Source organism: Lolium perenne, chromosome 7 (assembly GCF_019359855.2).
Source record: "Lolium perenne isolate Kyuss_39 chromosome 7, Kyuss_2.0, whole genome shotgun sequence".
Taxonomy (NCBI): domain Eukaryota; kingdom Viridiplantae; phylum Streptophyta; class Magnoliopsida; order Poales; family Poaceae; genus Lolium; species Lolium perenne.
The window spans coordinates 266,361,306-266,433,394 of NC_067250.2; the positions used below are offsets into that span (position 1 = coordinate 266,361,306).

Sequence of the window (72,089 nt, forward strand, 5' to 3'; positions counted from 1 at the left end):
TAGGTAACAATACTGGTAATGAAAAGTACGCAATTTACTTTCCGAACAATATTTTTGCTGTTTTTGGAAAATATGAAAAATTACGAGTTCGAAACGGAGTGGAAAGGACGCACGAGGGCGTGGCACCATAGGCCGGCGCGGCCTGGCCAGGGCCCGCGCCGCCCTATGGTTTGGCCGCCCCGTCGCCCCTTTCCGACTCTGGTTCGATCTGGTACTTTCCGTTTGTCGTGAAATTTTTTGCTATATAATCCCCCGGACCCCTGGAGGTCCGTATATCGTGTTTTCGACGTGTTTTGTTTCGAGTTGTTTCTGCCAGGATCTGTTTTCGGTCTAGAAGCACCATGGCCTCCAACAACAAGGGCAAGGGGCTTTCGGAGGAAGAAGTGAAGGAGGTGCCATCAAGACAAGAGCAGCAAGCCGGAGGGAGCAAGCAAATCTTGGTGGGATCTGTTGACACTCGACGTTCTTTTTCTCATAACCTGCAGGGACCTTTACCACCCGCTCTTAGCCTCGACTCCTTCCCCATGATGGAAGAAGTTCTACGGATTACCGATGAGTTTTGTGATCAATATCGGGCTCTAAGAAGAGAAGTGGAGATACTCCAGGAGGAGAATTGCCGTCTCCGAAGAATGATTGAATACCACTCGATTCGCATCTCAAGGTCGTCATCGCCAACTTCAGATAACAATGAATCTCTTCGAATCTTAGTGCAGAATTGTCAAGCTGAGAAACTGAAGACGAAGGAGCTTATTAAGAAGCTCGGGAGGAATTCATCACCACCATCTCCGCAGGAGTAATTCATCATCGGTATTGGCATCCCCTTGGTTTGTTCCAAGCTTGGGGGAGTGCCGCGGTATCACATTATCACTACCTTTTACTTTTATTGTCAAGTAGTGTCATATCATGAGTAGGGAAGTTATAATATAAGATGGGTTGTGTTTGGAAGTATCTCTCCTTTAGTTGGTTGTCTATGTATCCCTTGGTGTGAGTTATCGTTATGGAATATTAATGAGAAGTCTTATCATTTACATATTGCACATCTTATTCTAGTTTGCAATCTCTATCATATGATTTACCTTGTTGTTAGTATTGGTATCACTTTGGGAGCATTGAATAAATCTATTTGGTTTTGGCAAACTTAGCATTGGTCAATAGCAACAACACTTTGAGGTTTAAATAGAAAAGAGAAATACATGTAGTTGTTTCATTGTCTTTCTTGTTAGCTCATAGCTTATTATTCTGAAGTTAAAATTGTTTGTGCTTACAAGGAAGATGCATGATTGTTTCTATCATATGTATATTTGTTTGTTTCCCTCGACTCTTATGCTTGCTAATTAACCTTGCTAGCCAAAGACCTGTACTGAGAGGGAATACTTCTCGTGCATCCAAACCTTAACCCAAACCTATGTCATTTGTGTCCACCATACCTACCTATTATATGGTATTTTCTGCCATTCCAAGTAAATACTTCATGTGCTACCTTTAAACAATTCAAAACTTAGTATCTCTTATTTGTGTTAATGTTTCATAGCTCATGAGGAAGTATGTGGTGTTTTATCTTTCAATCTTGTTGGGCAACTTCCACCAATGGACTAGTGGCTTCATCCGCTTATCCAATAATTTTGCAAAAAGAGCTGGCAATGGGATTCCCAGTCCCAAATTAGTTAAACTAAATAGACACTCCTCCATGGTATGTGATTGATGGACGGCACCCGAAGGATTCGGTTAGCCATGGCTTGTGTAAGCAAAGGTTGGGGGGAGTGTCATCATCATAATAAAACTAAAATAAAAAGGCACTCCTTCATGGTATGAGATTGTTGGCAGGCACCCGAGGATTCGGTTAGCCATGGTTCATGAAAGAAAGGTTGGAAGGAGTGCCACACAAAATGAAAATAATATGGGAGCCGCTCTTAGGAGGTTGTCTGGCAAGGGGGTTAGAGTACCCGCTACCAGTCGTTGACAACAACAAACACCTCTCAAAATGTTACTTTTATTCTCTTTATATGATTGGAAAACTGAAAAAGCTCTAGCACATGATTTAATCCCTGCTTCCCTCTGCGAAGGGCCTGTCTTTTACTTTATGCTGAGTCAGTAAACCTATTTCCCTCCATCTCAAGCAAGCATTTGAGTAGTTGTGATCAAACCATTATATTGTGATTTGTTTCATCATGTATTTTATTCTTCCTTGTTTAGTACAAGTTTTATCTGAATGAATATAGCTTTGCAAGTTATCAATGATCATGAGAAGACCATTATGATTGAGTATGCAAGTTGTGCCTTATAAACTCTAACATGAGAGCGCTGCTCAATGAGATAAATATAATCTGTTAATTGTTCTCTGACCAAGAACGAAGTTTGCCATCACCAATTATGATTTCTTATGCACCTTTACTTGTGATTACCTTATACTTGTTTCAAGTTGAGTTATAAGAGGTTGTTTACTATAATGTCTTGTGTGAATGAATATGATGCTTCTTGTCCGTATTTTATTTATCGACTCTTCACTCCATAAACATGTGGTCCTGTCTATCGAGCTCAGTTTCGCTTGGGGACAAGCGAAGTCTAAGCTTGGGGGGAGTTGATACGTCCAATTTGCATCACTATTTTATATCATAATTTGCTGTTATTCATTGATATATTTCATATTGGGACACAATACTTATGTTATTTCATCTATTTTGCATGTTTCATCATTATTGGAGGATCAAGCACCGGAGCCAGGATTCTGCTGGAAAAAGCACCGTAAGAACGCAATATTTCGGAAGATCAACTGCGGGAGGAAATTATACCAAAAATCCTATTTTTCAAGATGACGAAGAAAGCCAGAAGGAGGGGCCAGGAGGACCCAGGGTGGGCCCACACCCTAGGGCGGCGCGGCCCATGCCCTGGCCGCGCCGCCATGTGGTCTGGGGGGCCCACGACCCCTTTCGCCTCCTTTTCTTCGCGAAATCCTTCGTCCCGAAAACCTAAGCCACAGAGGGTACCTCGTGAAGAGTTACAGCCGCCTCTGCGGGGCGGAGAACACCAGAGAGAAAAGAGCTCTCCGGCGGGCAGGAATCCGCCGGGGAAATTCCCTCCGGGAGGGGGAAATCGACGCCATCATCACCGTCATCGAGCTGGACATCATCGCCATCGCCATCATCATCATCTCCACCATCATCACCGCCGTCATCACCGCTGGACACCGTCACCGCCGTAGCAATTTGGGTTTGATCTTGATTGTTTGATAGGGGAAACTCTCCCGGTATCGATATCTACTTGTTGTTGATGCTATTGAGTGAAACCATTGAACCAAGTTTATGTTCAGATTGTTATTCATCATCATATCACCTCTGATCATGTTCCATACGATGTCTCGTGAGTAGTTCGTTTAGTTCTTGAGGACATGGGTGAAGTCTAAATGTTAGTAGTGAACTGTGGTTGAGTAATATTCAATGGTGTGATATTTAAGTTGTGGTGTTATTCTTCTAGTGGTGTCATGTGAACGTCGACTACATGACACTTCACCATTTATGGGCCTAGGGGAATGCATCTTGTATTCGTTTGCTAATTGCGGGGTTGCCGGAGTGACAGAAAACTTAAACACAGTTGGTATATAGATGCATGAGGGATCGCAGGATCTCGTAGTTTAAGGCTGTGGTTAGATTTAATTCTTAATTACTTTCTTGTAGTTGCGGATGCTTGCAAGGGGTATAATCACAAGTATGTATTAGTCCTAGGAAGGGCGGTACATTAGCATAGGTTCACCCACACAACACTTATCATAACAATGAAGATTATTTAGCCGTATGTAGCGAAAGCACTAGACTAAAATCCCGTGTGTCCTCGAGAACGTTTGGTCATTATAAGTAAACAAACCGGCTTGTCCTTTGTGCTAAAAAGGATTGGGCCACTCGCTGCAATTGTTACTCTCGCACTTTACATACTCGTACTTTATTCAACTGTTACATCAAAACCCCCTGAATACTTGTCTGTGAGCATTTACAGTGAATCCTTCATCGAAACTGCTTGTCAACACCTTCTGCTCCTCGTTGGGATCGACATTCTTACTTATCAAAGATACTACGATACACCCCCTATACTTGTGGGTCATCACCGGCCCCCTAAGGGGGAGTCCACTTGGGACTCCTCCCCCACTAGGGTTGGCCGGCCATGGAGGTGGAGTCCCATGTGGACTCCACCTTCCTTGGTGGTTTCTTCCGGACTTTTCTAGAACCTTCTAGAACCTTCCATAGAACCTTCCGCGACATTTTAATTCACATAAAATGACATCCTATATATGAATCTTATTCTCCAGACCATTCCGGAACTCCTCGTGATGTCCGGGATCTCATCCGGGACTCCGAACAAATATTCGAACTCCATTCCATATTCAAGTACTACCATTTCAACATCCAACTTTAAGTGTGTCACCCTACGGTTCGTGAACTATGCGGACATGGTTGAGAACTCACTCCGACCAATAACCAATAGCGGGATCTGGAGATCCATAATGGCTCCCACATATTCAACGATGACTTTAGTGATCGAATGAACCATTCACATACAATACCAATTCCCTTTGTCTCGCGATATTTTACTTGTCCGAGGTTTGATCTTCGGTATCACTCTATACCTTGTTCAACCTCGTCTCCTGACAAGTACTCTTTACTCGTACCGTGGTATGTGGTCTCTTATGAACTCATTCATATGCTTGCAAGACATTAGACGACATTCCACCGAGAGGGCCCAGAGTATATCTATCCGTCATCGGGATGGACAAATCCCACTGTTGATCCATATGCCTGTTGACGTCAGAAACCCACCGGCGGGCAGCGACGGGCAACACCGTAGAGCCGGGAACAACCTAGGGCTGCGGCTGGCCGAGGTCCCTCCGAGCGACGGCCCGCAAAGCCTTCTGGTCACACGTCCGATGCTGATGCAAGGGCGTGCCACCTGACCTATACCTGGTCAGGAAGGTGATGGAGATGCCTCGCTTAGTTTCCTGCATGGCATACACGTAAACATTAAATACGAGCCTCGATCGGCTCTCAGGTTATCCTGTGAATCGGCTCAGGGAGCCGATCCACCCATGATTCGTACGAGGTGCACGAATATATGGTGGTCCTGCTTGATCAAGATAAAGCTAATGAGATCTACGACGATTTAGGGTTTTCACCGCATAATCGGATCATCCTACTCACGGTTGGGCCTCGCGGCCACGCACGGTGATCGTAAGCCGATCCTAAACAAGGCCTAAAAACCAACACGAGGTTGATCCCCGGAACATCCTGTTTAGGGCTAGCGAACGACACCCTACGTGCCGCTGGATCCTCCACCCCATTGTAAGGCCTAACTATTGCAGATATTAAACTAATCCTTGTAGAACAAGGAGCAATCGTAATGGATCAGATCTACTAAATAATGATCAAGCGGGGTGCCGCCCCTACACCTAAGATAGGTGTAAGGGCGGCTAGACATGCAAGGGTTGCACTACGATAGCATATTACGCGAAGAACTATGCTAACCCTAACACATCTATGATAACTACGTTGCTCGCCATCAACAAGGCTTCAGTACGAGCAACGCATGAACAACGTGGAGCTTGTGCTGCCTAGATCGCAAGATGCGATCTAGGCAGCATGTTGCTTACCGGTAGAAACCCTCGAGACGAAGGAGTTGGCGATGCGCCGAGATTGATTTGTTTGGTTGAACGTTGGTTGTTGTTTATTCCATAAACCCTAGATACATATTTATAGTCCAGGGGACTTTCTAACGTGGGAATAATCCCCACCGTGCACGATACAAACTCTAACTTTTAATCTAAGATATAATCTACCATAATTAAAGATACACGGGCAATCTAGCCCAAACTCTTCGTGCGAGGCCGCTTCAGAGATCTCCCACGTGTAATCTTCCAAGCCCATCTCCCGTACGGCCCACCTCCTGATTTGGCCAAAATCTGGTGATAACACATGCCCCCCTGGTTTTGGCAATGATAATTTCAAAACCACTCTGTTTTTCCTTCGAAGGGTCATGTCGTGGCAGAGCAGACCTGGCGCAGTATTCTTCATCATGATGACCTGTCTTTCAGCTTCTCTGCAAAATTCGATAGCTTTGGCATCACTTCCTCAGAAACTGCGATGGCATTAAATTTCCACCAGGCTTCTCATTATTTAACTGTGCCGATTGATTAGCTCTCTTCATCCCCTTCCTCTGTTCCAGCCATCGGTACCAAAAAACCCTCTTCTCCCTCAGCCATGTCTTCTTCTTCCTCCTCTTTCGTCTCTCTCCAATCCTTCTCTTCAAGAGAGCCGGAGTGGAACTCCGATCACGCGCCAGAGAGCGACCTGCCTCTGACCGATGGGGAAGAGGACCTCAAGTTCCTCATCGATGGGGAGCTGATGAGCGAAAGTGAAGACGACCTCCATCCTTGGGCGAAACCCACCTCCCCCGACGGGAAGGGGGAAGAAGTAGAGGAAGAAGAAGAAAAAGAGGAGGGCGGCCCCTCTTCCCCCGCTAAGCTTCTGCCGGCCAAGCGATTCCGCGCTTGGGCGGACAGCGAAGACGATGATGATGACGAGGAGGAAGAGGAGGAGGATGAATCCTCCTCCTCCATCGGGTATCCGCCGACCAAGCGCTTTCGCTCCTGGGCGGACAGCAAGGATGATGATGATGACGAGGAGGGCGAGGCTCCAGCCAAGGGCTGGGGCAGCAGCGACGAGGAGCTTCCTGGGAGCAGCGCCGACGACATCGACGGCGGTGATGACGAGGACAGCGACGACTAGTAGAATAGGACTAGTAGTAGCAGTGCACTAGGCACCAGATCCCTCTTTTGAGAGCCATCGGCTCTTTCTTGTAAAGCCGCTCCTTTGAATTAATGAAAATTGTTCTTTCAATTCATCTTTCAATTAATCCAATTTCATTCCTTCCGCCTGTCATGCCAAGACCGATAGCAACGTATCGGATTTCTTTTCTTCTGGACACCCGTGAAGCCGGACTCACATGCCGATTAGCCCGTCGGTCAAGCACTTCTCAATTTCAGGCTGCGATTTGATATCTGACCATAATTTTTCGCAATCCCTTAGCCGATGACTACTCATCGGCTATTTTGAGAATCCAGTCCCTTTCCTTCTCTTGCAGCGACAGGACGGTCCAAAACCTGTAAAAACCGACGGCCTCCTTTTCCGATTCATCTCCATAGCTTCAGTAGTCTTCTTTTGCAACACCTTACTACTTCAGAGAAGATCACAATGTAGGGTCAGTCGATGCGACTCCAATCGGCTCCCAAATCAGAGCATCTACTAAGTTAACTGCCCCCCGAGCCTTAATCAAGGCGAGAATACCGGCGAGGATGCACAGGTCATTGATCAGCTTTCTTCCGCTGAACGACGATGTTGCAAATGACCCCAAGCCGGAAACCATCTCGGCGTCCATGTGAGCCCTGAGCACATAACCAGTAGGTCTTGGTCTTTGTGTAACTGTACTAGAGTCGATGTCCGCGCATCGGCTGCTTCTCAATTCTAAAGTCGATGCCCCTTGCATCGGCTGTCTGTTTTGTAAAAAAAATTTTTTTACTGGCCGATTTTTCCTAATCGGCCCCTAATGTTTCACTGCACGCATGTTTACACATGTTTATCTGCACATGTTCCTCTGGCTACATGCCCCCCGAGCCGAATCTGCCAGATGACTGCAGATATCGGCTTTTATGGTTAGCCAGGGCACTGCACTTGCACGTCGGCTCCGCAAGGATTCGTGCTGACTTTCATCCGCCGACGTGGCCGCTGCCCAGTGGATCGATGCTGAACACAAGCAGAACATGTGGTGAAGATAATTTTGGCCGATTGCTGGAATCGGCCTCCATATCCATTGGAGCGCTGACTGAAGGTTCTGTAATGCTCCTTCATAATTTTTGGGGCCGATCACAAGGACCAGCCTCGCCCCGTTTGCTCATCGGTTTGTTCTTGCTACTCGGCCAGGCTGGTGGATAAAACCAGCCCAACCTCTGACTTGATGCGCCTGCTGTCGTCCACCTTGAGTGCATCGTAGAATCGTGGAGCACTAAGCTCCGTCGGAAGGACGAGCACCATGTTTGTACCAGCCGATGTTTCATCATCGGCTTTCCTTTGCTTGGGGCGCCACTCCATTTTCCGTGGACGACCCTCTTCATCCAGGGTTCGCTGAACTTTCGCAGCCAGATCAGGTCGTGCCTTCCTTAGCGTATGCAAGTATAACCTTTCGGCTTCCTCCAGGCCGCGCAATCGCTGAACCCTGCGCTTTTGTGAACGGCTGAGTCCATCAGGGCACCACCTTGGACGGTGGTACCTGTCTTCTTCCTCTACTTGTCCCTCGTCTTCGGAATCCTCGAGATCTGCCGACCGAGGGGACTCAGCACGTTTGCTTTGTGGCGGGAGAGGCCCTAAGCGCCTGAACACAGACACGTTGGCTGCCTCCTTCTTCTTCTGGTTGCATTCTGGGCAATTGCCGATTGTGGGCAATCGGCTCATTCCTGAATCCCAGCAGTGTCTGAAGAAGGGGCAGTCCCAGTGCCTGTCGTTGTCGTCTTGCTCCCTTAATTTTTCCGTGGCACGGCGCTCGTGCTCCTCCTCATCGCGATCGTGCCGACGATGCCTTCTGGCTTCTCTAGCCAGACGATCTCTCTCATCATCATCGGTGGATCGTCGGCGTTGGTCATACTGACTCACATACTTGTTGAGGAGGTGATCAGAGAGGGGTCGCTGATATCTCATGTTCTTCACTTCTCCCTCTGTGACGTAGCGCTTGCCATCATGACGGAGCCGATCGCGTGGAGCGGCCTCCTCTGTGTCTTTGCTACGAGAGCAGCTGCCCTCGTCTACATCTTTGCCAGAGTGGTGCCCAGGTCCTACCATGTTGATGCTGAACGAGGATCCTGGCTGGCAACCTCCAGGGTAAGTGCAGTCTACCATGTTAACGGCGGGAAAGGGCTGGGTGTCGACCTTCATGGCGTGCGGTTGAAAATTAGACGCCCTTTTTCTATCGCCGCTTGGATGTGCTGACGCCATACCCTGCAGTCGTTGGTGGCATGGGAGAGCGAGTTATGCCATTTGCAGTATGGCTTTCCGTTCAGCTCTTGCACCGTGGGGAATTTGAGACCTTCAGGAATCGTCAACTGCTTCTCCTTGAGCAGGAGGTCGAAGATTTGCTCAGTCTTGGTCACGTCAAAATCAAATCCCCTGGGCGGGCCTGGTGGCTTTACCCATTTGCAGGACACGGGGGTTCCTCCCCGAGTCCATTCAGCCACTGCTACCTCTTGATCTCCCGCAGAAACTTCGTCTTCCTCTGCATCGACCAGGACTACTGCACGCTTGAATTTGTCCTGGTACAGTCCGGTGGCGCTGCTCATATGCCGACGGTTTCAACCATGTGCGCCGGTGAGGGATAGTCGCTTGGGAGGCCATGTCCTTGAGCGGTGTTGCGAGGCCCGCTACGCCAACTCGATCGCTTCCTTTTCGATTATACGAACCGAATAACATCGGTTCCTAAGATTCTGAAGCGCTGGATGTATTCTCGTCACCGTTTCTCCACGCTTCGACGTAATTGTGCTAGATCGGCAATGCCGGACTCGGAAGCCTCGAATGGTACTGCATATGGAACTGTTCTTCCAACTGCTTCCAAGTCCGGATGGAGTCTCGGTGGCAACGAGGTGTACCACCCGAAAGCCGATCCCGTGAGGGACTGTGAGAAGAGCCTCACACGTAGTTGATCCGACACTGAAGCCGGTCCTAGTTGTGCCAAATATCGGCCTACGTGCTCGATGGAGCTGGAACCATCTGATCCACTGAATTTGGAGAAATCAGGGAGCCGATATTTAGGTGGTAGCGGGATCATCTCGTAGTCGTCGGGGTACGGCTTGGAATAGCCGATTGCCCTTCTTTTCGGCACCATGCCGAACTGGTCTCTCAAAGATGGTACCGATCTGATCCGCCGTGTCGGGCTGCAGGAGTTGAACTACGAAGATTCGCCGGGGTGGCGTACTTAGCCAGCCATGTTTGCTTTTCCAGCTCGAGCCAACCTGCAGGAGCTGAGCTCTGGAGGTTCGTCGGGGTGGCGTGCTTAGTTAGCCACGTCGCTTCTCAAGCTCGTCGGCCGACGTCCCTCCCTGTTTTCCCCAAGTCCCCGATGTTGTGGCCTGGTTTGTGAGTGCCCGGTTACCACAATCGGCACATACGTGCACGTGTACCCGTGAGGGATCTCCTTAGGCGCCTCGAGGCAAGAACCGGTAGTCACTAGGGTCACCACCGATCTTGTAGACGACGAATGCCGGTGAAGCCGGCACTTCGGTGCTGCCAACGCATATGGCAGCGGTGGACGGGACTGGAGTGGCAACTCTCCTTGATGTGTCCCGAGAGCTGGTCCTGACGGCGAGTACTGGTGCCTCATGATCTCCTGGATCACGCGAAGAGCGACACGCTCCAACGTGTTTACCAGGTTCTCAGAGTGGCGGTGCAGCGAGTGAGCCACCAAGTAGTTGATCTCCTGCCGCAGGGACCTGGTGCGTTCCTCCGACGGGGCAGAGAGGTCTATCCCATCTAGTGCACCATTAGGTGAGAACCCCTTCCACCTGATGCCATGTGAACGGGTTATGTGGAAAGAGCCGATGAGGTCGGCTTCGAGGATGACTTTGATCTCATCATACTTCTTCTTGAGCTCATCGGTCAGATCCTCGTATGTGACTGGCGTGCCGTCCGCCATCTCGGATGTAGATGGCGATGTGGTTGATGTAGAAGCTTGTCCCACCGGGCGTGCCAGAATGTGTTGACGTCAGAAACCCACCGGCGGGCAGCGACGGGCAACACCGTAGAGCCGGGAACAACCTAGGGCTGCGGCTGGCCGAGGTCCCTCCGAGCGACGGCCCGCAAAGCCTTCTAGTCACACGTCCGATGCTGATGCAAGGGCGTGCCACCTGACCTATACCTGGTCAGGAAGGTGATGGAGATGCCTCGCTTAGTTTCCTGCATGGCATACACGTAAACATTAAATACGAGCCTCGATCGGCTCTCAGGTTATCCTATGAATCGGCTCAGGGAACCAATCCACCCATGATTCGTACGAGGTGCACGAATATATGGTGGTCCTGCTTGATCAAGATAAAGCTAATGAGATCTACGATGATTTAGGGTTTTCACCGCATAATCGGATCATCCTACTCACGGTTGGGCCTCGCGGCCACGCACGGTGATCGTAAGCCGATCCTAAACAAGGCCTAAAAACCAACACGAGGTTGATCCCCGGAACATCCTGTTTAGGGCTAGCGAACGACACCCTACGTGCCGCTGGATCCTCCACCCCTTTGTAAGGCCTAACTATTGCAGATATTAAACTAATCCTTGTAGAACAAGGAGCAATCGTAACGGATCAGATCTACTAAATAATGATCAAGCGGGGTGCCGCTCCTACACCTAAGATAGGTGTAAGGGCGGCTAGACATGCAAGGGTTGCACTACGATAGCATATTACGCGAAGAACTATGCTAACCCTAACACATCTATGATAACTACGTTGCTCGCCATCAACAAGGCTTCAGTACGAGCAACGCATGAACAACGTGGAGCTTGTGCTGCCTAGATCGCAAGATGCGATCTAGGCAGCATGTTGCTTACCGGTAGAAACCCTCGAGACGAAGGAGTTGGCGATGCGCCGAGATTGATTTGTTTGGTTGAACGTTGGTTGTTGTTTATTCCATAAACCCTAGATACATATTTATAGTCCAGGGGACTTTCTAACGTGGGAATAATCCCCACCGTGCATGATACAAACTCTAACTTTTAATCTAAGATATAATCTACCATAATTAAAGATACACGGGCAATCTAGCCCAAACTCTTCGTGCGAGGCCGCTTCAGAGATCTCCCACGTGTAATCTTCCAAGCCCATCTCCCGTACGGCCCACCTCCTGATTTGGCCAAAATCTGGTGATAACAATGCCTCAACTCATACTTTCCGGATACTTAATCCCACCTTTATAGCCACCCATTTACGCAGTGGTGTTTGGTGTAATCAAAGTACCTTTCCGGTATAAGTGATTTACATGATCTCATGGTCATAAGGACTAGGTAACTATGTATCGAAAGCTTATAGCAAATAACTTAATGACGAGATCTTATGCTACGCTTAATTGGGTGTGTCCATTACATCATTCATATAATGATATAACCTTGTTATTAATAACATCCAATGTTCATGATTATGAAACTAATCATCCATTAATCAACAAGCTAGTTTAAGAGGCATACTAGGGACTTCTTTGTTGTCTACATATCACACATGTACTAATGTTTCGGTTAATACAATTATAGCATGATATATAAACATTTATCATAAACATAAAGATATGAATAATAACCACTTTATTATTGCCTCTAGGGCATATCTCCTTCAATCCATGCCATCCGGTTCGGTGTTGGCCAAATCATCTCGCATATCATCTCATTTTTCAAATGTGGCATACATATTTGGAGAGTTGCTTGAAGCAAATTAATAGAGCTTGAATAAAAACATAATAAAGACATAGTAGAAGACTACATCGTCTTCATCTTTGCATTTCCTAGTCGTCATCGTCGAAGTGGTAGTGGCGGTGGCACATGGTCCCGTCGAAGATCTTGACGTTGAAGTGGTAGTGGTAGCTTCGCAACTCTTCTTCTTTGGGTCTGGCGCGGACATTGTCTTCCTCCCACCGCGCCACGTCGTACATCGTGTCGAAGCGCGAGGAGAAGGAGGAGCCCGAGTACGCGACGCCGTCGAAGATTAGGAGGCGGGGCAACACCATCCGTGAGCCAGCGCGGCAGCAGCAGAGGTGCGCCGGCGACGCCCTCCTAGTTCCGAAGCCGAAGCTGAAGGAGGAACAGGACGACGAGGAAGCCGTCAAGACCGCGTAGATGGTAGAGTACGAGCGGTGGCAGCACCTCATCACCAGCAGCGACGACCCCGAGGACTGTCCATGGTTGCACGCGGCGTTCATCGCGTCCTTGAACGACAAGGACGCTTGGATGGGTGACGTCGACGTGGCGATCGCCATGTCCATCCGCGACGTTGGGATGCCACTCGTCGACCTCACCGACGATGGCGAAGCTGGGCCTAGTGGCGCGGTGAAGGACAAGCCCGACGAGCGTGGCAAGCAGGACGTCGTCGACGACGGCATGTGCAACTTCCACCAGTACTACGTCGCCTCTGGGCGCCGCAAGTACTACTAGATTAGGGTTTAGGTTAAATTTTCATCAAATTTTGTTCAAATCTATGCAATATATAGAAAGTTTAATTGGATTCCACTGTTTTCGATTAAATTTAAAAAATCTCAATTTCTGTTTGGGGGACGCGGCTGAGTGACATCCCCGAAGAAAAAACGTTCCCAAACGCTAAATCCAGTGCTGTTTGGGGATGCTTTGGAAACCGTGGCTGGAGATTCTATAAAAAAATACGTCCTTAACTCAATAAATTTGAGCATGTTATTTTGAGAGAGAGGGAATAGAGTTCCTTTTTCTGTCGTTACCGTCATCGCCACGCCAGTCTTGCAAGCGATAGAGTTATTTGCAGTTGCCTGCGGGTAGACTGCGGTGATTTGCCACAAAAAAAAAACATATTTTTAGTAGTTGACCCAAATGTGGTGTTATTTGTAATTTTCTCGTCTATGTGTGTTGGCAGATCAGGATTTTATGTTCAAAAAACACAAAAGAATAAAATCGGGATAGCGGGTCAGCACGGTCAAATGAGTAGAGGGGTAAATCAGACAAATCTTCTGTTCCCAGCACGAGACATATATCACTCCACTGTTCCCCTTCTTCCTCAAACCCTCGCCTGCTACTTGGCTTCTCCCTCCCCGCCGCCACTCTACAGGCAGAGCTCGGTTTAGGTCCGGCGTGATCGAGACCAACCAAAGTAATTTGCTTTTTTTTGTATGAATTGTATGTATCCATGAGTGGATGGATGTAGAGCGACCTGGGGCGAAAAAACCCTCTTTTTTTATCTGTTGGTCCTGCACTAACCCAACAAGGGTTTCAGATTGTGGGTGACCGAGCGGAGAGCGGAGAGGCCCGAGATGCCCCTTCCCCACGCCCCGTGGCAGAGACACTTGGAGGTATAAATAATTTCTCAGCTGGCCCCTGTGATTCTGTGAACGGCTTGGAGATTCGTTATACTATTCCGCTACTTCCTTCTCTGGACTCTAGTTTGAAGTAGTTGTGTGGGTATTGTAGATTTTGACATTGGTACTGTAGATATTTGTACATTTTGATAAACTTGGTATACCCTCTGTCTTTGTTTGCAAGGCCATTTCCGAAAATACAATTTTTTAGGTAGTAGAGTATTTAAGGCCATTATGGCTAACAAGGAAATTTAGTGATGATTTTCTCTGCAAGTAATTAGCCTTAACTGACTCTCTGACTATGCCGAGTGCATGTTGTCTACAAGCAACAAGTGGCTGCATGTTGGTCTTTACTGGTCCCAGCAGTTAGTGGCCAAGGAAACCTTTCATATTATATGCATTTGATTTTGTAAATGTTTGTATTATTTTATATGTTAAATTGATCAAACTTTGCAAAGTTTGACATGAACGGAAAATTGTGCGCAACATATTATATTACAGGTTACAAAAGCTTGAACATTATACTATTTGAGATGGATGGAGTGTGACCATCCATAAACAGATCCTTTATAAGTTATTTGTTGTCTATTGGCAGGACTTGCCCAGCATTTCTTTGAGCGTGCTAGGAGGCCTTCATGAATACCAACGCGTGATGGGCCTTAAAAAAGATAGGGAGAGACGTATTGGTTTGGTTGATTTCAGACAGGTGCCAATGACATCCAGGAAACACCCTCAGGGAGGACTGACCTACCATATAATCAGACTGGAGAACCCAGATCGACCTGGCATCTATGCAGAGCTGCTGATATGTGATCAGAATCAGTACTTGCTGGCTTTTCGCCGGCGTGTGGGTAATGTTTGGAGTGACTGGTTTTACTTCAAGGATCAGGAGAAGAACATGCCGGCATACCTACGCAAGACAGCTCTGAACTTTGGGGGCAGACACACTACAACAACAACAATCCCGACAGGAGAAATCACTGCTTTTCTTGATATCTATCATGTGCTCATTGATCCGGCATCTACTGATGTAGCGTTGAGGAGAGCGCTCCTACGTGCAATCATACTTTTCTGTGAGGCAACGAGGATCGAGTGTGTATTGGAAGACATGGAGGGCAAGATGCTGTACACTGTCCAACAAGCTTTGGCAGGCTTGTTGTGGAAACGCATCAGGAAGTGGAAGAAGATGAGCAATTACGGCTTGCATCAAAGAAACAAGGTGCTAGTCCAAGGTGGAGATGGTGTGGAAGAGGTTCAGCCGGGACAGCAGGATGCGGAAGAGGAAGAGGAAGACGAAGATGCTCTAGAAGCTGAGCTACTTGGTTACCTGGAAGAGTGTGAGATTTACAACCTTGACCAGGCCATCGGGCCACAGGGCCAGCTTCGACTGATTCTTCTCAATGATGAGCACTACCAGCACTATGGTCAGGTTCTGCAGTTCCCAGGTAACTACCAGGACAACTTCCGTGGTGGGCTCGTTTAGAGCGTGGAGCCTTGATGATGTAGGTGGCCAAGTAGAGCAACAATGCTCTGTTTTTTTGGTGTCTGGAAACGCTCTCTTGGAGGCGTACGGCGTAATCAGAGCGATGATTCGTGAGGCACGACAGTTTTGCCGAGGAATAGTTTGAGACTTGCAACATCTAACTAATAGTATGTCTCGCTGTCGCTGACGCTGACTGACTATGAACTAGTGTATTAGTGTATTATTATACAGTATTATCTGTGCGTGCGATTGTAGATTGCATTCCCCTCTGAATCGCTGTCTGTTTGGGTTTAGCTACCTAGTCTGCGTCTTGTTGTATTTGATGGATGGCGACGGCGTTCCGGTCCGTGGAAGCCGAGATCGATGAGGAGGCGAGAAAGAGTGGTGGTTGAGTTGCCAAGCCATGTTCCATGGATCGATTTGTAATCCCTGGGCTCTCGTGTATCTTTGTATGGTATAAAACCCAACAGCTGGAGCCTATCACGGTCGCAATCAGTTGCGGCGATCCGATGCTATCTCCTGCCTCTTTGCAGTGGCCTTGCCTTGCCCTTGTGCGTTATACTCACTCTGCATGTTGTCGTCAATCGTGACTCGCGAGCTCCATCTGTACACCCGCGCGACACCGAGGGGACATCTTCCATCATCTGCGGCGCGCTCTATGGCCATTTCCTCAAGTAGACACAGCAGCGTGCCGCCGACTTGGCGCAGGACGTCACCGGTCAAGAGGAAGTGCGCGGTCGCCGACGGCGAGCAAGCGTCGTTGCGGCCAGAGTAGGATTTACAGGTTCATGGCAGGGCAAGACGTCGAGGACAGCTTCGACTATGTGCGGAGAGCCGTACGTGTGTGTAAGCACGCAGGAGCATGACTCGGCCCCGAGCGCGCCGCGGCGGGGCGTCACGGAGGCACCGGCCAATATCCGCGGGCCGCGGCCAAGATCACACCACACGTTCTACCTACGACGTGAGGCTCGCGGCCATAGCGCCGCGTTCGACCAGGACGTACAGAGGCGTTCCCGCGACGACTCTAGGCCTACGAGAGCGAGCAGTGGTTTGCGCGGCAGCACCGGAACGTTGTCGCCGTCCATGGCCCTCTCTAGAGCACAGTCCGATGCATGACATGCCGAAATTTCAACCTGAGCGGCCAAGGATTGTGTTCGACGGCGAGCAGAGCAGGCGCCGACGTCGTAAGCCGGACTAAGTTCCACAGAGCGTCGTCGGCGTCAGGCGGCAACGGCAACGACAACGAAAACAGTGGCCGACATGCATGCTTACGCATACGAATGACACGCGCATGACGCGGTGCTGACGTACGCATACGGCCGTCTACGTACTTCTTCGGTAGCTAGCTTGGCCGGAGGTGCCCCACGCGGAGTCGTTGTCCAAGATGGCATTCGTGTTCCAAGGTGCGGCAAGGGGCGTCAAAATCACCGCGCGGCCGGACCAGAGGCGTCGGCGGCGTCGCAGCGGCACGGGCCATGCATACAAGCATAGTGATGACACGAGCATGATGTGCTGACGACGCGCAGCCACATGCCCGTTTACGTAAGCTGGGTACCGATGTGCTTGGACTGGCTGGACGACGAGCCCGGCCCGTGCTCTCCTCCGTGCTTGCCATTCAGCAGGGACGCCGGATGCATCTCTTCTTGACTGTTTCACCCACCGTCCACGACGTCCTCGCGGCTGACGTCGGGCTCTGCCTGGAAGGCGCCGTCGCCATAGAAAAGGCACCGACAACAGCCGCCGCCATGCATGCCATGCGAACGGCGGCACGGACGGTTTGCGCATATATAGGAGGTCCAAGTTGGCGTTGGCTTCGAGCACCAGCATCGCCCACATCGATCAGTCCCTTGTGGCCCCCGAACCTATTTGATGGACGCGCCGCGCTGGCACGACGCACGCCGCGCTCGCGCAGAGCGGCCATCCCAGAACATGCACAGGCCATGGCGCTTCCCGATGCAATGCAAGTGATGAAGTGAGCCCGTAACGATCCTCCATCCTTCCATGTTCCAGCATCGATCGAGTGCGGAGGACGTCTCGCCGGCAGGACATTCAGGTCGCGTCGACGACTCACACCGGAGCCGGGATAGCGGTGCGCACGCGTCGACACGACGTCGGCCGTCGGCCGTCGCCGATTGTTGGTTTCCCTAGCTAGGCGTTTGGACTTTGGACATTCTAGCCGTCCCCGGCAGCACTGGCAGCATTCGGATTTACGGCGGCGCGGCATTTTCTTCTCCGACTTGCTTCTTTGCGTCATACGGCATCGGCATGAGACCTGCAACGGATTCCTTAGGCAGATGCTCACCGGGGCCCTAGGAAGATGTCCTTTGTCACCGTCGCCGCGACCGGAGCGCAGGGGCGACGATGGCGTCGCACCGGTAAGAATAGTGCGGAAGCATGCAACGCAGTTTTTCTCCATATAGGTGGGTGTCTCTGGCTTATCCAATGGTCATGGGAGCTTCAAGATTCGTGAATGGTTGTTTTACATCCACATCCTGTACATAGTCCATCTTCCCACTCCCATGGCAACTAACATGTACATGTACATTTTGACTCTGTACTATTCCTGCGGCCAAGCCCGGTCTCCCTGCCCTGAGGAACATGACGACCTGTGCAACGACACCGTCGCTTAACCCCGACGACCTGTGCCGCGGCGCCGCCGCCTAAATCTGACGTCCTGCGCAGCGGCACCGGCACCTGAACCCGACGACCTGCGCAACGGCGCCGTCGTCGCCATCTCTGCGAGCGCGAGGGCTTGCAACGAGCCTTGCTTGGTCCTCCAAATCTGCCCACGTTTCTGATTTTCCTGTGAGATTTGATTCCAGATTTGCTTTTGTGGATTGTTTCTCCTATCTGGATTTCCACAAATTTATGAATCCCTGTACGAATATTCCCATTTGCTTCTCTGCATCTTCCAGATTTGTTTGCAGCTTCCAGATTTGTGTGGATACCTAACGAAACCTGACTTGAATCAGGTACGAATTGCGAAAATGAATCATGAACATAATTATTGGTTAGATTTGCTCCGGATTATTTTTAATCCTAGCGCTCGCTTTCCTTATAATAAGGCATGCCAATCTTGTGAACTGCCATGGCCAACAACGTCCGTGAGTATGCCTAGCATAGGAAGGTTTCTTTTGCAAATAGGAGGGGCCTGCAAATGATAGATGAGTTTACTGCTGTGGTGTTTAATGTAAAAACGTGCACGAATCTCAAAGTACGTTGGGCGTCCAGGATAAGCCCGGGACACCCACGTATATGTAGACTATGATATTCGGGAAGCATGAGACCAGTACACGACAAGTGCTGAAGTGCATGACATCTGTAAGGTCTTATCACTACGGAAATCAGTCAAGGTGCCGACGGCCAGATCCTGTGCCGACGGCAAAATATCGGGGCCGTCGGCATATGACTCGTTCCGGCCAGGCCAGCAGGTCAGCCGTCGGCACAGGTAAACCGTCAGCACATGAAGGTCTCAGGCCGACGCAAGCGAATCTGATTTGACGTTTCGGCATAGCCTCTCCGTCCTGACGGTGAGCTAACAGCATCAGACCCGTCGGCACATATTTCAGCCCTGTGCCGACGGCAAAGCCGTCGGCGTAGCTATTTTTCCATTTTACCACATTAATCTTCAAAAAGTCATAACTAAATCATTATAATTCAGAAAATACAAATAATATATCAATTTTTTTAGAAAAATAAGTTCTATGTTGGAAAAATATCAAACTTGGAATATTTAAAATATCTCAAAGAACCTTCTAAAAAACAAGCTATCATATTCGATGTTAATTTTATGGCTTTCACACAGAACAACCAATGTTATGGATAGAATCGCACCATAGTTTGTGATAATGTGCCTATATTATATACACATGTGTATCTTGAGATGTCTTACGATGTTGAAGGAGGAAATTTTTCATTTCATCGCACGAAAAAACATTTTCCATTTTTGAGGTGTCGAAAACAGGGTGTTTTGTGAAGCAACCACAAAATTAAAGATTCACATAGGCACCAACACATTTCAAAAAAAATACTAGACCAACTAAGATGGAAAATTTCTCAACCGGTGTATCTGGAACCTTTCCGTCCACCCCTCATGAAAAAGATAAATTTCTGCTGTATCGGTAGGAGGCCGACCAGATTTGAACTACAGGTACATGATATAATGCTCAAGATTTTTTTGTAAAAATCATTTTTAGATTCAAAACATGCTATTTCATCAGAGATCCAGTGCAAGTTTGGCGAGCCTCAGCCCCGGGCAAAGGATCTTCATGCCCGCCGTTTTGAATATAGTTTGAAACGGGCATAAAGAATTCGAAAATGATCCAAACAATGTGAAACCTTCACGTGTTGTTATATTATATGTCACAGTTGCAAGGAAAAATATTAAAGTTGGAAAATTGCGAACATCAAAAAAATCCTTCACAAAATGAGCTATCATGTTCGAGGTTTCATGATATTTAGGTCAAACGACCAATGTTATGGATAGAATCGCGGCATAGTTTGTGATAATGTGCCTATATTATGCACACATGTGTATCTTGAGATGTCTTATGATGTTGCAGGAGGAAATTTTCATTTTCATCGCACGAAAAAGCCATTTTCCATTTTTGAGGTGCCGAAAACGCGATGTTTTGTGAAGCAACCACCAAATTAAACTTTCACATTGGTACCAACACATTTTTAAAAAATATTAGACCATCTAATATGTAAAATTTCCCAACCGGTGTATCTGGAACTTTTCCGTCCATCCCTCATGAAAAAGACAAATTCCTGTCGAATCGGTAGGAGACCGACCAGATTTGAACTACTAGTACAAGATCTAATGCTCATGAATTTATGGAAAAATTATTTTTAGATTCAAAATATGATATAGATATCATATTTGGATTGCTCTCATTTTTCTAATAGATTTAGACATATTATTTGTCAAATTTTGATTTACAGATTTAAAGATATTAATTATTCCATATTAAATAAAAAAGAAAAATAATAATTTTATTATCCATTTGAATTCAAGATTAATATATTTATTCTTGTAGTTTATGTAGGTAATTGTTTGGAATTCAAAAAATAATGATGTGCAACATCAAGTAATAAGGGTTAATAGTATTGATATGGTATTATTGTCAACAAGGTGTCATTTCTTTCATGGAAACTAGTCTAAATGGAACCGAGAAGTTAAGCGTGCTAGGGGTGGAGTAGTGTGAGGACGGGGGTGACTAACCGGGAAGTTTGACCATGAGTGGAATTTGGCCTAATATTAATATTAAGTGTAGTTAGAGTTAAAATGGTGCATGTGAGAGATTAAAAAAATTTGAATTTTTTTTTGAAAAAAATCGAGCCAGAATTACCAAACGGCGTTATTCTATGCCGACGGCCAGCCTGTGCCGACTGCAACTTTGCCTGTGCCGAGGCGTTATTGTGCCGACGACGGTGTGCCGACGGCAGCCGTCGGCACAGGCGTGGGCCGACGGCAGGTGATGCTGTGCCGACGGCTGCGGGCCGTCGACAACTTGCCTGGTTCCCGTAGTGTATTGCAGCCGAGGCCTAGCCCGGATGGCTACCAGGGTGATGATCCTCTTTGCTTGGTCTATATGGAAACAGCGAAACGCAAGAGCTTTCGGAAACATGACTCTTCAGCTTAGCCCTACTTTGTTGGTGGAGAGAATCAAGGAGGAGTTCAAGTTATGGGAGTTAGCTAGGTTAGGAGGGAGGCATCCGGTGCCGCGAGAGTAGGCTTTGGGTGCGTTTGTGGAGTTCCACCACCTAGCTGTTTGCAGCTTAGGTTGGTGTCTTGTACATACTCTTTGTTGCCTTCTATAAAAATCTGGCACGCCTTTGGCGTACCCTCGAAAAAAAGATACCTGTGATGCCCCCCGCTCGAGTTTGAGTCCCGGTACTCACTCGCGGGCTGATACGTCTCCAACGTATCTATAATTTCCGATGTTCCATGCTTGTTTTATGACAATACCAACATGTTTTGTTCACACTTTATATCATTTTTATGCGTTTTCCGGAACTAACCTATTGACGAGATGCCGAGAGGCCAGTTCTTTGTTTTCTGCTGTTTTGGTTCCGAGAAAGGCTGTTCGGGCAATATTCTCGGAATTGGACGAAATCAACGCCAAACCTCCTATTTTTCCCGGAAGGCTCCAGAACACCGAAGGAGAGTCGGAGGAGTGCCAGGGGGGCCCCACACCCTAGGGTGGCGCGGCCCAAGGGGGGGGCGCGCCCCCCTATGGTGTGGCCAGCCCAGGCCCCCTCCGACTCCGATTCTTCGCCTATTTAAGCCGTCGTGACCTAAAACCTCGACACCAATTGACGAAACTCCAGAAAGACTCCAGGGGCGCCGCCGCCATCGCGAAACTCCAATTCGGGGGACAGAACTCTCTGTTCCGGCACCCTGCCGGACGGGGAATTGCCCCCGGAGCCATCTCCACCGCCGTCTTCACCGCCATCTTCACCGCCATCGCTGCCCCCATGATGAGGAGGGAGTAATTCACCCCTGAGGCTGAGGGCTTCGCTGTAGCTATGTGGTTCATCTCTCTCCCATGTACCTCAATACAATAATCTCATGAGCTGCTTTACATGATTGAGATTCATATGAGTTTTGTATCACAATTTATCTATGTGCTACTCTAGTGATGTTATTAAAGTAGTTCTATTCCTCCTGCACGTGTGTAAAGGTGACTAGTGTGTGCACCGTGTGGTTCTTGTCGTAGGCTATGATCATGATCTCTTGTAGATTGTGGAGTTAATTATTACTATGATGGTATTGATGTGATCTATTCCTCCTACATATGCATGAAGGCGATAGTGTGCATGCTATGTTAGTACTTGGTTTAGTCTTTTGATCTATCTTACACTATAAGGTTACTAAATATGAACAAATTGTGGAGCTTGTTAACTCCGGCATTGAGGGTTCGTGTAATCCTACGCAATGCGTTCATCATCCAACAAAAGTGTAGAGTATGCATGTATCGATTCTCATTATGTGATCAATGTTGAGAGTGTCCACTAGTGAAAGTGTAATCCCTAGGCCTTGTTCCTAAATACTGCTATCACCGCTGCTTGTTTCTTGTTTCTTTGCGTTACTACGCTGCAATTCTACCACCATCAACTACACACCATCAAGCTATTTTTACGCACCGTTGCTACTGCTCATACATATTCATACCACCTGTATTTCACTATCTCTTCGCCGAACTAGTGCACCTATTAGGTGTGTTGGGGACACAAGAGACTTCTTGCTTTGTGGTTGCAGGGTTGCATGAGAGGGATATCTTTGACCTCTTCCTCCCTGAGTTCGATAAACCTTGGGTATCCACTTAAGGGAAAACTTGCTGCTGTTCTACAAACCTCTGCTCTTGGAGGCCCAAAACTGTCTACAGGAAAGGAGGGGGAACGTAGACATCAAGCACTTTTAAAGCGCCGTTGCCGGGGAGGAAAGGTAAAAGGCACTCATACTCCGGTTCCGGGTAAAGTACTTTTACGGCGCCATTGTGTTTGTGCTCGAAGCTATTTCCTTTAGATCCTGCAATTGCAACTTTTTGTTTCTTGTTTACACTAGTTAGGCATAATGGAAAACAACAAAAAAATTAGTGAGCTTTTTAATCTTTTTCCTGATTTAGAATTGTTTGATGCGAAAATTAAAAAATCTATGGAACCTTATTTGCATGCTAGTAGCGATGTTATTAGTATGAATGCAATTACTGCTAATGCTATGAAGAAGTCTAAGCTTGGGGAAGCTAGTTTTTGTGGTCTTTTTAGCTTCCCATCTTTTGGGGAGAAAATTTGTTCTGATAATGCTTTATCTCCCATATGCGATAACTCTAATAATGCTTCGATATTTTAAATCCACCTGCTGAAAGTATTCCGTATAAAATACCCATGAAAATTATTGAACGTGTTATGGACAACCACTATAAAGGGGATGGAACTGTCCATCCTAGAGATCATTTACTGTTTTTGCACGAATTATGTGGGTTATTCAAGTGTGCAGGTATCTCTATGGATGAAGTGAGGAAGAAGCTATTCTCTGTTTCATGTGCGGTAAAGCGGCGCATTGGTATAAATTGTTGGAGAATAGGCATTCTCTTGGTTGGGAGGAAATTGCATCTCTCTTTTATTCTAAATTTTATCCTCCGCATGAAGTGCATATTGATAGGAATTATATTTATAACTTTTATCCTCGTGATGGAGAGAGTATTTCTCAAGCGTGGGGAGATTGAAATCACTAATGCTCAAATGTCCCATTCATGAGCTCCCGTAATGTTATTGTTAACAATTTTTATGCGAGACTTTCAGGACAACACAAGGACTATCTGGACGCGTGTTCGGAAGGATCTTTCACAAGCAAGGAGGTTGAAGCTAGGTGGGACCTCCTCGATCGGATTGAGGACAACGCTGAAGGATGGGAGAACAATGAAGGTAAAGAGTCAGGTATAAATTATGATTATGAATGCATTGAAGCTTTTATGGATACCGATAAATTTCGAAATATGAGTGCTACTTATGGTCTTGACTCTCAAGTTGCTGCGAATCTTTATAAAGCCTTTGCTTCTCATTTTGAATTACCTAAAAATAATTTTGATAAGTATCATGAACCTTTTAAAGAGGCTTGCATGAAGAATGAAATTGTTGTTAATTATTGCAATAAGCATGCTCAAACTCCTAAGAATGCTATTTCCTATAAGCATGTTAATTTTTGTGGAATACATAGACCTTGTGGAATTAATCAAATCAAAGATGAATATTGTATCCATCATGCTAATGAAAAAACTAGAAAGTGGTTTAGGGCTCTAGATGATCTTGGTAAAAAAGTTTGTGCCCTCTATCCTTTTATTTGTGAAGTTTGCCATGAAGTGGGTCATTTTAATTTTCAATGCTCCTCCAGTGATATATTGAACCCAATGAGTGCTGCAAATTTGTATTGTGATGATGAAATTACTCCTAATCAGCATGATGAACTTACTTTATTTTTGGGGTGTGAAGAATTGTCGAGAAAAATCTCTTTGTTACATATGAGTGATCTTGATATTGATGATGTCCTGCATGGGTGTTTTTCTTATTGCATTGATAATAGCCATACAAATACTTACATACAAAATATTTTAGAAGATGACACCTTGCCAAAATATGATAGGACTGCTGTGTGTTTTCAACTAATTAATGAAAAGGAGGGATTCCCCCAAGTTTCTTCTATTGTTTCTGAAAGTAAATCAGGTTATGCGGACAAGCCACCCTTCAAGCCTCTTCCACCTAAAGGAGGGAACGAGGAGAAGGAAGAGAAGAAGAAGAAGGGAACGAAGAAGAAGAAGAAGAAGAAGAAGGGGAATAAAAAGAAAGAGGTAACATCATATCCCCGCGTATATGAGATAACAATAGGTAACCGTAAGTATGTTGCTCCTAATGATTATTGTGATAATGAATCTGAATATGATGATCTTCCTATGCCCTTTACATACATTAGCAATCATGATTTGAATGAGCACACCACTTTTGATATTACAAATCTATGGGAAATTGATTCTATTTCTTATGATGACACTATGCCTCCGATCTCTAATGATTATTATAAAGAATGCTATGATGTAGGTTCTAATTATCCTTATGAAACTTGTCATAGTCATGATTGGATTACCAAAAACAATTCCCTTAATAGGCAACTTGTTTACCATGTTCAAATTCTTGATAATAATCTTGCTCCAATTACTATTAATGAGAATAACTCTTCTTATGCCAAATTTAATGATACTTCTATGCATATGAACCATGATAAGAATGTTTTAAGTGATGGGTATATTGTGGATTTCATCAATGATGCTACTGAAAGTTATTATGAGAGAGGGAAATATGGTTATATGCATCTTAATGATATTAAGTTTCCCCTCTTTATGTTGAGAATCTTGAAGTTACTCGTGTTTTATCCTCTTATGCTTGTCACTTTGTTCTTCATGAATTCATTTGTGTACAAGATTCCTCTTCATAGGAAGCATGTTAGACTTAAATTTGTTTTGAATTTGCCTCTTGAAGCTCTCTTTTGCTTCAAATACTATTTCCCGCGAATGGATTATTAAAACTGCTGAGCCCATCTTAATGGCTATAAAGAAAGAACTTCTTGGGAGATAACCCATGTGTTATTTTGCTACAGTACTTTGTTTTATATTTGTGTCTTGGAAGTTGTTTACTACTGTAGCAACCTCTCCTTATCTTAGTTTTGTGTTTTGTTGTGCCAAGTGAAGCCTCTAATCGAAGGTTGATACTAGATTTGGATTTCTGCACAGAAACAGATTTCTATCTGTCACGAATCTGGGATTTTCTCTCTGTAGAAAAATCAGAAAAATATACCAATTTACGTGCGTGTTCCTCAGATATGTACGCAACTTTCATTAGTTTTGAGTTTTCTGATCTGAGCAACAGAAGTATTTATTAGAAATTCGTCTTTACGGACTGTTCTGTTTTGACAGATTCTGCCTTTTATTTCGCATTGCCTCTTTTGCTATGTGGGATGGATTTCTTTTTTCCATTAAACTCCAGTAGCTTTGAGCAATGTTCAGAAGTGTTAAGAATGATTGTGTCACCTCTGAACATGTGAGTTTTTGATTATGTACTAACCCCTCTAATGAAGTTTATGAGAAGTTTGGTGTGAAGGAAGTTTTCAAGGGTCAAGAGAGGAGGATGATATACTATGATCAAGAAGAGTGAAAGCTCTAAGCTTGGGGATGCCCCGGTGGTTCACCCCTGCATATATCAAGAAGACTCAAGCGTCTAAGCTTGGGGATGCCCAAGGCATCCCCTTCTTCATCGACAAATTATCAGGTTCCTTCTCTTGAAACTATATTTTTATTCGGTCACATCTTATGTGCTTTACTTGGAGCGTCTGTGTGCTTTTGTTTTTGTTTTTGTTTGAATAAATTGGATTACATCATGCTTGTGTGGGAGAGAGACACGCTCCGCTGTTGCATATGAACACATGTGTTCTTAGCTCATGATATTCATGGCGAAGTTTCCTCTTCGTTAAATTGTTATATGGTTGGAATTGGAAAATGCTACATGGAGTAATTGCTATAATGTCTTGGGTAATGTGATACTTGGCAATTGTTGTGCTCATGTTTAAGCTCTTGCATCATATACCTTACACTTATTAGTGAAGAAATACATAGAGCTTGTTAAAATTTGGTTTGCATGAGTGGTTTCTCTAGAGTCTAGATATTTTCTAGTAAGATGTTTGAACAACAAGGAAGACGATGTATAGTTTTATAATGCTTGTAATATGTCTTTTATGTGAGTTTTGCTGTACTAGTTCGTGCTTGTGTTTGCTTCAAACAACCTTGCTAGCCTAAACCTTGTATCGAGAGGGAATACTTCTCATGCATCCAAATCCTGAGCCAAACAACACTATGCCATTTGTGTCCACCATACCTACCTACTATGTGGTATTTCCTGCCATTCCAAAGTAAATTGCTTGAGTGCTACCTTTAAACAATTCAAAATTTATCACCTCTGATTTGTGTCAATGTTTTATAGCTCATGAGGAAGTATGTGGTGTTTAGCTTTCAACCTTGTCATTTACTTTTGACGGACTCTCATATGGACTAGTGGCACATCCGCTTATCCAATAATTTTGCAAAAAGAGCTGGCAATGGGATTCCCAGTCCCAAATTAATTAACAAAAATAGACACTCCTCCATGGTATGTGATTGTTGGACGGCACCCGAAGGATTCGGTTAGCCATGGCTTGTGTAAGCAAAGGTTGGGAGGAGTGTCATTGATGTCTACGTTCCCCCTCCTTTCCTGTAGACAGTGTTGGGCCTCCAAGAGCAGAGGTTTGTAGAACAGCAGCAAGTTTTCCCTTAAGTGGATACCCAAGGTTTATCGAACTCAGGGAGGAAGAGGTCAAAGATATCCCTCTCATGCAACCCTGCAACCACAAAGCAAGAAGTCTCGTGTGTCCCCAACACACCTAATAGGTGCACTAGTTCGGCGAAGAGATAGTGAAATACAGGTGGTATGAATATATAAGAGCAGTAGCAACGGTGCCAGAAAATAGCTTGATAGTGTGTAGTTGATGGTGGTGGTATTGCAGCAGTAGTAACACAGTAAAACAGTAAACAAGCAGTAGTAACGCAGCAGTAGTAAACAAGTAGCGATAGCAGTATTTAAGAACAAGGCCTAAGGATTACACTTTCACTAGTGGACACTCTCAACATTGATCACATAACAGAATAGATAAATGCATACTCTACACTTTTGTTGGATGATGAACACATTGCGTAGGATTACACGAACCCTCAATGCCGGAGTTAACAAGCTCCACAATTAAATGTTCATATTTAAGTAACCTTAGAGTGTAAGATAGATCAAAAGACTAAACCAAGTACTAACATAGCATGCACACTGTCACCTTCATGCATATGTAGGAGGAATAGATCACATCAATATTATCATAGCAATAGTTAACTTCATAATCTACAGGAGATCATGATCATAGCATAAACCAAGTACTAACACGGTGCACACACTGTCACCTTTACACACGTGCAGGAGGAATAGAACTACTTTAATAACTTTGCTAGAGTAGCACATAGATAGTAGTGATACAAAACTCATATGAATCTCAATCATGTAAAGCAGCTCATGAGATCATTGTATTGAAGTACATGGAGAGAGATTAACCACATAGCTACCGGTACAGCCCCGAGCCTCGATGGAGAACTACTCCCTCCTCATGGGAGCAGCAGCAGTGATGAAGATGGCGGTGGAGATGGCAGCGGTGTCGATGGAGAAGCCTTCCGGGGGCACTTCCCCGTTCCGGCAGCGTGCCGGAACAGAGACTCCTGTCCCCCAGATCTTGGCTTCGCGATGGCGGCGGCTCTGGAAGGTTTCTGTGGGTTTCGTCGAACGCCTCAGGGTTTCTAATCCAGGGGCTTTATATAGGCGAAGAGGCGGCGCAAGAGGGCTGACAGGGGGGCCAAACTATAGGGCGGCGCGGCCCCCCCTCTGGCCGCGCCAGCTCAGAAGTTTGGTGGGCCCTGTGGCCCCCTCTCGACCTCTCTGGTGTGTTCTGGATGCTTCCGGGGATTCTAAGATCTTTGGCGTTGATTTCGTCCGATTCCGAGAATATTTCGTTACTAGGATTTCTGAAACCAAAAACAGCGAGAAAACAGAACCGGCACTTCGGCATCTTGTTAATAGGTTAGTTCCATAAAATGCACGAATATGACATAAAGTGTGCATAAAACATGTAGATAACATCAATAATGTGGCATGGAACATAAGAAATTATCGATACGTCGGAGACGTATCAGCATCCCCAAGCTTAGTTCTGCTCGTCCCGAGCAGGTAAAACGATAACAAAGATAATTTCTGGAGTGACATGCCATCATAATCTTGATCATACTATTTGTAAAGCATATGTAGTGAATGCAGCAATCCAAGACAATGGTAATGACATGAGTAAACAAATGAATCATAAAGCAAAGACTTTTCATGAATAGCACTTCAAGACAAGCATCAATAAGTCTTGCATAAAAGTTAACTCATAAAGCAATAATTCAAAGTAGAGGTATTGAAGCAACACAAAGGAAGATGAAGTTCAGCGGTTGCTTTCAACTTATAACATGTATATCTCATGGATAATTGTCAATGCAAAGCAATATAACAAATGCAATATGCAAATATGTAAGAATCAATGCACAGTTCACACAAGTGTTTGCTTCTTGAGGTGGAGAGAAATAGGTGAACTGACTCAACAATAAAGGTAAAAGAATGGTCCTCATAGAGGAAAAGCATCGATTGCTATATTTGTGCTAGAGCTTTGATTTTGAAAACATGAAACAATTTTGTCAACGGTAGTAATAAAGCATATGTATCATGTAAATTATATCTTACAAGTTGCAAGCCTCATGCATAGTATACTAATAGTGCCCGCACCTTGTCCTAATTAGCTTGGACTACCGGATCATCACAATGCACATGTTTTAACCAAGTGTCACAAAGGGGTACCTCTATGCCTTTGTACAAAGGTCTAAGGAGAAAGCTCGCATTGGATTTCTCGCTATTGATTATTCTCAAATTAGACATCCATACCGGGACAACATAGACAACAGATAATGGACTCCTCTTTTATGCATAAGCATGTAACAACAATTAATAATTTTCTCATATGAGATTGAGGATATATGTCCAAAACTGAAACTTCCACCATGGATCATGGCTTTAGTTAGCGGCCCAATGTTCTTCTCTAACAATATGCATGCTTAACCATAGGGTGGTAGATCTCTCTTACTTCAGACAAGACGGACATGCATAGCAACTCACATGAAATTCAACAATGAATAGTTGATGGCGTCCCCAGTGAACATGGTTATCGCACAACAAGCAACTTAATAAGAGATAAAGTGCATAATTACATATTCAATACCACAATAGTTTTTAAGCTATTTGTCCCATGAGCTATATATTGCAAAGGTGAATGATGGAATTTTAAAGGTAGCACTCAAGCAATATACTTTGGAATGGCGGAAAATACCATGTAGTAGGTAGGTATGGTGGACACAAATGGCATAGTGGTTGGCTCAAGGATTTGGATGCATGAGAAGTATTCCCTCTCGATACAAGGTTTAGGCTAGCAAGGCTTATTTGAAACAAACACAAGGATGAACCGGTGCAGCAAGACTCACATAAAAGACACATTGTAAACATTATAAGACTCTACACCGTCTTCCTTGTTGTTCAAACTCAATACTAGAAATTATCTAGACCTTAGAGAGACCAAATATGCAAACCAAATTTTAGCATGCTCTATGTATTTCTTCATTAATGGGTGCAAAGCATATGATGCAAGAGCTTAAACATGAGCACAACAATTGCCAAGTATCACATTACCCAAGACATTTATAGCAATTACTACATGTATCATTTTCCAATTCCAACCATATAACAATTTAACGAAGCAGTTTCAACCTTCGCCATGAAAATTAAAAGCTAAGAACACATGTGTTCATATGCAACAGCGGAGCGTGTCTCTCTCCCACACAAGCATGATGTAATCCAATTTATTCAAACACAAACAAAAATAAAAGCATACAGACGCTCCAAGCAAAGCACATAAGATGTGACCGAATAAAAATATAGTTTCAAGAGAAGGAACCTGATAATTTGTCGATGAAGAAGGGGATGCCTTGGGCATCCCCAAGCTTAGACGCTTGAGTCTTCTTGATATATGCAGGGGTGAACCACCGGGGCATCCCCAAGTTTAGAGCTTTCACTCTCCTTGATCATGGTATATCATCCTCCTCTCTTGACCCTTGAAAACTTCCTTCACACCAAACTCGAAACAAACTCATTAGAGGGTTAGTGCATAATCAAAAACTCACATGTTCAGGGGTGACACAATCATTCTTAACACTTCTGGACATTGCATAATGCTACTGGACATTAGTGGATCAAAGAAATTCATCCAACATAGCAAAAGAGGCAATGCGAAATAAAAGGCAGAATCTGTCAAAACAGAACAGTTCGTATTGACGAATTTTAAAATGGCACCAGACTTGCTCAAATGAAAATGCTCAAATTGAATGAAAGTTGCGTACATATCTGAGGATCATGCACGTAAATTGGCTTAATTTTCTGAGCTACCTACAGGGAGGTAGACCCAGATTCGTGACAGCAAAGAAATCTGGAACTGCGCAGTAATCCAAATCTAGTACTTACTTTACTATCAAAGACTTTACTTGGCACAACAAAACACAAAACTAAGATAAGGAGAGGTTGCTACAGTAGTAAACAACTTCCAAGACACAAATAAAAACAAATTACTGTAGCAAAATAACACATGGGTTATCTCCCAAGAAGTTCTTTCTTTATAGCCATTAAGATGGGCTCAGCAGTTTTAATGATGCACTCGCAAGAAATAGTATTTGAAGCAAAAGAGAGCATCATGAGGCAAATTCAAAACACATTTAAGTCTAACATGCTTCCTATGCATAGGAATCTTGTAAATAAACAAGTTCATGAAGAGCAAAGTAACAAGCATAGGAAGATAAAACAAGTGTAGCTTCAAAAATTTCAGCACATAGAGAGGTGTTTTAGTAACATGCAAATTTCTACAACCATATTTTCCTCTCTCATAATAACTTTCAGTAGCATCATGAGCAAACTCAACAATATAACTATCACATAAAGCATTCTTATCATGAGTCTCATGCATAAAAGTATTACTCTCCACATAGGCATAATCAATTTTATTAGTAATAGCGGGAGCAAATTCAACAAAGTAGCTATCATTATTATTCTCATCATCAAATATAGGAGGCATATTGTAATCATAATCAAATTCATCCTCCATAACAGGTGGAACCAAAAGGCTACTATCATTATAATCATCATAAATAGGAGGCAAAGTATCATCAAAGAAAATTTTCTCCTCAATGCTTGGGGGACTAAAAAGATCATGCTCATCAAAACCAGCTTCCCCAAGCTTAGAATTTTCCATATCATTAGCAACAATTGTATTCAAAGTATTCATGCTAATATGTTCCATGGGTTTTTTAATTTTCGCATTAAACCATTCATGTCTTGACTCAGGAAATAGAATAAAAAGCTCACAGATGTTTTCCATTATGCCTAACTAGTGTAAACAAGAAACAAAAAGTTGCAATTGCAGGATCTAAAGGAAATAGCTTCGAGCACAAACACAATGGCGCCAGAAAAGTACTTTACCTGGAACCGAAGTATGAGTGCCTTTTACCTTTCCTCCCCGGCAACGGCGCCAGAAAAGTGCTTGATGTCTACGTTCCCCCTCCTTTCCTGTAGACAGTGTTGGGCCTCCAAGAGCAGAGGTTTGTAGAACAGCAGCAAGTTTTCCCTTAAGTGGATACCCAAGGTTTATCGAACTCAGGGAGGAAGAGGTCAAAGATATCCCTCTCATGCAACCCTGCAACCACAAAGCAAGAAGTCTCTTGTGTCCCCAACACACCTAATAGGTGCACTAGTTCGGCGAAGAGATAGTGAAATACAGGTGGTATGAATATATAAGAGCAGTAGCAACGGTGCCAGAAAATAGCTTGATAGTGTGTAGTTGATGGTGGTGGTATTGCAGCAGTAGTAACACGATAAAGCGAGTAAACAAGCGATGTTAGTAACGCAGCAGTAGTAAACAAGTAGCGATAGCAGTATTTAAGAACAAGGCCTAAGGATTACACTTTCACTAGTGGACACTCTCAACATTGATCACATAACAGAATAGATAAATGCATACTCTACACTTTTGTTGGATGATGAACACATTGCGTAGGATTACACGAACCCTCAATGCCGGAGTTAACAAGCTCCACAATTAAATGTTCATATTTAAGTAACCTTAGAGTGTAAGATAGATCAAAAGACTAAACCAAGTACTAACATAGCATGCACACTGTCACCTTCATGCATATGTAGGAGGAATAGATCACATCAATATTATCATAGCAATAGTTAACTTCATAATCTACAGGAGATCATGATCATAGCATAAACCAAGTACTAACACGGTGCACACACTGTCACCTTTACACACGTGCAGGAGGAATAGAACTACTTTAATAACTTTGCTAGAGTAGCACATAGATAGTAGTGATACAAAACTCATATGAATCTCAATCATGTAAAGCAGCTCATGAGATCATTGTATTGAAGTACATGGAGAGAGATTAACCACATAGCTACCGGTACAGCCCCGAGCCTCGATGGAGAACTACTCCCTCCTCATGGGAGCAGCAGCGGTGATGAAGATGGCGGTGGAGATGGCAGCGGTGTCGATGGAGAAGCCTTCCGGGGGCACTTCCCCGTTCCGGCAGCGTGCCGGAACAGAGACTCCTGTCCCCCAGATCTTGGCTTCGCGATGGCGGCGGCTCTGGAAGGTTTCTGTGGGTTTCGTCGAACGCCTCAGGGTTTCTAATCCAGGGGCTTTATATAGGCGAAGAGGCGGCGCAAGAGGGCTGACAGGGGGGCCAAACTATAGGGCGGCGCGGCCCCCCCTCTGGCCGCGCCAGCCTGTAGTTTGGTGGGCCTGTGGCCCCCCTCTGACCTCTCTGGTGTGTTCTGGATGCTTCCGGGGATTCTAAGATCTTTGGCGTTGATTTCGTCCGATTCCGAGAATATTTCGTTACTAGGATTTCTGAAACCAAAAACAGCAGAAAACAGGAACTGGCACTTCGGCATCTTGTTAATAGGTTAGTTCCAGAAAATGCATGAATATGACATAAAGTGTGCATAAAACATGTAGATAACATCAATAATGTGGCATGGAACATAAGAAATTATCGATACGTCGGAGACGTATCAGTCATCATAATAAAACTAAAATAAAAAGGCACTCCTTCATGGTATGAGATTGTTGGCAGGCACCCGAGGATTCGGTTAGCCATGGTTTGTGAAAGAAAGGTTGGAAGGAGTGCCACCCAAAAATAAAATAATTCATGGGAGCCGCTCTTGGAAGTCCGGTTGGCGAGGTAGTTAGTGTACCCATTACCATTCGTTGACAACAACAAACACCTCTCAAAACTTTACTTTTTATGCTCTCTATATGTTTTCAAAACCAAAGCTCTAGAACAAATATAGCAATCGATGCTTTCCTCTTTGAAGGACCATTCTTTTACTTTTATTGTTGAGTCAGTTCACCTATTTCTCTCCACCTCAAGAAGCAAACATTTGTGTGAACTGTGCATTGATTCTTACATACTTGCTTATTGCATTTGTTATATTGCTCTGCATTGACAACTATCTATGAGATATACATGTTACAAGTTGAAAGCAACCGCTGAAACTTAATCTTCCATTGTGTTGCTTCAATACCTTTACTAAGAATTTATTGCTTTATGAGTAATTCTTATGCAAGACTTGTTGATGCTTGTCTCGAAAGTACTATTCATGAAAAGTCTTTGCTATATGATTCAATTGTTTACTCATTGCATTTACATTGTTTCGAATCGCTGCATTCATCTCATATGCTTTACAATGGTATGATTAAGATTATGTTGGTAGCATGTCACCTCAGAAATTATCTTTTATCGTTTACCTACTCGAGGACGAGTAGGAACTAAGCTTGGGGATGCTGATACGTCTCCAACGTATCTATAATTTCCGATGTTCCATGCTTGTTTTATGACAATACCAACATGTTTTGTTCACACTTTATATCATTTTTATGCGTTTTCCGGAACTAACCTATTGACGAGATGCCGAGAGGCCAGTTGCTGTTTTCTGCTGTTTTTGGTTCCAGAAAGGCTGTTCGGGCAATATTCTCGGAATTGGACGAAATCAACGCCAAACCTCCTATTTTTCCCGGAAGGCTCCAGAACACCGAAGGAGAGTCGGAGGAGTGCCAGGGGGGGCCCCACACCCTAGGGTGGCGCGGCCCAAGGGGGGGGCGCGCCCCCCTATGGTGTGGCCAGCCCAGGCCCCCTCCGACTCCGATTCTTCGCCTATTTAAGCCGTCGTGACCTAAAACCTCGACACCAATTGACGAAACTCCAGAAAGACTCCAGGGGCGCCGCCGCCATCGCGAAACTCCAATTCGGGGACAGAACTCTCTGGGCCTGCACCCAGCCGGACGGGGAATTGCCCACGGAGCCATCTCCACCGCCGTCTTCACCGCCATCTTCACCGCCATCGCTGCCCCCATGATGAGGAGGGAGTAATTCACCCCTGAGGCTGAGGGCTTCGCTGTAGCTATGTGGTTCATCTCTCTCCCATGTACCTCAATACAATAATCTCATGAGCTGCTTTACATGATTGAGATTCATATGAGTTTTGTATCACAATTTATCTATGTGCTACTCTAGTGATGTTATTAAAGTAGTTCTATTCCTCCTGCACGTGTGTAAAGGTGACTAGTGTGTGCACCGTGTGGTTCTTGTCGTAGGCTATGATCATGATCTCTTGTAGATTGTGGAGTTAATTATTACTATGATGGTATTGATGTGATCTATTCCTCCTACATATGCATGAAGGCGATAGTGTGCATGCTATGTTAGTACTTGGTTTAGTCTTTTGATCTATCTTACACTATAAGGTTACTAAATATGAACAAATTGTGGAGCTTGTTAACTCCGGCATTGAGGGTTCGTGTAATCCTACGCAATGCGTTCATCATCCAACAAAAGTGTAGAGTATGCATTTATCTATTCTGTTATGTGATCAATGTTGAGAGTGTCCACTAGTGAAAGTGTAATCCCTAGGCCTTGTTCCTAAATACTGCTATCACCGCTGCTTGTTTACTGTTTTACTGCGTTACTACTGCTGCAATTCTACCACCATCAACTACACACCATCAAGCTATTTTCTGGCACCGTTGCTACTGCTCATACATATTCATACCACCTGTATTTCACTATCTCTTCACCGAACTAGTGCACCTATTAGGTGTGTTGGGGACACAAGAGACTTCTTGCTTTGTGGTTGCAGGGTTGCATGAGAGGGATATCTTTGACCTCTTCCTCCCTGAGTTCGATAAACCTTGGGTATCCACTTAAGGGAAAACTTGCTGCTGTTCTACAAACCTCTGCTCTTGGAGGCCCAACACTGTCTACAGGAAAGGAGGGGGAACGTAGACATCACGGGCGTGTACGCACCGTTGCACTTTTGTGCCCTGAAAACTTAATACAATGCCGTCATGGGCTAGTCCTGGCTGGTCACTTTTTCTGTAAGGTCTTATTTGGTACTAGTGTTTTAGTGGGATTAGTGGGGATAATACTCTAGAGTATTGGGTAAATTTCTGCTGTCATCCAATCCCCACAAAACCCATTGCCAATCCACTAGGTAGGGTAGAGTATTAGGGATTGAAAAAATTACAATAAAATTTGGGGAAAAGTGAGAATAAGTGGGGACTAAACTCGCTCATACTCTAGCACCAAACATGTATTAGGGATAAGTAGATATTTCAAGTTTGGAGCGAATTATCCCCGCTAATCCCCACTAAAAATATAGTATCAAACAAGCCCTAAAGAGTGTAATTGCTACTAAATTTACTGTGCAATTACCGTTCATTTTTAAGAGTAATAGTCTTGTTTTCAGAAGTGCCTAGGAGTTTCCTACCGAGAGGCACCCTCTCGTGCAAGCAAATTCTCTTCCTCTTTTGAAAAGTAGATGGTTTCAATCCTACGGTCCAATCTGTTGTAGCGCCTTAGAGCAAGTACAATAAAGTCTAGTTAGCTGACTATAAGACATTAAATAATATATTTTAGATGATTTGAAGGAGAGAGAAGGGGAGAGAGAAGGAATGTGGGCTCTTATGCAATAGCCTCTTATGCAATAGCCAGCTCTTGCATGTGCTCCTAGGCACTATGTGAGATTGAAATGTGGGTCATATGTTAGTAAAGTACTTCATTCTTATAGCCAACTATGTACATGTTAGCTATATGTTGACTACAAATGACATGACATCTTGGTATAGCCAGCAGTTGGCTATATTATTGGAATTTCTCTTAGAGAACGAACAATAGTGTAGCCAGCTGCTGGTGATAGTGGATTGCCATGTAATCTTGATCGGAAATAATCTAATCTATGTAAGACTCCTTTAGGCAACTAGAAGAAAGTAATCATATACAGTACCATATTTGTGAGTATTGAATTAATGAGAACTAATATTCTACCGAGGGATAATAGTTTTCCTTTCCAACTACTCAGGCGTTTCTGAAGTCTTGCCTCGATAATTTTCCATTCAGCCAGCGTAAACCTCCGATAATGAACTGGAATACCGATATAGCTTATTGAAAACACCAAAGCCCACATCCTAATAATTCAGCATATAGGTTTGCATCGTCTTTGGCCTCACCGAAACAGAACAATTCACTTTTATGGAAATTTATCTTGAGTCCGGACAACTGCTCAAAAGCGGAAAGAATTAACTTCAGATTTCTTGCTTTGTCCAAGTCATGCTCCATAATAATATTGTGTCATCGGCATATTGAAGGATAGATAATCCCCCATCAACCAAAGGAGGAACTACACCTTCAATCTAGCCATCAACTTTATCCCGCTCAATTATAATAGCAAGCATATCCACCACAATATTAAACAACAATGGGGATAGGGGATCACCTTACCTCAAACCTTTATTTGTCTGGAAATATCTACCAATGGCATCATTAACCTTGATGGCAACACTTTCTCCAAAAACAAAGTTATTAATTAGAGCGCGCCACTCATCGGAAAAGCCTTTATCTTGCGCGTCTGCTGAAGGAAAGACCACTTAATCTTATTGTAGGCTTTTTCAAAGTCGATTTTGAGTATTACCCCATTCAACTTTTTGCGGTGCATCTCATGGATTGTTTCATGCAAAGTGATAACACCATCTAGGATGTATCTACCTTGCATGAAAGCCGTCTGAGATGGAAGTACCACATGATCAGCCACCGAATTAAGTCTAATAGTGGCAACTTTTGTAAAAATCTTAAAGCAAACATTAAGGAGACAAATAAGACTGTATTGTTGAATCCGTTCCACATCAATCGCTTTTGGTAAGAGAATTATTTCACCAAAATTGATATGAAAAAGTTCAAGTTACCCCTTATGTAGTTCACTAAAAACTTCTAAAAGCTCAGCCTTAATTATGTCCCAGAAAGATCGATAAAATTCAGCTGGGAAACCATCGGATCCGTACGCCTTATTATATCAAGTTGATACATAGTACTAGTGTTATATTACTCCTTTTGATTCATATTACTTGCCACTAATATGAATGTATGTAGAACTAAAACGTGTCTGAAATTCATCTATATTAGCGAAAATTGATATGGATCAGAGAGAGTAGTGTACCCGCACTTTGTGCTCTCAGGTGCAGGCGCACCCTATATACTCCAAAAAATGTAGTAATTTCAAATAAAGTAAAAAAGTAAAATCCTTTTAGGAATCAAAGATAATCCAGTATTGTACTCGTATAAAATTGTTTGGCCAAGAAATGATTCACAATGACTTCAAGCAAAAAAACAAATCTATGACGAATATAGCGTGAATAGTACTTTAATATAGGACCTTCAAGCCTGCTTTTTCACCCAGGAAACAAGAGAAGTTATTCCATGGTGAATCTTTCGTATACAAGTACAATACATGATCATCTTTGATTCCCAAAAAGATTTGATTTTTTTGACTTTTTTCTAAATTACTAATTTTTTAAAAATATAGGGTGCGCTTGCTCCCAGGTTCACCAACGTATTTTCCATTACACGAGGGTTTATTGTTATCAGAAGGGATAAACAAATATATATGACTAGGGAGTAGGCAGGAACGGAGCTAGAAAATTGATGAAGGTGTCAGCTCTATGTTGCTGGTGTCATCTTCACAAATAATGAGTACTTAGTACATATTAAATCGCCGGTGTCAGCTCCGTCCCTGGGAGTAGGAGACTTGCTTGTTAGCTAGCAAGTTGCTCACCATCTTCTCCATGTCATCCGGTTGAAGCAGCTTGATGAACCGAGGCCTGCTCTTGCACATCACACCTACGCAACCATAGAAACATTGTTACAAAATCAACTGAAAATGTCTCACCGTAAAAATGAATCTTTGCCTTCCTCGGAAATAAAAAAAACATTTGCGCCGAGCATACAAAAATCTGTGATGAACCTGCGTGGGGTGTGCAGAGGCGCGCTAGGCAACAGCCCGGGTCGAGCGCGCTGAGTATGACCACTGCAATCATCGTTACTGCTGTATTTTACTTCATTAGTGTTGTTATTCCACTACTGATATTGCAATAAAATTGTTACCACTGATAAACTGTTACGAGCAAGTTTATTTTCAGGTGCATTTGAATTGATAACTCAGTTGTTAAACCTTATAAATATTCTTTGGCTCTACTTGTGTCAAATCAATAAATTTGAGTTTTACTTTTCTCGAAGACTGTTGCGATCTCCTATACTTGTGGGTCATCATTGGCCGACTTGACCAACATGGACGACGGTTCATGAAGAAGCGAGCCGAAATACGCGCGCGAGACGTCTGATCTGCGGCCCCAATGTCTATCACCATGGCCTCCTTTTGGACTTCATATGCTGTCCTGGCCATGTTGTGACCCTTTTGGAATCCATTTTCCGCCGTACCTTGTGCAAAATATGATACACTTATTTCAGACCTCAAATTTGAGCTAATTTGAGGCTATAATTTCATGCAAATTTGACCTAATTTGAGGGTACAACCTCTTTTCTTAATTTTCTGAACCTAAAATGACCCGCGGCGGAAATGCATCAGCCCGCTGGAGCCACCCCGACTCAAACGGATGCATGACCATTTTCGCGTCCGCGGGCCGACGCAATTGGACGCACGCGGATATTTTGGCCATCCAAAATGTGTCGGTCAGTACCGTGTTTTTTTGGTTTTTTTTTTAGAACGTGGCGCGTTATGTAGACCAAGGCACCAAGCTATATGTAGCTTTAAAACGAAATGAAAATGACATTTCAATTTTAAAAATTTAGAGGTAGGGAATGATGTGTTCTATAAATGTGATAAACTTTAACTTGAAATATCTTACATTCTATGAAGTGCAACAATAGAAATCTGAAGACTCTAAAACTTGTTAACATTTTATCCTTCTTGCGTGGCCCAAAATAAAAAGTGCTTTGAATTGGGATTTTTCACGTTGGCATCATCATCAACATCTAGATTTTTTTTTAAAACAAAACTGAAACTTCAAACTTTCATTTTCAATGTTTTCACTAGAAAAAACGGATTACATGTAGCCCGAGCTACAGTTTAATGTCCATCTTCATAACATCAGCAGGTAGCACAGCCGGGCATTCAGTGGAACAAACCTCATTCTGCAGCGAACAAAAGTAGCATGGACACTCGAATATCAAATACGGTAGTAGAATAATGTCAAGGTGTAGGTACGTTGACGTTGGAGGCCTAGTGGACGCCCAAAATGAAACGAAAATATAACAGAGAAATCAAAAGTACTGCAATGTTTCATCTTAAATTTCAGAACAACAGCATGTAGTAATGTTAAGCTTCATGCACTAGCCACTTGAACCAAAAGTTCGAGCTGATGGAAAGGACTAGGCAATCCACATATACACTTCACAACAAGTACAACCGTGCATTCAGTTGAATAACATCTCATCTTGGAGCAAATAAAAGTAGCATGACCACACGAATATCAAATACGGTAGTAGAATAATATCACTCTCTACTGGCCCACATCTTGCAACATACTTTCTCCGTCCCATGCATAACATGAGACAGAGTAAGTAGAACATTATCATTCTCAAGCTCTCGCGTTAGTGTTTGTTTACTCACAAAGATGCCACGGCAGATAGACTACCATGTCTTGCTGTGAAAAAAAAAATGCTCAATTGATGGGTGCAATCATGTCAATTTACCAAGATTTGTAAGCATGTTAGAGTTGTGTGTAATCATGCTAATTTGGAAGGCAAAGTTGCAGACTTCCACTCTGAAGTCACACCTGTTCTCTATATCCATTCTGATTTCTGAACATTTTTTTATCATTTCGTCCAGACTGATACTTTCGCAGCCCAATGCAGAAACACAAGGTTTGGTGCTGCACAGGGAGTAGCATTCAACACTAATGTTTCAGTGACCAAAACATAGATTAACTTGTCCGCTGGGCTACATAATTACCAAAATACATAGACTAATATACTAGCATTTAACACATACTGGTGTCACAGTGACCCTAACATAGATTAACCTGTCTACTAAAAGTACCCAAATACCAGGTTTTCACATGGAAAAACAGTAACCAAGAACTGTCATTGGCAAGTGGCATTGGCACGCAAAATACTGGGGCTAGCGTTTAGCTCGTACTAGCTGGGCATGATCAGACATCACTCGATCACAACAAGCCAGACCGTCTTTTCAACGACCTTAAAGGTGCACGTGTCACCTTCTTCTACGTCATTGTCTTGGCAAAACCTTTGCCAACCTTCTCCCTTAATGTAGCCGTAGTTCTTGTTGATGTAAAAATCTACCGGCCAAGATCTCATGGATGTTTTAAGCTCGATTTTGCATGCTCCTAGAAGACCAATTGATGAGCAAAAGGATGCTGACATACTCTGCATTGTTGCCAGGAGCTCTTGTGAGTCTCTGAGATATCTATGATTATTACAGAAAACAACTTTTTTCACGCTACACCAGAGTAAATGAGGGTTCTATATAAGAAATATCATTTCAGTGAAGTTTCTGTTGTAAACTGCAAACTAAGCTAAAAAAATTGTCTAGGTTGAAACAGGTGCCAAGTGGCAGTAGATGTTTGGCCTACACACATACTAGCTCAAATAAAAAATGCAAATCATTTTACCATTAGCATATTTTTTTAACAAAACCATTACCATTTGTAAGGAAACTAACATCTATACTATCAGATTAAAACTACTCCATCTGACCCATAAAACATGTCTTAAATTTGTCTAAATTTGGTTGGATACATTCAAATTTTAATAAATCTAAGAGATCTTTTACAGAAAGGAAGGAGTGAGTATTAGAGTTACTAACACATAATTTGGATTTTCAGTGTAGAGAAGAGCATGGCTTGGAGTGAGTAGTAGAGTTAGTAACACATAATTTGGATTTTCAGTGTAGAGAAGAGCATGGCTTGGAATGGTCCCAATAATTAATACAAGACTCCCTTAAAAAGACATCAAGTCAGGTCATTGTCACCCTTTTATGAAAGAACTTGTACGGACTTATTGAAGTAGATATCACAGTTTATTGTTTGTAATAGAAAAGGTCACAATTGTAGTTTTAAAAGTTTAAAGTGGTGAAATACCTGGTACAGAGATCTGTATGAATACATTCAGAAAGTAAGGAACACCGTAGGCCATACGATTAAATTATATTCCTTCAACAGTTGTGTCCGATTCTATAGAAGCAATAAAGCAAAATATAAAGAGAGTAGATGCAGTGCTCACTAAGTGATTTCTAACAGCATAGCCCGTGATCTCCTTCGTGAACGAGTGCCTTGGCGAAATGGCAGCAGGTTTGCTCTGGGGCTGGGTCGGTGCAGAAATTGCATAAACCACGTGTTTCGCGTTCTTCCTTTTCTTGGTGACAGCTGCAGCTACAGGCCGCTTTCCACCTGCACAATTGCGTTTCACATGATAAAATAAAGATCATAATTAGGGGTCGTTTGGAACGAAGGAAATCCATATGAAAAGTTTGCTGGAATCCATATAAAACAGTTGGATAATGCCTTACTTTGTGGGAATGTAGCGCTTGGCCCCCTTGCACCATCAGTTATACACAGAGCAAGTGTTGTGTGGTACTCCTTGAGACACCCATTCCGCAGGAACACCTCAACTGAAAACACCATGTTAGTGCCTTCATACCTGAAGAGCAGGATGTTCCCCTGGGAGAGACCATGCGCCGTCACGAACTGGGGCCATTCGTCTCCGCACAGCACATCTGACAGACCATGGTGTAGCTTGACACGCCAGAACTTGCCGAGAGTGCAGACGATTATGGCGTTCTGGCTGCTTAGGCAAGCTCCAGCTTTGGTCAAGTGCTGCTGCACAAACTTCTGAGGGATTGTCTGAAAGAACATTGAGAGGAGCAGAGGGAGCACGTGAGCTTTCAGTTCGGAGCTTGTCAATTTGATAGAAGCAAACAAAGCTAGCTGCTCACCATCTTCTCCAAGTCATCCTGTTGAAGCAGCTTGATGAACCGAGGCCTGTTCTTGCACATCACGCCTACGCGACCATTGCAAGAAAATGAAGAAACAGTTTACTCGTCGTAAATATTGATCTGTGATGAACCAAGGTAAAAAAAAAAATTGCAGTGTGAACAATACAGAGTCGTGATCCAACCTGCGTGTGGGGTGTAGAGGCGCGCGAGGCAGTGGCCAGGGTCGAACGCGATGAGGGTAGCTACACCGCGCCGCTCGCGCCGCAGCACGACGGACCACCCCGCGGCGATGCCGAGCGCGGCGGCGAGCTTCGCCCAGCCGTTGCCCAGCCAGCACGCGCCGTCCTGCCAGCGCAGCTCCACGCGCCAGACCTTGCCGACCGGGCCCAGCACGGTCACCTCCGCCTCCTCCTCCCCGGCACCGGGCTCGAGGCGCGCCGCGAACTCCGCCGGAACGCGCTGCAAGAACAGAGCCGGTCAGGAATGTGGAAGAGAAGGAGAGGAGGAGGGTAATGGCGGGCGGCAATGCCGCCATTGCTACCGTCACCGACCAGCTTCTGGAGGCAGCTCGGCGACATCGACAATGCCGCGTACTTGAGCCGCGGGGGGCGGGCGGAGTTTGCCATGCTTGGTGAGAGCGAGCTCGTCCCTGCTCCTCCGGCACAGTGTGGTGGTCGGTGCTGTGCTTGTGAAGACAGCAGGTAAAGGCAGAGAAGGAGAGTAGTACGAGACGGACGGACGGGCCGGCGATGCGCCGGTTGGAGTCTCCGAGGAGAGGTCACGGTGGGCGGCCACGCAAAGCCTGACTGACACAAGGCGCTACTCGCTCAGTTCACTCCACGATAGCCATGCATTGTCATGTCGCTTCAGCAACGTGTCGGGTAAAATGGTTGAACTCATCTACTCCGGAGAAGTAATAATGATCCAAGGTGTGCGTTGGATAACGGTGTGGAATGTGGACGCCCATAATACAACTGAAGAAATCCTGCTATATCCCACGCCCAGGTCGCATTTGTCATGTTCACAGAATGCTAATGCAGCACAGAATGTGCAGCGGCAGGTAGTAGCCGCGCATCCAGTGCAACATCATCGCTCATCTTGCAGCAAATAGCAGGAACAATCAAGTTTCAAAGGACCGATATTTACTGGCTCAACATGAAGCAAATAGTAGACTGTTCCTTTTTCAAGAAAATGGCAAGAGTGATGCCTTTTCGTTAGGAGGGGTGGCACGCTTTGAGAGGGCGTGCCAGAACCTCAGAAACCCACAAAACTCAAACATGAACTAGCCAATGCCTGCAGGAATGAGGGCAACCCAAAAAAAAAAAAAGATTATATCTTCCTTAGAACATTCAGCGGACTACCAAGAATAAAAGAAACTTCTTATTTTAGCAGTATCATTATCGGTCCCCGAGGGATGGTTTGAGCAGAAGGGATGGCTCCCACGTCACAGGGCTCCCGCGTCGCCGACCGCATCGCCGCCGCCGCCACTACGCCCCCACCTCCCTCACCCCCGCCTCCCGTGCCGCCCTTGGCCTCGGGCTCGTCAACCTCATGGGAAGCCTCTTTCACCTCGATCTCACGCGAGGGATTCCTGATCCGGCAGAGAGGGTTCATTGGGTCAGATTTGGATCGAAGCTGGTTGACGAAGGAAAATGGAGAGAGGATCAGATCATGGAGTCCAGATTCGATCAACAGCCTCAGTTTTGGCGCGAGAATTACTTTGGAGGAGTTCAAGATCTATCTTGGGCCGCAGGTGGGTAGGATTCGCGTGCGGGATTTGCAGCCCGCGCCGCCCTCTGTGCGTGCGTGCGATGTGATCTGCACCGGGATGCATGCCTGCGTTGATGCTTCCCCCGTTTCACCCATGGCGCTTTTGGGTACTGGGCTACAACCCAACACTGTTCATCGAGAGGGGGTTAACCCACCAAATCGTGGGGGTCTCCGGCAATTCCCAATTTCCCCTCTTCGGTTCAACCCTAGATCGAGCGACAGAGCGAGCGTGATTTTCGTTCAAAACCCTAGCCCCGAGATCTTCCACAACGATTTCCACCCAACAAATCATCCCGCAGACTTGTCAAGGGGTTAGATCGGGCGGCCGTAGATCGTTTGCTCTTGTTGCCGCATCTCCTCCATCTATGGATCAAAGATTCGGAGGTTCCCGGAGGTCGCCGCCTCGCAGATCTCCGATCCACAGCCGATCTCCACCGCGCGGTTACTTCGGAAACCAGCCGCGTGTTGGATCTGAAGTAGATCGACAAGATGAGCAGCGTCGGTGGGAAGAAGAAAGACGTTGTGAAGATAACTGGCGGTGGGAAGAGGATCGTCTCCGTGAGGAAGATCGACGCCTCGCAGATCAAGAGAGACTTCGTGATGAAGAAAGACGGCGTGTTGAGGTGCGCCGCCGCCTAGAGGAAGAACATCATCGTGAAGCAACATGCAACACGGAGCGGCTGGCTCGTGAGCGTGCGCTCGCTGAGAAGCACCGCATCGAGGAGGAAGCACGTGCAAGAGATCGGTGGGCGCACAGAGCCGAGATGCAACCTGGATCCTCCATCAACCCCTCCACTCGCAGCAGATCCCCCGATGTAAGTCGCAACACCTCTAATATCCCCCAGATTGATGTTGTAGATGCAGTGAATGTGCTTTCCAATCAACCTGTTCAAGATAATCAACAACAACAAACTACTCATGCGACGGCTAGATCTGTGTCTTTATCCTATGATCCTGATCCTGTGGGGTCCTTTGCACCACCACTAGTGATGGCTCCAACTACAACAGTTGCACGACATCAGCGTCTAGTTTCTGATCATATTGTTTGTGGAAGATGTGGCTTGAGTCACTTGATTGAAGTGTGAACGTGAACCATGGGAATATGTTGCTCCATATTATGGTAGTGAGGAATTTGGTTCTGGATTTTAATCTAATTCCTATTGCAGAGCTTGAGTCCCCTCCTTTAGATCAGTTGAATTATGCTCATATAACTGTTGAGAAGGGAGAAGTTTCTTGTACGGATATAGAACATGAATTTGATGTGTGGGCCGAGTCTATGCAAATCAGCTGGCGTTTGTTTGCAAAAGTGGTCTCCCCAACTGAATTCAAAACAAGATTCCCATGTGCCAAGGTCATTGATGAACTTGCTCACTTTGGTAAGCTGTTTATGAGAACTGTTCTTGGAGCAATTATTAGTCTGGAGAAATGGACTGGTGACATAGAACCCATTGGGGTATTGGAAGAAGCTTGGTTCAGAATTCAAGGAAATGTTGCAAGCTTTGTTGGAAAGCCTTTGGCCCTAGACAAGAATTGTTTGAGAAATTTTACTTATGTCAGGGTTAAGATTGGTTGTTAGGTTCTCTCTCTGGTACCCAATACCAGGATTGGGGAAATAAAAAAGGGTTTCTGTGAATCTCAATATACTAGAGAGATCTTTGAGACAACTCCTCCATCTGGTACTAGAACTGGTGTTGCTGAGACCACTACTGGAGATGGTGGATACCAAGGAACTCCAAAGAGAAAAATGATAGGTGGAAATGATTCTGAAACAGGCTCTCAATCTGCTCCCCCAGTTGTTGGTACTGGTTGCTCAACTGGTGTTCAAAGGCAACTCAACAATACACCTAATGCCAGGCAATACACTGAGGCAGAGAAAGGGAAGAACAAAGTATCTGATGACAGTTCCTCTACTCCTTCATGTACCTTGCAGGCCAAGAATTAGGCTGTTTTAAATGAAATACAAAGTGATGTTGTAACTGCACTAGCATTTGCACAGACAAACAGTGAAGAAGATTTTCTTACCCAGCAAAATGATCCCTCCTTCAGAAAATTCATCAGTGAGCTTGCTTCCTCCGACATTGACAAGTCATTTCACTTAAAGAAGAAATTTGGCCACAGTCTGCCCCCCATAGTTGAAGATATAGCTGAAAATGATGGAATGCATGATGAACATGTCGATTATGGGAGTAGTACTGAGAGTGGTGAGTCCAGTCAAGCCTCTAATATGCCTTTTATTAATCCAGGTCAAGGAGTCCTTGCTCTTGCTGCTCCATCTCTCTGACATTAGCACACTGCTGTTGTTATCCCTGTTGATGGATCTCAACCAGAGGCTGAATGTACTCAAGAGGAGCCAGCTTCTCAAGTTGACAACCCACCAGAAGATGAAGGAGATCAACAAGCTGATACGCAAGTTGATGTGCCTGCTTGAAGAAGCTCAAGGATGACTAGCCAAGGGAGTACATCTACCAGGATTGATGACAAGGCCAAGGCAGCTGCTGAGAAGAAAGATCTATCAGGTACTTTCCTTAATACATCCAATTCCTTTGTTGTTCTAGATGATGATGATATTATTGCTAGAGCTCTTGAAATGGGTATTAGTCATGATTCTTTCCCCCTTGAAAAAGTAAGTTATCTCAAAAGATTTAGAGATTGCTAGACATGCTATCAAGGAAGTGCAGGAGAGAGATGAAGCTGCTCCAAACAGTGAACCCAACCAGATTTTGATGTTGGGTTTTAGTGACAACATGGAGGATGATGTAGAAGATTATACACATGTGGTATCCAGGAGGAAAAAAAGAAGATAAAATCAGCAGAAAAAAGGAGTTTGAGAGGAACACTGGCCAAATCAGGTGTTGCCTCTAGAGGAGCACTACCAAAATCTAGTGTTGCCTCGGTGAAAGTCTCCAATGAACACCCTTTGTGTGGCATTGTGATTGGAACCAGGAGAAGGAAACAAAATTCAAAGTATCTATGATAGGTGCAACCCTAAACTGTAGAGGTGTTGGTAAGAGAGGTATGAGTGTTTTTCTGTCAGATCTGTTAAGAGTGCAGGAGATAGATTTCATTGGCCTACAGGAGACTATAAAGAAAGATTACTCTCCTGGTTTCTTCAGGAAGTTTGATCATATGAATAATTTTGAATGGAGATGGATTCCTTCTGTTGGCAGGAGTGGTGGGATTTTGGGTGGCTTTAGGTCATCCAGATTTGATATCTGTAATACCAGTGTGGGTAGATTCCACATCAAAGCCACTTTGTTAGATAAAAAGCTGCAGTTGAAATGGAACTTGGTTATTGTGTATGGAGCTGCTCAATTGGAGGATAAGGAAGAATTTTTGATTGAGCCGGGGAATGTCTGCAGTGATCAAGAGTTGCCTTTACTCATCGGAGGAGACTTCAACATTATTATATTTCCTTCAGAGAAGAACAAATCCATGAGGAGGAACAGATGGACTGATATGTTCAATGCAATTATTAATAGTCATGGTCTGAGAGAAATATATTTATCTGGTGGACAATACACTTGGTCAAATAATCAGCAAGATCCCACCCTTGAAAAGCTGGATAGATTTTTGATGAATGATTCTTGGGAGGTTTTGTTTCCTCCTACAACTGTCCATAAGCTTGTCAGAGATATGTCAGATCACAACCCCCTGATCCTAGACACTATGGAACAGAGAGATAGGTGATACGTCTCCAACATATCGATAATTTCTTATGTTCCATGCCACATTATTGATGTTATCTACATGTTTTATGCACACTTTATGTCATATTCGTGCATTTTCTGGAACTAACCTATTAACAAGATGCCGAAGTGTCAGTTGCTGTTTTCTGCTGTTTTTGGTTTCATAAATCCTAGTAACGAAATATTCTCGGAATCGGACGAAATCAACGCCCAGGTTCCTATTTTGCCCGGAAGCATCCAGAACACCCGAGAGCCGCCAGAGGGAAGCCCTGGGGGCCCCAGGCCCCCTCCAAGGCTGCCCTTCCGCCTATTTAAAGCCTCCGTCGCGAAAACCCTATCACGTTCGACGAAACCAGAGAAAACCTTCCAGAGCTGCCGCCACCGCGACGCCAAGATCTGGGGGACAGGAGTCTCTGTTCCGGCACGCCGCCGGAACGGGGAAGTGCCCCCGGAAGGCTTCTCCATCGACACCGCTGCCATCTCCACCGCCATCTTCATCACCGCTGCTGCTCCCATGAGGAGGGAGTAGTTCTCCATCGAGGCTCGGGGCTGTACCAGTAGCTATGTGGTTAATCTCTCTCCTATGTACTTCAATACAAAGATCTCATGAGCTGCTTTACATGATTGAGATCCATATGATGAGCTTTGTATCGCTACTAGTTGTGTGCTACTCATGTGATGTTATTAAAGTAGTCTATTCCTCCTGCATGGTGTAAAGGTGACTAGTGTGTGCACCATGTGGTTCTTGTCGTAGGCTATGATCATGATCTCTTGTAGATTGTGGAGTTAATTATCATTATGATAGTATTGATGTGATCTATTCCTCCTTCATAGTGTAATGTGGACAGTGTGTGCACTATGTTAGTTCTTGGTTTATTTTGCAATGATCTATTATGCTCTAAGGTTATTTAAATATGAACATTGAATTGTGGAGCTTGTTAACTCCGGCATTGAGGGTTCGTGTAATCCTACGCAATGTGTTCATCATCCAACAAAAGAGTGTATGTAGCACATATGAGAAAGAGTTATTTATTATGCGATCAATGTTGAGAGTGTCCACTAGTGAAAGTGTAATCCCTAGGCCTTGTTCCTAAATACTGCTATCGCTGCTTGTTTACTGTTTTACTGTGTTACTATTGCTGCGTTACTACTGCTTGTTTACTGTCCTGGGCAAAGTACTTTTCTGGTACCGTTGCTACTGCTCATATATATTCATACCACCTGTATTTCACCATCTCTTCGCCGAACTAGTGCACCTATTTGGTGTGTTGGGGACACAAGAGACTTCTTGCTTTGTGGTTGCAGGGTTGCATGAGAGGGATATCTTTGACCTCTTCCTCCCTGAGTTCGATAAACCTTGGGTGATCCACTTAAGGGAAACTTGCTGCTGTTCTACAAACCTCTGCTCTTGGAGGCCCAACACTGTCTACAGGAAAAGGAGGAGGCGTAGACATCAAGCTATTTTCTGGCGCCGTTGCCGGGGAGGAAAGGTAAAAGGTACTCACACTCCAGATCTCGGCTACTAAGCTATTTTCCGGCGCATTGTAAGTACTCAAAGCTATTTCCTTTAGATCCTGCAATTGCATCTTTTTGTTTCTTGTTTACACTAGTTTGGCATAATGGACAAGAATGAGCTTCTTATTCTATTTCCTGATTTAAAACATGGATTGTTTGATGCGAAAATTAAAAAACCTATGGAATCTAATTTGCATGCTGGTAGTAATTTTAGTATGAACGCTTTGAACACCATTGTTGATAATGATATAGAAAGTTCTAAGCTTGGGGAAGCTGGTTTTCATGATCTTTTTAGTCCCCCAAGCATTGAGGAGAAAATTTACTTTGATGATACTTTACCTCCTATTTATGATGATTATAATGATAGTAGTCTTTTGGTACCACCTATTATGGAGGATAAATTTGATTATGATTATAATATGCCTCCTATATTTGATGATGAGAATAATAATGATAGCTACTTTGTTGAATTTGCTCCCACTACAACTACTAATAAAATTGATTATGCTTATGTGGAGAGTAATAATTTTATGCATGAGACTCATGATAAGAATGCTTTATGTGATAGTTATATTGTTGAGTTTGCTCATGATGCTACTGAAAGTTATTATGAGAGAGGAAAATATGGTTGTAGATATTTTCATGTTACTAAAACACCTCTCTATGTGCTGAAATTTTTGAAGCTATACTTGTTTTATCTTCCTATGCTTGTCACTTTGCTCTTCATGAACTTGTTTAATTACAAGATTCCTATGCATAGGAAGCATGTTAGGCTTAAATGTGTTTTCAATTTGCCTCTTGATGCTCTCTTTTTGCTTCAAATACTATTTCTCGCGAGTGCATCATCAAAACTGCTGAGCCCATCTTAATGGCTATAAAGAAAGAACTTCTTGGGAGATAACCCATGTGTTATTTTGCTACAGTACCTCTATTTTATTTTGTGTCTAGGAAGTTGTTTACTACTGTAGCAACCTCTCCTTATCTTAGTTTTGTGTTTTGTTGTGCCAAGTGAAGCCTCTAATCGAAGGTTGATACTAGATTTGGATTTCTGCGCAGAAACAGATTTCTATCTGTCACGAATCTGGGCTGTTTTCTCTGTAGAAAAATCAGAAAAATATGCCAATTTACGTGCGTGTTCCTCAGATATGTACGCAACTTTCATTAGTTTTGAGTTTTCTGATCTGAGCAACGGAAGTATTTATTAAAAATTCGTCTTTACGGACTGTTCTGTTTTGACAGATTCTGCCTTTTATTTCGCATTGCTTCTTTCGCTGTGTTGGGTGGATTTCTTTGTTCCATTACCTTCCAGTAGCTTTGAGCAATGTCCAGAAGTGTTAAGAATGATTGTGTCACCTCTGAACATGGGAGTTTTTTATTATGTACTAACCCCTCTAATGAAGTTTATGAGAAGTTTGGTGTGAAAGAAGTTTTCAAGGGTCAAGAGAGGAGGATGATATACTATGATCAAGAAGAGTGAAAGCTCTAAGCTTGGGGATGCCCCGGTGGTTCACCCCTGCATATTTCAAGAAGACTCAAGCATCTAAGCTTGGGGATGCCAAGGCATCCCCTTCTTCATCGACAAATTATCAGGTTCCTTCTCTTGAAACTATATTTTTATTCGGTCACATCTTATGTGCTTTACTTGGAGCGTCTGTGTGCTTTTGTTTTTGTTTTTGTTTGAATAAATGCTTGTGTGGGAGAGAGACACGCTCCGCTGGTTCATATGAACACATGTGTTCTTAGCTTTTAGTATTCATGGCGAAATTTCTTCTTCGTTAAATTGTTATATGGTTGGAATTGGAAAATGCTACATGTAGTAATTTGCTAAAATGTCTTGGATAATGTGATACTTGGCAATTGTTGTGCTCATGTTTAAGCTCTTGCATCATATGCTTTGCACCCATTAATGAAGAAATACATAGAGCATGCTAAAATTTGGTTTGCATATTTGGTTTCTCTAAGGTCTAGATAATTTCTAGTATTGAGTTTGAACAACAAGGAAGATGGTGTAGAGTCTTATAATGTTTACAATATGTCTTTTATGTGAGTTTTGCTGCACCGGTTCATCCTTGTGTTTGTTTCAAATAAGCCTTGCTAGCCTAAACCTTGTATCGAGAGGGAATACCTCTCATGCATCCAAAATACTTGAGCCAACCACTATGCCATTTGTGTCCACCATACCTACCTACTACATGGTATTTCTCCGCCATTCCAAAGTAAATTGCTTGAGTGCTACCTTTAAAATTCCATCATTCACCTTTGCAATATATAGCTCATGGGACAAATAGCTTAAAAACTATTGTGGTATTGAATATGTACTTATGCACTTTATCTCTTATTAAGTTGCTTGTTGTGCGATAACCATGTTTCTGGGGACGCCATCAACTACCTTTTGTTGAATTTCATGTGAGTTGCTATGCATGTTCGTCTTGTCTGAAGTAAGAGCGATCTACCACCTTATGGTTAGAGTATGCATATTGTTAGAGAAGAACATTGGGCCGCTAACTAAAGCCATGATCCATGGTGGAAGTTTCAGTTTTGGACATATATCCTCAATCTCAAATGAGAAAATTAATTGTTGTTACATGCTTATGCATAAAAGAGGAGTCCATTATCTGTTGTCTATGTTGTCCCGGTATGGATGTCTAAGTTGAGAATAATCAATAGCGAGAAATCCAATGCGAGCTTTCTCCTTAGACCTTTGTACAGGCGGCATAGAGGTACCCCTTTGTGACACTTGGTTAAAACATGTGCATTGCGATGATCCGGTAGTCCAAGCTAATTAGGACAAGGTGCGGGCACTATTAGTATACTATGCATGAGGCTTGCAACTTGTAAGATATAATTTACATGATACATATGCTTTATTACTACCGTTGACAAAATTGTTTCATGTTTTCAAAATCAAAGCTCTAGCACAAATATAGCAATCGATGCTTTTCCTCTATGGAGGACCATTCTTTTACTTTCATTGTTGAGTCAGTTCACCTATTTTCTCTCCACCTCAAGAAGCAAACACTTGTGTGAACTGTGCATTGATTCCTACATACTTGCATATTGCACTTATTATATTACTCTATGTTGACAATTATCCATGAGATATGCATGTTATAAGTTGAAAGCAACCGCTAAAACTTAATCTTCCATTGTGTTGCTTCAATACCTTTACTAAGAATTTATTGCTTTATGAGTAACTCTTATGCAAGACTTATTGATGCTTGTCTTGAAAGTACTATTCATGAAAAGTCTTTGCTATATGATTCAATTGTTTACTCATTGCATATACATTGTTTTGATCGCTGCATTCATTACATATGTTTACAATATGATCAAGTTTATGATGGCATGTCACTCCAGAAATTATCTTTGTTATCGTTTTACCTGCTCGGGACGAGCAGAACTAAGCTTGGGGATGCTGATACGTCTCCAACGTATCGATAATTTCTTATGTTCCTGATACGTCCAAAACGTATCTACTTTCCCGAACACTTTTGCTATTGTTTTGCCTCTAATTTGTGTATTTTGGATGCAACTAACACGGACTAACGCTGTTTTCAGCAGAACTGCTCTGGTGTCTCGTTTTTGTGCAGAAATCCAACTTTCGGGAAAAACCTCGGAATTTATGCAGAAGGCCCTATTTTCCCAGGAAACTAACGGAGCCAGAAGGGCAATTGAAGTGGAGGCCCGAGGGCCCCACACCATGGGGCGGCGCGGCCCAGGGGGGGCCCGCGCGGCCCTGTGGTGTGGCCCCCTCGGCCGGCCTCCGACGCCCTCCTTCGGACTATTTATCGGCCTCGACCTAAAAACGCCAGGGGAGAAGTCGAAGTCGCCAGAAACCCTCCAGAACGCCGCCACATCGCGAAACTCCGTCGCGGGAGCCGAAGTCTCCGTTCCGGCACTCACGGACGGGGAATTGGAGGACATCATCACCGCCCTCACCGCCAACGCCTCTACATCAACCAGCCATGTTTCCCCCATCCATGTGTGAGTAATTCCCCCGCTGTAGGCCGAAGGGGATGGTAGGGATTGGATGAGATTGGTCATGTAATAGCATAAGATTGTTAGGGCATAGTGCCTAGTGTCCGTTATTGGTACTTTGATGATATTGTTGCAACTTATTATGCTTAATGCTTGTCACTAGGGCCCGAGTGCCATGATCTCAGATCTGAACATGTTATTGCTTCATCAAGATAATCATTGTTTATGGTCTTACCTATAAGTTGTATACACATGTCGCTGTCCGGAACCAATGGCCCCGAAGTGACAGAAATCGGGACAACCGGAGGGAATGGTAGCGATGTGAGGATCACATGTGTTCACGGAGTGTTAATGCTTTGCTCCGGTACTTTATTAAAAGGAGTACCTTAATATCCAGTAGTTTCCCTTGAGGCCCGGCTGCCACCGGCTGGTAGGACAAAAGATGTTGTGCAAGTTTCTCATTGCGAGCACGCACGACTATATATGGAACACATGCCTATTGATTGCTTTGTACTTGGACACCGTTTTATTATTATCTGCAAATGCCCTGCTATGATTGTTACATGAGTTTCTCTCATCCATGCAACGCCCGTCATCCGTCCCCGTGCCTACAGTATTTTAATCCTGCTGTTTACTAAAATCACTACTTGTCTCTGTCACTCTGCTGTTATTTCACTATCGCTTTGCTATAAAACTGTTACTACTGATAAACTCTTGCGAGCAAGTCTGTTTCCAGGTGCAACTGAATTGACAACTCCGTTGTTAAGGCTTCCAAGTGTTCTTTGTCTCCCCTTGTGTCGAATCAATAAATTGGGTTTTACTTCCCTCGAAGACTGTTGCGATCCCCTATACTTGTGGGTCATCAAGACTATTTTCTGGCGCCGTTGCCGGGGAGCATAGCTTTATTTGGAAGTTCACTTGGATTAATATTGTTCGCTGCAAATTCTCCATCATGGGTAAACCTCGCGATACTAAGATCGCCATATTACCATCCACTACAAGAAAAGGTACAATTCTGAATACCTCCGCTGCACTTGATTCACCATCTGTGATTGATAAACTTGTTTCACCGTCACATGCTTCGCATGTGGGTACATCTGCTGAATCTGAACACTCTCATAATATTGATAATGCTTCTGTTGTGCTTGATGATAGTGGTTCATTGGGATCTTTTCTAGATGCTACAATTGCTAGGTCTAGACAAATTGAAAATACTGAAACTCCTAATGCTACTACACCTGTTAGTTCACCTGAACTTGGTTATTTTAGTGATGATCCTGAGGAAGATTATGTGGAGCTTAATGATGATTTTATTGAAAAATGCAATGCTACTACTGATGCAAGAAAAATTAAAAAGTTGCTTGCAGAACATGCTGTTAGATATAAACTGTCTCCTGATCCTAAGTTTGCCACATCTCCCATAAACATTAAGGATAAAGATTATGATTTTTCTCTTGATCTATCTCATATAGCTATTGTTGAGAAAACACCCTTTTGTGGTACTGAAAAAGAAAGTGCTGTTGAACACATGACTGAGTTATCTACTCTTAGTAGCTTGTTTTCTGATGATGTTAAGATGCGTACTTACTTTGTTGCTAAAATATTTCCATTCTCATTAAAGGATGACGCTAAAACTTGGTATAATAATTTGCCACCAAATTCTATTAAAAGTCCGAAAGAATTGCTTGATGTTTTCTTCCGCAAATACTTTCCTGCTAGTGCTCAACATATTGCTTTGCAGAGAATTTATAATTTTAATCAGGAAGATGAAGAGAAATTGCCTGAGGCTTGGTCGAGATTCTGCTCTCTTATTAGAGCTCGGCCTGAGCATGATCTGGAAAAGCATGATTTACTTGATATATTTTATAGTGGACTAACCATTGAGTCTAGGGCATACCTGGATAGTTGTGCTGGTTGTGTTTTCAGGAAAAGAACTCCGGATGACGCTGAAGAATTATTGGCTAAAATAAGCCGGAATCATGATGAATGGACTACGCCTGAACCAACTCCAACTCCAATATTGAAGAAGAGGGGTTTAATTGAATTGAATGATGAAGATATGAGGGAAGCCAAGAAGTCTCTCAAGGAGAAAGGTATTAAATCTGAAGATGTGAAGAATCTACCTCCTATTGAAGATATATGTGAGATAATTCCCCCTTCATCCATGATTGAGGTAAACTCCCTTCAACGCTTTACTAGGGAAGATATTCCGTATTCAAAGCCTCCTGCACAATGCTTAGATGAGTTTGATAATTATATTGTTAAGCAAGAAAATTTTAATATGAGAGTAGAGAATCATTTAATGGAAAATTCTCAAGCTATTAGTGAATTGCATGATATTGTGGAGAGAACCTCCAATGATGTTAAGATGCTTGTTAAACATTTTCAAATGATTCAAACTCAAATTGATCAACTCACTAAAGTGCAAAATGACTTGTTAGGGAATAATTCTAAAGAGAAACATGCTTATGAAGTAACAACTAGAGGTGGTGTCTCTACCCAGGATCCTCTATATCCTGAAGGGCATCCCAAAAGAATTGAACAAGATTCTCAACGCATTGAACCTAGTGCTCATTCTAGGAAGAAAAAGAAGAAGAAACATAAAAATGTTGTAGAATCCTCTGAACCTGTTAATGATCCTAATAGTATTTCTATTTCTGATGCTGAAACTGAAAGTGGTCATGAACATGATCATGATAATGATAATGATAAGAATGATACTCCGATAAAGAAGAGGTTGAAGAAGAACACGAAAAGCATGCTAAAAATAAAAAGTACACTAAAGAAGACTTTATTGCTGAGAAACATGGTAATGAAAGAGAACCTTGGGTGCAAAAGCAAATGCCTTTTCCTGCTAAGAAACTAAAATCAAAGGAAGAAGAACACTATAATAAATTTTGCGATTGGATGAAACCTTTATTCTTGCAAATCCCTTTGATTGATGCGATTAAATTGCCTCCTTATTCAAAGTATATGAAAGATATTGTTACTAACAAAAGGAAAATCCCCAATGAGGAAATTTCCACTATGCTTGCTAATTACTCTTTCAATGGCAAAATTCCAAAGAAGTTGGGCGACCCAGGTATACCTACTATTCCTTGTTCTATCAAGAATAATTATGTTAAAACTGCTCAATGTGACTTGGGAGCCGGTGTTAGTGTTATGCCTTTTTCTCTTTACAAGAGACTTTACTTAGATAAGTTGATACCTACTGATATATCTTTGCAAATGGCTGATAAATCTACTGCTATTCCTGTTGGTATATGTGAAAATGTTCCTGTTCAAGTTACTACTAACTGCTTGATATTAACTGATTTTGTTGTGTTGGAAATGCCTGAAGATGATAATATGTCTATTATTCTTGGGAGACCTTTTCTTAACACCGCAGGGGCTGTTATTGATTGCAATAAAGGAAAGGTTACTTTCAATGTTGATGATAGGGAGCATACCGTTTATTTTCCCAAGAGGATCGAGAAAGCGTGTGGAGTTAATACTATTTCTAATGTGAGAACTATCAAAGTGGGAACTATTGATTGTCCTATATATGAGCCTAAGGAAGAATATCAAACTCTCGTGATTGGATCCATATCAATACAATTCAAGGTAACATGATTGATTTGAGGTTTATTTCTTCTTATGCTATGTAAAATTTATTTGGTGACAAGACTTGATCAACCTTGTTAACGGATACTTTTTATATGCATAGAAAGGTAAACAACATATCTTTCTTCCTCCACTTGCTCTAGTTGCTGTAGCATTTTTAATTTGCAAAGTTCTTGAGTTATTCGAAGATTTCAAAAAAATTTCCTGGCCGATAATAATAAACTAAATACCCAGAAATGTGCGTTTTTCAAAGTTTTCAAAAATTCACAAAAAGTATACATTTTGTCCTATTTTTCCACGAGGCAACTTGGATGACCAGAGGATGACCTGTGGGGCACAAGAGGGCGCCAGACCACAGGCCGGCGCGGCCAAGGAGGTGGCCGCGCCACCATGTGGTGTGGGTCCCCCTCTGCCCCACTTTGCCATCTCTTCCTCCCAGACTCTTCTCTCTCCCGAAAAAATCGACACCAAGTTCCTCTCACTCGCGTTTTTGCTCCAGAGCTCCAGATTTTTCGATCTCTTTGCTCAGCCCAGATTGTACGAAATTTGGCACATTTGCTCTTCGGTATGTGACTCCTCCACCCATCCAAGTAGAATTTCGTTTGGTTGAGTATATCTTGAATATTTTGCTGCTGTAGGTAACATGTTTAGTGAGCTTGCATGCTTGTTCTAAGTGGTAGAAACTAGTTTTGATGCATGATTAGTACTCTAACAAGTTCCTATGGTAGTTTCCCTCAATTATTTGTCACCAAATCAAATTTCTATATTGGTTGTTGAAATTTCAGAAAATGGAGTGGAATAGATATCACTTGAACCAGCAAGAATTGGAAGTCCAACAAGTTATGATGGTCAATCGTGAAGACGGAGTATACCCCTCTTACTACCCGTGCGCGGATTTCATGAGAAGCGCGGGGATATTTGAAGATGTTCAAACTCTAATTTCTCGTGCAGGGCTGAGTGACTTTGTTGAAGGAGAGCCAAGACAATATGTGAAATTAACTATGTCTTTTGTGCAGGACTTCAAGTTCAATTGGTCGCGATCTAACCCCACGGTCCAGTATAAAATTTACAATAAAGCTGTCAACTTGCCATTTAGTGCTTTTTGTGCAGCAATTAGAGTACCGCAATGGGGATCATGTGAGAAGATAAAGGGATCGCCGCAAGAACTCTCGGATCTCTACAAGATGATTTGCGATGGAAGGAGTTTCTCAGGTGAAAGTGGTAAAATCACTAGTATTCAGCTCCCGGCTATCCGCTACTTTGCCTATTTTATTACCAAGTGCGTTCTCGCTAAAAGGATTGGTGGTAAACTTTCTATCCCGGATTTGGCTTTTCTAGCTGCAGCACTGCAAAATAGTAGGTCTTATAATTTGGGGGCATTAATAGCTTATAGACTTGCTACTAACCGCGAGAAAGGTGGAATTTGTGGAGGTCTCATCGCCTCTCGTTTACTAGCTTTTCATAATATAGAACCTCATCATTTTGATATTCCGTTCCCCATAGAAAAACTTGACATAGCCTCTATGATTAAACATGAATTTGTTTCAGATTCCTCCAACTTGGGTAACCTGTATTATAAGATGATGTTTTATAAGAAAGTTTGGAGAATAACTAAGAAAACTGAGAAACTAGTAAGATTGCCTGCGCCTGTTTTGTCTAACCTTGATTCCAGGGGAGATTGGTCGGTCACAGAGGGTGCACTAGATGCACACATAGAGAGAGGAGGTCAACATGCAAGAGACGACACGGAGGTCGAGGAGCACCTCGACTCATCATCCGATGCAGCAAGTTCCTCGCATCAACACGGTGGATATGCGGAGCCTCCACGCTTTTCTTCTGCGCAGGAGCTTTACTATGACTACTCCATGGACTACCCACCGGCGAGGAACAACGACCCTCGTTGGGGTTAAACTCCACTTAGGCCAAAAGCCTAAGCTTGGGGGGAGGTATACCGGCATCACTCATTCTTTGCATATTATGGTTGCTGGATACTTGTACATACTTGTTTTGTTCGTTTGAGTGGTTTTCTAATGAGAGGAGGATGATATTTGGGAAATGCTGCCTGAAAACAGATTCTGGAACGTTACTGTAAAAATCGTCAAAAATAGCCAGAGCGTCATTTTGAGCTGCAAATTTTTGTGCAGGTTCCCCAGGTTGTTATCTAACTTTCATTAGTTGAACACTTTTCGATCTGAGCAACGTAAGATTTTTGTAAAAATCGATTTCTGTACTGCTGTCAGGTTTTGGCAGATTTCTGCCATCTCGCTTTTCTGTGTTTCTTTCAGTTTGTTATTTCTTGTTTTGCTTTGTTTCCTTCCCAAAACACAAAAAGACCAAAAATATTTCTGTTGTTTCTCTTCACCATTTGTTTGCTTTGGTTTCTTGCATCTGTTTCACTTTATTTGCTATTGCTAGTTTGCTATAAGAAAACCCAAAAAGATTTTGCTTTGTTTGTTTGTTTCCTTTTGTTCTTGTTCTCAAATTCGAAAACACCAAAAATATTTGCTGTTCTTCTTTGGTTTGTAAAGTTCTTTATGAGTTCAATGGTCTTCGGTGGCTGGAGCGTGGTTTTCATTTCATATTATCCAAGCTACACAAGTGAAAAGGCAATAATGATGATCTACGACAATTGGATTGTGGTGAGAGGCTGGTATGAACTCTATTTGTTTTCATTTTTGTACATATACTCATCCATGTGAGCATGCTTAGTTGGTTCATGTGAGGTATATGTTATTTGAGAAAGTCTAGTAGTTCATGATCTCTCATGTTTAGCACCAATCTATTAATATGAGTAGCATGTCATGGATGTTTGCTTTCATTGTTTTATTCATAAGTAAGTATGGCATTGTGGTATCCTCCTCTGAATAATTCATTCATATCGACTTGGCACATGCTCACGCATGCATATGGCTGAACAAAAAGTCAATTAAGCCTCGATGATCTATATTGCTGCAGAGTTCTTGTATCACTTTTATGCCTCCGTTAATTTATTTTGCCGCAAGCATGATTATGACAGTTACTGCTCTCTTGATTTGTCGCTCCCTAGTCTTTTGCTAGCCTTCACTTGTACTGAGCGGGAACGCTGCTCGTGCTTCCAAACACATGAAAACCAAGTTATTCCAAAGTGTCCACCATAAATACCTATGCATGGCATTTCAAACCATTCCAAGTAAATTCTCATGCGCTACCTTTAAAACCTTCAAAATGCTTCTCAATTTGTGTTTATGTTTCATAGCTCATGAGGAAGTATGTGGTGTTTAGCTTTCAACCTTGTCATTTACTTTTGACGGACTCTCATATGGACTAGTGGCACATCCGCTTATCCAATAATTTTGCAAAAAGAGCTGGCAATGGGATTCCCAGTCCCGAATTAATTAACTTAAATAGACACTCCTCCATGGTTTGTGATTGTTGGACGGCACCCGAAGGATTCGGTTAGCCATGGCTTGTGTAAGCAAAGGTTGGGGGGAGTGTCATCATCATAATAAAACTAAAATAAAAGGGCACTCCTTCATGGTATGAGATTGTTGGCAGGCACCCGAGGATTCGGTTAGCCATGGTTTGTGAAAGAAAGGTTGGAAGGAGTGCCAAATAAATATGCAATAATTCATGGGAGCCGCTCTTGAAAGTCCGGTTGGCAAGGTAGTTAGTGTACCCATTACCATTCGTTGACAACAACAAACACCTCTCAAAATAATTTTACTCCTGTCTTTATAAAAATGAAAAGCTCTAGCGCATGTTAATCCCCTGCTTCCTCTCTGCGAAGGGTCAATCTTTTACTTTTTATGTTGTGTCTCCATTATTTCTTTGAGCACTATCTTGAGAGCACAACTGTCATTCTTAGTACAATATGCTTGTCTCAAAATATGATTGATTGTGGTATAACTTTGATGCATTTATCTTTTGACAATCACTACTTCTAGTCTTTCTATGAACTCCAGAGGTGCCCGGGCATTTATGTTTTGCCAACCAAATACAAAAAGCGAGATACCACTTTATCATGCTCTCTTATGAACATTACAATTCTGCTTATATACATGATTCATGATGCTTCTTATTAATTGTTGGTACCTCTCCATGATTGACATAGCTGTTAGATGATCTTATTTGCATATATCTCATTATGAACTGCTTAAGTATTAGCTATTGCATGAGAATATATACATCATATGAGCAAATGTGTTCGTGAAAGTTCTTTTATCGCTCAGTTGTTAACTGAATTGCTTGAGGACAAGCAATAAGCTAAGCTTGGGGGGAGTTGATACGTCCAAAACGTATCTACTTTCCCGAACACTTTTGCTATTGTTTTGCCTCTAATTTGTGTATTTTGGATGCAACTAACACGGACTAACGCTGTTTTCAGCAGAATCGCTCACAGTGTCTCGTTTTTGTGCAGAAATCCAACTTTCGGGAAAAACCTCGGAATTTATGCGAAGGCCCTATTTTCCCAGGAAACTAACGGAGCCAGAAGGGCAATTGAAGTGGAGGCCCGAGGGCCCCACACCATGGGGCGGCGCGGCCCAGGGGGGGCCCGCGCGGCCCTGTGGTGTGGCCCCCTCGGCCGGCCTCCGACGCCCTCCTTCGGACTATTTATCGGCCTCGACCTAAAAACGCCAGGGGAGAAGTCGAAGTCGCCAGAAACCCTCCAGAACGCCGCCACATCGCGAAACTCCGTCGCGGGAGCCAGAAGTCTCCGTTCTGGCACTCCGCCGGGACGGGGAATTGGAGGAGATCATCACCGCCATCACCGCCAACGCCTCTACATCAACCAGCCATGTTTCCCCCATCCATGTGTGAGTAATTCCCCCGCTGTAGGCCGAAGGGGATGGTAGGGATTGGATGAGATTGGTCATGTAATAGCATAAGATTGTTAGGGCATAGTGCCTAGTGTCCGTTATTGGTACTTTGATGATATTGTTGCAACTTATTATGCTTAATGCTTGTCACTAGGGCCCGAGTGCCATGATCTCAGATCTGAACATGTTATTGCTTCATCAAGATAATCATTGTTTATGGTCTTACCTATAAGTTGTATACACATGTCGCTGTCCGGAACCAATGGCCCCGAAGTGACAGAAATCGGGACAACCGGAGGGAATGGTAGCGATGTGAGGATCACATGTGTTCACGGAGTGTTAATGCTTTGCTCCGGTACTTTATTAAAAGGAGTACCTTAATATCCAGTAGTTTCCCTTGAGGCCCGGCTGCCACCGGCTGGTAGGACAAAAGATGTTGTGCAAGTTTCTCATTGCGAGCACGCACGACTATATATGGAACACATGCCTATTGATTGCTTTGTACTTGGACACCGTTTTATTATTATCTGCAAATGCCCTGCTATGATTGTTACATGAGTTTCTCTCATCCATGCAACGCCCGTCATCCGTCCCCGTGCCTACAGTATTTTAATCCTGCTGTTTACTAAAATCACTACTGCTGTCTCTGTCACTCTGCTGCTGTTATTTCACTATCGCTATCGCTATAAAACTGTTACTACTGATAAACTCTTGCGAGCAAGTCTGTTTCCAGGTGCAACTGAATTGACAACTCCGTTGTTAAGGCTTCCAAGTGTTCTTTGTCTCCCCTTGTGTCGAATCAATAAATTGGGTTTTACTTCCCTCGAAGACTGTTGCGATCCCCTATACTTGTGGGTCATCAGTTCCATGCCACATTATTGATGTTATCTACATGTTTTATGCACACTTTATGTCATATTCGTGCATTTTCTGGAACTAACCTATTAACAAGATGCCGAAGTGCCAGTTGCTGTTTTCTGCTGTTTTTGGTTTCAGAAATCCTAGTAACGAAATATTCTCGGAATCGGACGAAATCAACGCCCAGGTTCCTATTTTGCCCGGAAGCATCCAGAACACCCGAGAGCCGCCAGAGGGAAGCCCTGGGGGCCCCACACTACACCCTGGCGCGGCCAGAGGGGGGGCCGCGCCGCCCTATGGTGTGGTGGCCCCAGGCCCCCTCCAAGGCTGCCCTTCCGCCTATTTAAAGCCTCCGTCGCGAAAACCCTATCACGTTCAACGAAACCAGAGAAAACCTTCCAGAGCCGCCGCCACCGCGACGCCAAGATCTGGGGGACATGATTCTCTGTTCCGGCACGCCGCCGGAACGGGGAAGTGCCCCCGGAAGGCTTCTCCATCGACACCGCTGCCATCTCCACCGCCATCTTCATCACCGTTGCTGCTCCCATGAGGAGGGAGTAGTTCTCCATCGAGGCTCGGGGCTGTACCGGTAGCTATGTGGTTAATCTCTCTCCTATGTACTTCAATACAATGATCTCATGAGCTGCTTTACATGATTGAGATCCATATGATGAGCTTTGTATCGCTACTAGTTGTGTGCTACTCATGTGATGTTATTAAAGTAGTCTATTCCTCCTGCATGGTGTAAAGGTGACTAGTTTGTGCACCATGTGGTTCTTGTCGTAGGCTATGATCATGATCTCTTGTAGATTGTGGAGTTAATTATCATTATGATAGTATTGATGTGATCTATTCCTCCTTCATAGTGTAATGTGGACAGTGTGTGCACTATGTTAGTTCTTGGTTTATTTTGCAATGATCTATTATGCTCTAAGGTTATTTAAATATGAACATTGAATTGTGGAGCTTGTTAACTCCGGCATTGAGGGTTCGTGTAATCCTACGCAATGTGTTCATCATCCAACAAAAGAGTGTATGTAGCACATATGAGAAAGAGTTATTTATTATGCGATCAATGTTGAGAGTGTCCACTAGTGAAAGTGTAATCCCTAGGCCTTGTTCCTAAATATCGCTATCGCTGCTTGTTCTTGTTTCTTGTGTTACTATTGCTGCGTTACTACTGCTTGTTTACTGTCCTGGGCAAAGTACTTTTCTGGTACCGTTGCTACTGCTCATATATATTCATACCACCTGTATTTCACTATCTCTTCGCCGAACTAGTGCACCTATTTGGTGTGTTGGGGACACAAGAGACTTCTTGCTTTGTGGTTGCAGGGTTGCATGAGAGGGATATCTTTGACCTCTTCCTCCCTGAGTTCGATAAACCTTGGGTGATCCACTTAAGGGAAACTTGCTGCTGTTCTACAAACCTCTGCTCTTGGAGGACCAACACTGTCTACAGGAAAAGGAGGAGTTGTAGACATCAATAGGGTTGTCAGAGAATTTGAATTTGAAAAAGCATGCCTGCAGGAAGAATATTTCCTTTGTAGAGTCTCCAGGATCTGGCAAAACCCCGTGAGGGCCTCTGACAGTCTAGGGAAATTGCAACTGAAATTGAAAAATATCAAGAAACACTTGAAGGGTTGGGGAGAAAATCTGAGAGGAAGAGATATCAAAATAAAAAAAAAATTGGTAGAGAACTAGAAGAACTATAGAGACTGGAAGAGGATCAATCCCGGTCTGCTACACAGATAAGAAGAAGGGCTCAGATCCAACATGAGTTGTTGCATATCATTGATAAAGAGGAGGGCTACTGGCAACAGAGATCCAAAGAAAGATGGCTTCTTCAGGGAGATAGTAACACTTCTTTCTTTCATAGAATTTCCAATGGTTGCAAAAGGAAGAGAACTATTTTTCTATGAAGGATGGTGATAATGTGGTAAAAGGAACAACAGACTTACTGAATCATGCCACTGCCTTTTACAAAAATCTCTTTGGTCCAGCTACTGATTCTGGGATTAGACTGAACAGCCATATTTGGTTTGCTGATGAAAAAATAAGTGAAGAGGAGAGAGATGTGATGGATAGGGAATTCAGTGAAGAGGAAATCAAGAATGCCATTGATCAGATGGAAAAATAACAAAGCAGCTGGTCCTGATGGGATTCCTGCAGAATTTTACAAGGAATGATGGGATATTATTAAGACAGATATGGTTGCTGCTTTTAATGATTTCCACAGACATACAATTGACTTGAAAAGGATCAACTATGGCATTATTACTCTTGTACCAAAAGGGCCAGATGCTGACAAGATACAGAAATACAGGCCAATCTGCCTCTTGCAAGTCCTATTCAAGATATTCACAAAATCTCTAACTATCAGAGTTGTTCCCATTATGAAAAAAGTCATACATCCTTTCCCAGACTGCCTTTATTAAAGAAGATATATTACTGATGGGGTTGCTCTTGCTACAGGAAGTTTTGAGGGAAGCAAAATTCAGAAAGCAACAATGGGTTGTGTTGAAAATTGATTTTGAGAAAGCCTATGATAAAGTCAACTGGGAATTCCTATTTGACTGTTGTAGACAGAAATGATTCAGTGAAAACTGGTTGATCTGGATCAAAAAATGCTATTGCAGATGGGACACTTAGTTTTAAGGTCAATGACAAGGTGGGGCCATACTTTGCAGTCACAAAGGAGTTAGGCAAGGAGATCCTTTTGCTCCTTTTCTCTTTAACATGGCAGCTAACAGTCTTGCTAAGATGATTTCTGTGGCACATCAAAATGATCTTGTTGTGGGTTTGGCTGACAATGTTATTCCTAAGGGGGTTGCTATACTACAATATGCTGATGACACAATTTTAATGATCCAACATGATTTAGAGCAGGCCAAAAACCTCAAGTTGTTGTTGTATTTATTTGAAGCTATGTCTGGGCTGAAAATAAATTCTGAGAAGAGTGAAGTCATGTTGATCCTGGATGATGATAACAAGATTCAGACTTACTCTGATCTTTTCAACTGTCAAAGTGGTAATTGGCCAATAAAATACCTGGGTACACCAATCTGTGCAAGGAGGCCCACTGTTGCTGAGATGAGTTTTCTGGGAGACAAAACAAAGAAAAAATGAGTGCCTGGGTGGAAAATAATATGTCTATTGGAGGGAGAATAATGAAAATTGGTGCATGTTTGTCTAGTACAGGTGTCTACCAGATGTCTATGAGAGCGTTGAATAAAACTACTATTTAGAAAATGGAAAAACCTATTAGATCCTTTTTCTTGGCTAGTAGTGCAGATAAGATAAAATACCATTTTTTAAATGGAGATGGATCCGTAAACCCAAGAAGAAGGGTGGTATGGGTCTAAAAGACCTCTTAAAATTCAATATCAGTCTTATGTGCAAGTGATGGTGGAAAGCTGAATCTGGTGCTGGTCCTTGGCATGATTTTATGAATAAGAAATATCTGAGAGATGCTGGTGTCTTTTACTCAAAAAGCAGACCTGGTGACTCTCCCCTGTGGGTAGATATGCAGAAAGTAAGAGAGATTTATTTGTTTGGCAGATGGATGCAGGTGGGGGATGGAAAACTGACAAGTTTTTGGTGTGATGCCTGGTGTGGAATTAATCCTTTGAAAGAGTACTTCCCTGAATTTTTTCCAAATTTGCAATGAACAAAGTGTTACAGTTGCTGATGCTGCTGCCCTTGGTTGGAACTTCTCCTTTAGGAGATACTTATCCCCTGATTTGATTGTTCAAGTTCATGGGTTGCTGGAGATTGTGAGACAGACGGTCTTATCCCAGGGGAAAGATAAGCGCTTCTGGAAATGGACAAAAAATGTGATTTACTCTGTAAAATCAATGTACAATCACTTGTGCAGGAATGAGACTGATAGATCCTTCAAACATTTATGGAAAAATAAGATTCAACTGAAGATAAAGATATGGTTATGGTTGATCTGGCATAATGCAATTGCAACTAAAGATGATTTGCTGAAGAGGAACTGGGCTGGAAATGCCAACTGTCAGGTTTGTCATCGGAATGAAACCATATCACATCTCTTTTTTTTGAATGTGCAGCAACAAAATATGTATGGAGCAATGTGGCTATGAGTGTTGGGGCAACTGATAGATTTGGAAGCTTCACTCAATTTTTCGGTGGTTTCCTCGCTTAGTACCTGCTAGGTGAAATGTACAAATTGCTGGACTGGATACAATATCTTGGTCTATTTGGAAACTTCGAAATAGAGCCTGTTTTGAGAAAAAATTGATAAAATCTCCTAATGAACTAATCCGTTTTTTCCGATATTTTTATGAATTACTTGGCAGGTCTCCATAATTCACCTGATGCAGAAAACATCAAAGCTGGCGCTGACAACTTGCTTCGTCTTGCGGCTGCTGCTGCTGCTGCCACCACCTCCTCAGCGACTGAAGGGAGGCCTGCTAGGAGAACCCGATGATTACCGATGAAGCAATGGAAGATCCTAGTGTGGAGGACATGGAGACGGATGATGCCGATGCCTAACTTGCTCTTGATGATGATGCTGTTACAAAGTCGAGCTCCTGCTGCTGCCGTTGATGGTTTGATGATACTAACGCCTACCTTGTCTAAAAGCATCTCCACTCGTCTCCCCGAGAAACCCCCGACGAGCCGTTTTTTACATCCGGACGGCGAAAAACGACCCAATCGCGCCCCCAGGTTCTCATTTTCGTCCGGAAAACGGCCTAATTTCGTCCGGACTCCCCGGGCCATCCTCGGTTTCCCGGGGATCTCTCGGGGACTCCGGATGGAGCAAAACCAACCGTCCACGCCCACGTGTCTCCTCTTTCGTCCGGACTCTCCGGGCCATCCTTTTTTTCCCCGAGAAACGCCGCTTGAGGAGCACACGACTGAAAATATACTGCCCCCCATGCCAAAAATTGATCCAATCCGGACGAAAATTTCGCCGGATTTGGCCGTGGGGAGCGCCAACGAGTGGGGATGCTCTAATGTTGTGCTGGCCTGTTAGTTTATCGCCGGATGTAAACTTTTAAGGTTCCTTCCGCCCTGTAATATCATTATAACGCTAGCAGTAGGCGGCGTTCCCCCTCTCTGCTGTTTTCTTTTGCTTTTGTTTTCGTTATCTCTTGATAATGAAAATCGATTCCATGGTTGGGTCGTTTGGAAAAAAAAAAGCTAGTTCAGGCATAGCAGGTAGAATACACGAGCAGTTACAAACTGCATTTTAAGTGCCCCTGAAAAAGTAACTTTGACCTTATGACGTATTCCTTGCCTTGCTAGAAATGATAAGGCAGCCACACAGCAGGAGGAACGGTAAATACAACAATAGACCGGGCTCCAGAATATAGCAGAATAATTTCCAAAGCTTTCTCTAATGGTGGTGTCCATCACACAAGGTTTAATTTACGAACTGAATGTTGTCAGCCTAAATACAGCAGCGAATACGACAAGTTCACGAAGCAATTTGAGCTACAGTCAACAGCTACGGCATCTATATTACAGCTTACTCAGAGAAAGAAATAGCACCAATTTCCTTACAGGGAACATCAAGAGCAACTCTCCACCTTAACTGTGTACATCGGAGAGGGAGAGTTCAGCTGGTGGTGAGGCCTCGGAGAGGGAGAGCTCAGCTGATGGTACGGCCTCGCAGAGGGCAAGCTCAGCTGATGGTACGGCCTCGGGGAGGGTGAGCTCAGCTGGTGGTATGGCCTCGGGGAGGGCGAGCTCAGATGATGGCAAGGCTTCGCCGCTGATAGGAATCTTGCAAGTTGCTTTGTTGTGACCATACCCTTTGCATCTGCTGCAGCGCACTCCCCTTTTAACTGTGATGCGTGGATCAGCAGGTTTCTCTTTCGGCCTGCCAACCTGCCGCCGAGTTCGCAATGGGAATGCGTATGTCGCTGGACTCTGCGACGGATCCGTTATTGCAGTAGAAGGCAAAACAGCATCAGGTATCGGATTTATGGACAAGGCATACGTCAACCGGTAGCTTTCAGTCGTGAAATACTTCACACAGTAGTCATATGCATACTGCCCAGTGCGCTCAAATACTGCCATTGCATGCATGCATGGCAGCCCAGAAACATGCCACTTTCGGCAGGTGCAGTCACACATGTCCATGTTGACAACATTAACTGAATCATCGCACACCTTAAACAAATTACCATCTCCATCGCTTTCTGAGGGCGTAACACTGAGTGAATGAGCTTTGCTGAGCTCTTCCTGCAATTTATGGTTCGCTGCAGGCGTTAATACCCCAGCCCATTCATTAGAAGACTCTCTGCGTGTGTACATCATCTCCATGAGCTTGCATCTTATCGTGTCAACTAACTGCACAACTGAAAGCTCATATCTTGAGGGCATCCACTCGACAATAGTGTTGGAAATATTGCAGGAGTACTGACCGTAACGTGACCCCTTGAAATGGGCATCTGACCACCGCTCAGGTTTGATCTCCAAAAGCCATTCAGCAAGCTTCTCAGATTCAACTTTAATTTGTCCCATATGCTGATCAAACTCGTCAACTGTGCATGAATAAATGGCTTTCTTAAGAAGCTCAACCAAGGCATCTCTTACTTCTTCAGTCCATGCATCGTCCAGCTGCATCTTAAATTCTTCAATAAGAAAGTCCATGCAGTATCCATGATGACTGTCAGGGAAAACCAGAGGTACTTCATCCCATAGTCCACTTTCTCCATTAGATATGAATGTTATAGCACGAGATGCTGACAGCGAAGATTTTAGATGCTCAAGAAACCAGTGCCAATTTTCACGGTTCTCAGCATCCACTACAGAGAATGCAACTGGGAACACATCACCTTCCCCATCAACTGAAGTAGCAGTCAATAACTTCCACTTGTTATTTGGTTTTGGAGACACTGCATCAAGGAAAAGGAGTGGCCTGCACCCATGCTCAAAACCATGAAGCGATGCATTGAAGGCAACAAAGAAACAGAATTTTGAATCTTCCATAGTCACTACTGTTGCGACGCTTCCAGGGTTTGTATCTTTAATCCTTTCACAAAACAAAGGTAGCTGGATGCATGCCTCCTCATGTGAGCTATAAAGTTCTCTCTGAGCAATTGTTCTTCCACGCCAAGCCTGTGAGTAATTTAGGCACAGTCCATACTCCTGTTGAAGATCTTTGGCGATATCTCTTGGCCTGTAGTTTGGGCTATCACGTAGCTTTTCTTTTATAACACTAGCAACCCATCGCTGTGACGCCAAACGATGACTTTTGACTGTTTCAGTTTCACAGGTGTGGCTTTCAGATATTTTCTTGATCATGAAACTGTTCTTGGCAGGACACTTGGAAGCATGTATCCGCCATGTGCAATCTTCACCAGTACATTCGGCAGTAACACGAGATGCGTCGTTCTTGATAAATCTGTAATGAAACTTATGTGCAATGGCATACTTATGCAAGGCATCACGGAAATCCTTAGGACCTTCAAATACCTGGCCAACTCCAGTGATCACATCCTTCCAAGCTGCACACACTTTTTGCCTCTTAGACCCATCAGGAGTCGTTGGAACACTGGCAGGTTCATCTACAGGAGTGCCCGAGTCAGCATCAACGCTCAATGCCCTGCAAATATTTCTATTGTCATTTCGGCAATGCAATGGACAAAAACAATTGATGTTCAGACAGAGAGAGAGAGAGAGGTACCTGTTGTCGACCTTTTTTATGACATAAATGTACGTCGTCTCCGACTCTGCATGGAATTCAACCATGCGACGCAGGTCCTTGTCATTGGAAATAGAAATCAAGGTTCTGTTGTTCCTTGGAAGGAAATACTTGAACAAGAACTGGTCGACTTTGAGATTGTTAAGCGTCGAAGATATCTCGTGCATAAATGCAAGAAAAGTCCAGTCACTTTTGACAAGCATCGCATGCGCCTCTCCGCCAGAATAGGACATATTCCCATCAGCATCTGTGGTGAACTCTCCACCTAGCTGAAGAACAGCCACAATTTGTGCCCCCTTCCCCATGAGTGCCAGCTCCCTAGAAAGATGAAATGAATGCAGAAATTAGGCAATTGTGGTAAGTTGAAGAGCATTTCAGTACTTAAATGAATCTATTCAGCCAGAGAGGTAACTTTGCTTAGTAGTAGCCTAGATAGTTGTTTCAGCAATTTAAAGAATACAGGATTGCTCCAACAGAATAAGTTTGATTAGGTAATAATGTTGAGAGGGTAATTTTCTTTCCTTTTTGCGAAGATGAAATGAAGACGGAAATCAGGTAACTGCCATAAGTTGAACAGAATTTCATTAAATAAATTAGTTTTTCAGCCAGAGAGGTAACTTTGCTTAGTAGTTGCCTAGTTGGTGGTTTCAGCAAATTCTAGAATACAGGATTTCCCCAACGGAACAGTTTAATTCGAGGTTTTCAAAAAACAAGCCACTGCAGTTTCTATGAGAAAACATTACAGGGATGTAAATGGTTTACCTGTGACTCTGGAATTCAGCCCAATTAGGTAATAATGTTCAGAGGGTAATTTTCTTTCCTTTTTGCGATGAGACAAAAGGGGACTTAACTGATCTGATGTGTGTTGAAGCATGATCTAGTTGGCGGGGTGGTCTGGCAGTAAGGGCCATATCCAAGCAAACTAGCTACTCCAGTTCAGATGTCGCTACTAGCTCCATAAAACAGGAGCTTGTGCAGTTGAAGATGCATAACATATTATCTGATT

The 72,089-nt window shown here is 43.7% G+C and overlaps 3 protein-coding genes across 3 annotated transcripts in view; 1 reads left to right on the forward strand and 2 right to left on the reverse strand.

The window, feature by feature from the left end:
• Nucleotides 1–13,811: 13,811 nt before the first annotated feature.
• On the forward strand, nucleotides 13,812–15,735 carry LOC127311376 (uncharacterized). Its single transcript, XM_051341800.2, has 3 exons — nucleotides 13,812–13,893; nucleotides 14,017–14,092; nucleotides 14,694–15,735. Exons 2-3 carry the CDS (start codon nucleotides 14,054–14,056, stop codon nucleotides 15,579–15,581), a joined length of 927 nt encoding a protein of 308 aa, XP_051197760.1. The 5' UTR covers nucleotides 13,812–13,893; nucleotides 14,017–14,053; the 3' UTR covers nucleotides 15,582–15,735.
• Nucleotides 15,736–41,070: 25,335 nt separating this feature from the next.
• Nucleotides 41,071–43,819, reverse strand: LOC127315276 (putative B3 domain-containing protein Os06g0632500). The gene is made up of 6 exons (XM_051345777.2): nucleotides 43,745–43,819; nucleotides 43,376–43,652; nucleotides 43,194–43,258; nucleotides 42,768–43,101; nucleotides 42,482–42,648; nucleotides 41,071–41,626 (listed from the first exon to the last, which is right to left on the reverse strand). The coding sequence occupies exons 1-6, from the start codon at nucleotides 43,817–43,819 to the stop codon at nucleotides 41,399–41,401; spliced, it is 1,146 nt and encodes a 381-aa protein (XP_051201737.1). The 3' UTR covers nucleotides 41,071–41,398.
• Nucleotides 43,820–68,741: 24,922 nt separating this feature from the next.
• LOC127312751 (uncharacterized) overlaps nucleotides 68,742–72,089 on the reverse strand; it is a 3,874-nt gene continuing 526 nt past the window's right edge. The window contains exons 2-3 of the mRNA XM_051343296.2: nucleotides 71,066–71,401; nucleotides 68,742–70,984 (exon numbers count right to left, since the gene is read on the reverse strand). Of these exons, the coding sequence (XP_051199256.1) occupies nucleotides 68,962–70,984; nucleotides 71,066–71,388 (2,346 nt within the window). The 5' untranslated portion in view covers nucleotides 71,389–71,401 and the 3' untranslated portion in view covers nucleotides 68,742–68,961. The remainder of the gene's footprint in view (nucleotides 70,985–71,065; nucleotides 71,402–72,089) is intronic.

What these genes read in the sequence shown, in the direction of transcription:
- LOC127311376 (XM_051341800.2), top strand. Translation starts at nt 14,054, where the DNA reads ATGCCCCTTCCCCACGCCCCGTGGCAGAGACACTTGGAG. An exon ending in CGTGGCAGAGACACTTGGAG is followed by an intron (nt 14,093 to 14,693) that starts GTATAAATAATT and finishes GTCTATTGGCAG; the next exon opens with GACTTGCCCAGCATTTCTTT.
- LOC127315276 (XM_051345777.2), bottom strand. Translation starts at nt 43,819, where the DNA reads ATGGCAAACTCCGCCCGCCCCCCGCGGCTCAAGTACGCGGCATTGTCG. An exon ending in CCTCTACACCCCACACGCAG is followed by an intron (nt 43,259 to 43,375) that starts GTTGGATCACGA and finishes ATGGTCGCGTAG; the next exon opens with GCGTGATGTGCAAGAACAGG. An exon ending in ATGCTGTTAGAAATCACTTA is followed by an intron (nt 41,627 to 42,481) that starts GTGAGCACTGCA and finishes GCAACAATGCAG; the next exon opens with AGTATGTCAGCATCCTTTTG.